At 48.4% G+C, this 72,089-nt stretch overlaps 2 protein-coding genes across 2 annotated transcripts; one reads left to right on the top strand and one right to left on the bottom strand.

The window, feature by feature from the left end:
* The first annotated feature begins 36,649 nt into the window (after positions 1–36,649).
* LOC123445196 lies at positions 36,650–37,820 on the top strand. Its single transcript, XM_045122152.1, has one exon. The coding sequence runs from the start codon at positions 36,783–36,785 to the stop codon at positions 37,671–37,673; it is 891 nt and encodes a 296-aa protein (XP_044978087.1). The 5' UTR covers positions 36,650–36,782; the 3' UTR covers positions 37,674–37,820.
* Positions 37,821–43,052: 5,232 nt separating this feature from the next.
* On the bottom strand, positions 43,053–46,463 carry LOC123445195 (protein YLS7-like). Its single transcript, XM_045122151.1, has 3 exons — positions 45,619–46,463; positions 45,207–45,484; positions 43,053–44,126 (listed from the first exon to the last, which is right to left on the bottom strand). Exons 1-3 carry the CDS (start codon positions 46,064–46,066, stop codon positions 43,329–43,331), a joined length of 1,524 nt encoding a protein of 507 aa, XP_044978086.1. The 5' UTR covers positions 46,067–46,463; the 3' UTR covers positions 43,053–43,328.
* Positions 46,464–72,089: the final 25,626 nt, after the last annotated feature.

The following is a 72,089-nucleotide window of genomic DNA, read 5'->3' as shown; positions in this document are numbered from 1 at the left end:
GATTCGCCGCCGTCGATCTGCTGCCACCGGGCTTCTCCGACCTCCCCGATGCCAAAAATGGAACCCCCGTGAGCTCCTGCTCCTTTCCCCTCTCCTTCCACGCTCTCCCGTGCACCGTAGCCCCGTTCCCCACCAAGGTCGAGAGCTCCTCGCCGTCGGCCATGTCGTCGTCGTCGTTGTGGTGCCTCTCTCGCGTGTTTGAGCTCGGGAACGAGATCCTGGAGCCGCCAGGAACGCATTCTGCCCGTCAGCTGGCCTTCCCATGCCCCGCATCCCCATGCCCGACGAAGCCCGAGTCGCAACCGCCGCAGACCTCGTCGCCGGCATGGATTCCGGTGACCACTTGGTCCAGCTCCTTCCCCTTTGGATGCGGTGCTTCGCTAGCTAGCCGTAGAACTAAACCACACCCAAAACCGATGCCTGTAACGCGAGTTTGATCAACTCCGCCGAGAACTCGCCACTGTTTTGGTCATCGCCGGCGAAATTCCGGCGAGGTCCGACGTGGTCAGCCTAATTAACCCACTAACACCCCCCCTAGCCGCTGACAGTGGGCCCCGGGGTGGGTCAAACCCCAGTTAGGGGCTGGTCAACTTGGGGATTAACCCCTGGTCACTGACCAGTGGACCCCACTGGTCAGGTTTGACCTGGCCCAGCCCCTGTTGACCAGAGACGTCACTCTGACGCAATAAAGGATTTTCTAATATAAAAGAAATTCCAGAATAATAGCAAAACTTGTAAAAATCATAGAAATTAAAATATAACTCGGATGGAAATAATTTATATATGAAAAAGGATTAGAAAAATCCAAAGAATCTGATTATGGCATTTTCATGCTCGTTTGAGAAAGTTAACAACACCAAATAGGCAAAATGATGAATAGGGTAAATTTAATAAATAGTTTGGAGATGGAATTTGATTACAATTGAATTCCACTTCAATTACTATGCTCAAACATTGGTCAATGCAAATTAGTACCTCAAATTACTAACTCCATACATGTTGGAACAATTTAAGCATCAGGTCGAATCAATTAAAAGGGTATCCGGAAGATACCTTGTTGAAGAGATGTTTGAATCCTAATTCAAACTAACTTCAACTTAAGAAATGATAGCCACATTAGCCCTGCCACCTTTCATTTCATGTCTTGAGCATGAATTATAGTGTTGCATTTCCGTGAAGTAATTGTTGTTCTTTCTTGTTTGCCGGTGTTGTTCCCCCTCGGTAAACAATGTTTCCAACGATGTGATCATTGACATTGATGAAGACTCATTGCTATCTTCAGACATGTCAGGCAAGCAAACCCCCTTGAGCATATTGATATAAACCCACTATCTCGCTCCTGCTCTCTTTTACTGCATCAGGACAAACACGATTCAACTGTACATGTTATCGGTAGTTGAACCCATTCCTCTGCATGACCTGATTTTGTCACAGTAAATAGTTGAAACCACTTAGCATGAGTAGCAACTGCTTGAGCCTTGTTGTGCTTACTCATCCATGCTTGTTTACAATGCCTGCTATGCTTAGAGTCATGTCGGGTCTGATCCATCTGAATGATGTATCGGAATGGTTGTGTTCATGTCCTATAGTGTGAGAGTAAAGGTGTGAATCTGATTTGGTAAAGGTAGCGATGAGAGGCCATGTAGGAGTACATGGTGGGTTGTCTCATTGGGACCGTCCTTAAGAACTGAGTTCTGTGTATGTTATCCAAGACAAGATACTACCATGCATTGGGCCCTGAAATATGACCCCGCTCGGCTTATTAATTGCCTAGATCCCTGTCCAGGAGTTGCAATTAGTTTCTGGTGTTTGTAGGAAAAGTGTTGGCGGCCGTGTTTAGCTCTGCCCGACGGGGTAGGCTTCACTACGGTAGATACACAGTGGCACGGTGTACCAAGTGGCACCCGGATGGTGGGTTTGGGAACCCTACGCACATCGTTTGGGGCCGTAGAGGAAACCTCGGCCGGACTTCCTTGCGGGTTCAGTCTCAAATAGGCGATAAACCTGGACTAGGGTCTTGTGTGGTTAACGGTCGTGGCCGACACCCACGCCAGTGCTTCCGCTTGAAGGTTGCCGAGATGCATGACGTGCATATGGTGCTAAGTGGTGGGACCATGTGTGAAGAAGTATACCCCTGCAAGGTGATTCAATCTGTTCGAATAGCCGCGTCCTCGGATATGGACTACTTGGAAACATTACGTGGTACATAGACAATTTAAATGGATACTCTAAAACATGCAAGATAAGTGTGAGTGCTATGGAAGGCCTTCTCGTAGGGAGACGAGAGTGGATAAATAGTGGTGTATTGCATTGGTGAATATGTGGACTCGTGTGCGCTATCCCACCTCAAAGAAAGAACTTGTAATCATAGTACAGGTTAGCCAAGAGTCAAAGCTGGCTTGCTGCAATCAAACCCCACAATTCTTTCATTGAAACATGATGCATATGTAGATAGTTCTGATGTAAGACTTGCTGAGTACCTTTGTACTCACAATTGCTTTATTTATGTTTTTGCAGAGAAAACTTAGACTCATTAAAAGGTTCTATGCGATGTGTTCGATGTTGACCGGAATAGCTTGGGAATCCCAGACACAGGTCTGGCTCCTTTTGTAGGATCGTAGTAGCTTTTGAGGCTCTTCAGCCACTTATAGTAGATGTGTGTACCCAGACATGATTTGCTTCCGCTTGTTGTTTGTATGACTTGAGTGTCGGGTCACGAGACCCCTGTTTGTAATATCATACTATGTTGACTCTTATGAGTCTTTAATAAATGCTTGAGTCATAGAGTTATGTTGTGATGCCATGTTGTATCTACACATATCGTGCATAATGTGTGTATGTTTGAAATGCATTATATGTGTGGGATTCGACACCTAGTTGTTTGCCTTTAGTAGTACTCTTTACAGGGAAATGCCTCTTTGTGTTTCCATCGGGCCTTGGTAGCTTGCTACTGCTCGGAACACATTGATTGACCGGCATGTATCCTTCTTTGCTGTTGTGTCTGACCCCTCGGGGAAATGTCACGTGGTGTAATGGAGTCCTTGTAGCTTGCTACGACTCGTCTACTCACGCTGATGACCGACACCTGCTTTGCTTGGTTATGTATGCATGTCCCTGTACGGATGTATCGCTTGGGTTTATAACTAGTCATGTCGACCCGGGTTCTTGTCGTTTGAACGCTAGCGACACATTCATATACGTGAGCCAAAAGACGCAAACGGTCCCGACCAAGGTAAGGTGGCAGCCGTGGAGTTTACCGTGCGTGAGGCCGCAAGGTGATGTGATGTGTTACAGGCTGGGTTCTTATGACCTAGGATCGGGGTCCCGACAGCTTTGGCATCAGAGCTTGACTGGCTGTAGGATAACCAAGCCAAACTGGTCGATGTTGAGTCTAGCAACTCTTTAGTTATATAAGGGAATTGTTTGTGGAAGGGAACGTAAGGCTCTTTTACCCCTTTCCTTGTGTCATTCTCATTCTGAGTCACCCTCTTCTTTATTCTACGGGGTTTAAGAATTAGGTTTTCTCATCTATTCATTAGGATGGCGAGTTACTATGTTGGAGACTTATAGAGAAGTTGTTGTCTTCCTCGATCAGTGTCTCCATAAGAATTCAATTGTTATGTTGATAGTTTTCTTGCAGGTTGCCTCATATTTCATGCCCTTACAACCGTTATGATGTCCGAGTTTTCCAAAGTTTACAAATAGTCTGATGCAATTGCAAATTCCTTCCTTTTTTCCAATGTCTTTTGGCCGGACAAAGCACACTGATAATTGTGTTGAGGTACTTTATTACCTCGATGTTTAGTTGAAGTATTAGGAAAACATGTTACTCCGAAAACTACCCAATACTCTAGATGTGTGGTATGTCTTCCAGTGTGATAGTTCTGGCCATCATTTTCGAAAAACATCTCTTGATGTTAAATAGCTTGTAGGTACTCTATTTCTGGGTCTCTGAATCCAATGATCATTCTGCTCATCTCTGTTGATAGTGTTGCTAGTTCCTTTAGAATGATTAGTAACCTTGTTGTAGTTCCCAAGGTTCATGGTATATCATTCTTCCAACACCATGAATCATCTTTGGCAGAAGTTCTCCGTGAATTAAAGACCATAACAAGAGTGCTCGTGATGAGTTCTCTACTCCATATCATGATTTTGCCTACTCCGCCTTTCTGCATGGTTTATCTGGGAGAATTATGTTGAACTCGTTCGACATACTAATCCATGCATCCACAACTCAAGAAATCATGTGCTCTTGAGCTGGCCCTAAATAGTTGTATTTTGACCTTCATCATTGAAAGGATAGTCAAGAGTAGTTGTGCATTCGTGTCATTAATGTCTTTTATTTCGTGGTCTGTCAAGTTGTTCTATTCTCGAATGACTGGGAGACAAACTCCAGTACCTCATCCATTTCTTGGATTGGGTCAAAGTAGTTGTACTCTGCAGATCAAAATGCCAACCCAACTTTTGTTCTGTTCTATCTTGGAGTATTACCCTCTTGTTGTCAAGAATGTCGTGAGAATTGCACCATCTCTTAGGAACTCTTGATGTAGTGATACTTCTCGCTATCATTGTTCATCCCTCGGTTTTCGTGTTGGTTGTAACCGGAATATCGACAAGTGAACCATGATGTGTGAAATCAATACTCCTAGCAATGCCATTGTTTAGTAGTTAATGGACAATAAATTCACTCTTATGGTGATGGTGATTGAATCGTCATCCTAAGATTGACTGTGCTACCTAGTCCATGGTTCATGGTGCACTTTTCGATCAATGAGTTAGGATTTTGTCAATCCCTCGTTCTATTGATCACATCATCTTGCCCTGAAAAGCGAGATTGTTACCGAGCTTAATAATATATCGGTGGTTCATGATTTTCCAAATATCTTCTCGGAAGTATTACCAGGTTGTTTCCTGACTGTTATGATAGAGCTCGTGATCAAGTTGGTTTTTCTATAAACCAACCCCTTCTCCAAGAATCCGTATTGGATACCCCAAGCTAGTTGGTTAAGCTAAACAACAACTTGGAGAGTTGGAAGATAAAAGCTTCACCTAAACTCAGCTCATTTAAAAGGGATATCTTTCTGTTGTGTGAGTCTGAAGAAAGAAGATATTTTCATCGGTTGATTCGTGTGATCAATTGTTGCATATATTATCTTGTTCAATTTTGATATGAACATGGGCTATCGTCAAATCAAACTTAGAACCAAAGATTTTCGTAGCGGTGTTTTACTCATGGATTTCTCTGAGCATACTGTTGGAATTATGCCCTAGAGGCAATAATAAATATAGTTATTATTATAATTCCTGTATCAAGATAATCTTTTATTATCCATGCTATAATTGTATTGAATGAAGACTTATATACATGTGTGGATACATAGACAAAACACTGTCCCTAGCAAGCCTCTAGTTGGCTAGCCAGTTGATCAAAGATAGTTAGGGTCTTCTGATTATGAACAAGGTGTTGTTGCTTGATAACTGGATCACGTCATTAGGAGAATCACGTGATGGACTAGACCCAAACTAATAGACGTAGCATATTGATCGTGTCATTTTGTTGCTACTGTTTTCTGCGTGTCAAGTATTTGTTCCTATGACCATGAGCTCATATAACTCACTGACACCGGAGGAATGCTTTGTGTGTATCAAATGTCGCAACGTAACTGGGTGACTATAAAGATGCTCTACAGATATCTCCGAAGGTGTTCGTTGAGTTAGTATGGATCGAGACTGGGATTTGTCACTCCATGTGACGGAGAGGTATCTCGGGGCCCACTCGGTAATACAACATCACACACAAGCCTTGCAAGCAATGTGACTTAGTGTAAGTTGCGGGATCTTGTATTACGGAACGAGTAAAGAGACTTGCTGGTAAACGAGATTGAAATAGGTATGCGGATACTGACGATCGAATCTCGGGCAAGTAACATACCGAAGGACAAAGGGAATGACATACGGGATTATATGAATCCTTGGCACTGAGGTTCAAAACGATAAGATCTTCGTAGAATATGTAGGATCCAATATGGGCATCCAGGTCCCGCTATTGGATATTGACCGAGGAGTCTCTCGGGTCATGTCTACATAGTTCTCGAACCCGCAGGGTCTGCACACTTAAGGTTCGACGTTGTTTTATGCGTATTTGAGTTATATGGTTGGTTACCAAATGTTGTTCGGAGTCCCGTCTGAGATCACGGACGTCATGAGGGTTTCCGGAATGGTTCGGAAATGAAGATTGATATATAGGATGACCTCATTTGATTACCGGAAGGTTTTCGGAGTTACCGGGAATGTACCGCGAATGACGAATGGGTTCCGGGTGTTCACCGGGGGGGGGGGGGGGCAACCCACCCCGGGAAGCCCATAGGCCTTGGGGGTGGCGCACCAGCCCTTAGTGGGCTGGTGGGACAGCCCAAGAAGGCCCTATGCGCCATAGGAAGAAAATCAAAGAGAAAGGGAAAAAAGAGGAGGTGGGAAAAGGGGGAAGGACTCCTCCTTCCAAACCTAGTTGGACTCGGTTTGGAAGGGGAGGGTTGCCCCCCTTGGCTCGGCCGAACCCCTTGGGGGTCCTTGGACCCCAAGGCAAGGCTCCCCCTCTTCCCCCTATATATACGGAGGTTTTAGGGCTGATTTGAGACAACTTTGCCATGGCAGCCCGACCACATATCTCCACGGTTTTACCTCTAGATCGCGTTTCTGCGGAGCTCGGGCGGAGCCCTACTGAGATAAGATCATCACCAACCTCCGGAGCGTCGTCACGCTGCCGGAGAACTCATCTACCTCTCCGTCTCTCTTGCTGGATCAAGAAGGCCGAGATCATCGTCGAGTTGTACGTGTGCTAAACGCGGAGGTGCCGTCCATTCGGCACTAGATCGTGGGACTGATCGCGGGACGGTTCGCAGGGCGGATCGAGAGACGTGAGGACGTTCCACTACATCAACCGCATTCACTAACGCTTCTGCTGTGCGGTCTATAAGGGTACGTAGATCGAATATCCCCTCTCGTAGATGGACATCACCATGATAGGTCTTCGTGCGCGTAGGAATTTTTTTGTTTCCCATGCGACGTTCCCCAACACATACACCATTATATTCTTTGATCTGACCAATGCTATTATCTTGCTCACATATTTATGCAAATCCATTTATATGGGTATCTTGATGAATTGTTGTTGAGCCCATCGGCAACATTCTAATTTGTTCCATGATCTATGTTGGACATTAAGCTAGTGCTGGAAACTTTTAAGACATTGTCTTCATGTCTATTCATGAGGTATATGTTTGGTGTAAGAAGTGACTTCCTCTAATTCATGAGCACCTGATGCAAGTTGTTGCCGTGACTTCGAGAAAAGTTAATTTGTTTCTTCGGAATCATTCCAAGCCAATCATGCAAGTGCGAAGTATTCTATGGTTTGATAGACTGATCATCTTCACTCCATATGTATCTCCTAGCACACCAAGCCACTGATTGATTTGTTTAAGGAAAAGAAGTTAGGTGTCATTCCCGAAGGGCCCAGACGGAGTTTCACATGGCTTCGATATCCGCAATCATGGTTTCCAAATCAGAACTCGGTAGTGTTTTGTTGTAAGATTTTTCATGTGGTCATCATTGTCTTGGGCAGTGTGTTCACATGTGTCTTGCAATCCAGCTCATGTTTTGGAGTTGGCTCCCATAGTTCATCTTCTGAGAATCTCGCAACGTTATCTCGTCGATTTGTGTTGCAAACTTTCTTTTCACACATGCTGAGTCTGAAGCATCGTGTCACCAACCGGAGCTGAATCTCAGGCAGTTATAATGGTTGGAACTTCCCCAAGAATTATAATATTGGTCTCTATGTAACCCGGTAAAGTGATGTAATGGCTAACACATCTAGCCGGAAGACTTGATATTATAATATCTTGTATCAGCAATCTTAGCCATCCCCCGTGAGGACTATGTATAACTTATTTCAGAAGTTCTTCCTCATGGACCTTTTTGAGTCCCGAAGTCCGACCTATACTTGATGTGCTAGATATCAAGCATGATCTGTAATTGGGTTGTGCTAGCACATCAAGGAGAACATTAGAAGCGGAGTGCTAAATGTCTCTCGGTCGATCAACCAAATTTCGTTCCCTTGGCACAACTAAGGTGAAATCTGAGGAAGTGTTGTCTTCCTTTGCATCTGCATCCTCCATCTCTGTTCATCATAGTAGTAGGTTGTGTCACCAGGATCTTTGGCACGGATGTTGGTAAACCTTGATGAATATGGAAATGCTCAAGTTCTTGAGAGCACACTCAGACACTAGGTTATATCCTCGGTAATACTTGGAATGTGCCTTTCGTTCGCCGAGTTGTTCTATAACCCTAATTTCTTTCCAACTGAGTATGCCACTCTTTCAAATTCCTCCAACAATCATTTGTGAATTGCCTTACTCTGGTATGAAGAGTTTCAATGATCTTAGGATCAAAAGTAATTCTTTTTGCCACTTGAGGGGAATAACTCTAAGGTGCCCCGTTGTGGTATGAAGGGCAACCTAATCCTCGTTACTTTGAAACCTCGCCACCATCTGTTTTAAGCCTGGATTTGTTGCCTACCAATTGAACCTCTGTCATATGTCTCATTTCCTCGTCCGTGTTATGTGTGTTGTGTCTCAGCTCAAGGGACGTTCCTACGTCTCATTCTATGAGTTGATCTTGAGTTGCTCGATCTTCGAGGAGATCGAATCTTATGTCGTCTCTCTGTTCTTTTGCCATCAAGCTAGATGAAGACCTCAAGGACAAAGATGTCAAGATCAACATGGTGCGATGAATCAACGTCCTTGAGAGGAGCAAATGGATCGTGAAGATTGTGATAGTTTAGTGCCCCTCTTCCTCTTCCTGACTACGCCTGAATCTCGGGACGAGATTCTTGTTTAGTGGGGGTGAGTTGTCACAGCCCAAGTTTGCCTTGGTTGCCATTGCATTCCATGCATGCATTCAAATTGCATTGAATCTGGAAATAGAAGTGATCAAGCCAAATGAGTTGAAATTGACACAAAGGCAATAAAAATATTACCTTAAAAGGAACCAAAAAAATGTTCCAAATATTTGGGAAAATAGTGACAGGGAATAAATCTGTCAAACCAAATTTGTAAGTCACAGGAACTTATGAAAAGGATTTTTGATTGGATTAAATAACTGTTTGGAATGGAGTTATTTTGTTTTCTTTTAAAATAAAAGTTTCAAAAATGTTGAAACTATTTTTTGCGTTGATTATTTTTATTATTGTCACATAATACAATTTTAGGGTTTTATAAAATGATTAAATGTTTTTATTAAAATCCTAAACCTAAATGCCAGAAAGAAATAAAAAAAGAAAATAGAAAAGAAGAGAGAGAGAGAAACTAACCTGTGCTCACCTGCTGGCCCAGCCCACCAGGGGCACCCCTGTCTTCTACCTCTTGCCAGAAGGGAGAGGAGAAGCAGGGGACGGCGAGCTCATGAGAGCACCACGCCTCCTGCCTGCCCAGCCTCCCCGCCGACCTGGTGGCTAGGATAGGCTCGGGAGAGCCGTCCCGATCTCCTCCCCCTCCTCTCCATTCTCTCCCTCTCCTCTGCCCTGCTCTCTTTTTTCTTCTGCCGCCATTGGTGAGCTCGGGCTCGAGCTCACCACCGTGCCCTCCGGCCCCTGCTAGTCCTATCCGAGTATCCCAATCCCTCCGCCATGAAGTGCTGCACCTCCCCGTCGAGAGAATCGAGCCGGAGCCCCCCTGGCGCTGCCATCATCGTCGTCTTCATCTCCGGTCATCGAGATCCGCCGCCGCCGATCTGCTGCCATCGGGCTTCTCCGACCTCCCCGATGCCAAAAATGGAACCCCCGTGAGCTCCTGCTCCTTTCCCGTCTCGTTCCACGCTCTCCCATGCACCGTAGCCCTGTTCCCCACCAAGGCCGAGAGCTCCTCGCCGCCGGCCATGTCGTCGCCGTCGCTGTGGTGCCTCTGTCGCGTGTTCGAGCTCGAGAACGAGATCCTGGAGCTGCCATGAACGCGTTGATCCCGTCAGCTGTCCTTCCCATGCCCCGCAACCCCATGCCCGATGAAGCCCGAGTCGCAACCGCCGCATACCTCGTCGTCGGCATGGATTCCGGTGACCACTTGGTCCAGCTCCTTCCCCTTTGGATGCGGTGCTTCGCTAGCTAGCTGTAGAACTAAACCACGCGCAAAACCGATGCTTGTAACGCGAGTTTGATCAACTCCGGCGAGAACTCGCCACTGTTTTGGTCGTCGCCGGCGAAATTCCGGCGAGGTCCGACGTGGTCAGCCTAATTAACCCCTAACACCCCCCTAGCCGCTGACAGTGGGCCCCAGGGTGGGTCAAACCCCAGTTAGGGGCTGGTCAACTCGAGGATTAACCCCTGGTCACTGACCAGTGGACCCCACTGGTCAGGTTTGACCTGGCCGAGCCCCTGTTGACCAGAGACGTCACCGTGACGCAATAAAGGATTTTCTAATATAAAAGAAATTCCGGAATAATAGCAAAACTTGTAAATTTCATAGAAATTAAAATATAAATCGGATGGAAATAATTTATATATGAAAAAGGATCACAAAAACCCAAAGAATCTGATTATGGCATTTTTATGCTGGTTTGAGAAAGTTAGCAACACCAAATAGGCAAAATGATGAATAGGGTAAATTTAATAAATAGTTTGGAGATGGAATTTGATTCCTATTGTATTCCACTTCAATTACTATGCTCAAACATTGGTCAATGCAAATTAGTACCTCAAATTACTAACTCCATACATGTTGGAACAATTTGAGCATCAGGTCGAATCAATTAAAAAGGCATCGAGAAGATACCTTGTTGAAGTGATGTTTGAATCCTAATTCAAACTAACTTCAACTTAAGAAATGATAGCCACATTAGCCCTGCCACCTTTCATTTCATGTCTTGAGCATGAATCATAGTGTTGCATTTCCGTGAAGTAATTGTTGTTCTTTCTTGTTTGCCGGTGTTGTTCCCCCTCGGTAAACAATGTTTCCAACGATGTGATCATTGACATTGATGAAGACTCATTGCTATCTTCAGACATGTCAGGCAAGCAAACCCCCTTGAGCATATTGATATAAACCCACTATCTCGCTCCTGCTCTCTTTTACTGCATCAGGACAAACACGATTCAACTGTACATGTTATCGGTAGTTGAACCCATTCCTCTGCATGACCTGATTTTGTCACAGTAAATAGTTGAAACCACTTAGCATGAGTAGCAACTGCTTGAGCCTTGTTGTGCTTACTCATCCATGCTTGTTTACAATGCCTGCTATGCTTAGAGTCGTGTCAGGTCTGATCCATCTGAATGATGTATCGGAATGGTTGTGTTCATGTCCTATAGTGTGAGAGTAAAGGTGTGAATCTGATTTGGTAAAGGTAGCGATGAGAGGCCATGTAGGAGTACATGGTGGGTTGTCTCATTGGGACCGTCCTTAAGAACTGAGTTCTGTGTATGTTATCCAAGACAAGATACTACCATGCATTGGGCCCTGAAATATGACCCCGCTTGGCTTATTAATTGCCTAGATCCCTGTCCAGGAGTTGCAATTAGTTTCTGGTGTTTGTAGGAAAAGTGTTGGCGGCCATGTTTAGCTCTGCCCGACGGGGTAGGCTTCACTACGGTAGATACACAGTGGCACGGTGTACCAAGTGGCACCCGGATGGTGGGTTTGGGAACCCTACGCACATCGTTTGGGGCCGTAGAGGAAACCTCGGCCGGACTTCCTTGCGGGTTCAGTCTCAAATAGGCGATAAACCTGGACTAGGGTCTTGTGTGGTTAACGGTCGTGGCCGACACCCACGCCAGTGCTTCCGCTTGAAGGTTGCCGAGATGCATGACGTGCATATGGTGCTAAGTGGTGGGACCATGTGTGAAGAAGTATACCCCTGCAGGGTGATTCAATCTGTTCGAATAGCCGCGTCCTCGGATATGGACTACTTGGAAACATTACGTGGTACATAGACAATTTAAATGGATACTCTAAAACATGCAAGATAAGTGTGAGTGCTATGGAAGGCCTTCTCGTAGGGAGACGAGAGTGGATAAATAGTGGTGTATTGCATTGTTGAATATGTGGACTCGTGTGCGCTATCCCACCTCAAAGAAAGAACTTGTAATCATAGTACAGGTTAGCCAAGAGTCAAAGCTGGCTTGCTGCAATCAAACCCCACAATTCTTTCATTGAAACATGATGCATATGTAGATAGTTCTGATGTAAGACTTGCTGAGTACCTTTGTACTCACAATTGCTTTATTTATGTTTTTGCATAGAAAACTTAGACTCATTAAAAGGTTCTACGCGATGTGTTCGATGTTGACCGGAATAGCTTGGGAATCCCAGACACAGGTCTGGCTCCTTTTGTAGGGTCGTAGTAGCTTTTGAGGCTCTTCAGCCACTTATAGTAGATGTGTGTACCCAGACATGATTTGCTTCCGCTTGTTGTTTGTATGACTTGAGTGTCGGGTCACGAGACCCCTGTTTGTAATATCATACTATGTTGACTCTTATGAGTCTTTAATAAATGCTTGAGTCATAGAGTTATGTTGTGATGCCATGTTGTATCTACACATATCGTGCATAATGTGTGTATGTTTGAAATGCATTATATGTGTGGGATTCGACACCTAGTTGTTTGCCTTTAGTAGTACTCTTTACAGGGAAATGCCTCTTTGTGTTTCCATCGGGCCTTGGTAGCTTGCTACTGCTCGGAACACATTGATTGACCGGCATGTATCCTTCTTTGCTGCTGTGTATGTCCCCTCGGGGAAACGTCACGCGGTGTAACGGAGTCCTTGTAGCTTGCTATGACTCGTCTACTCACGCTGATGACCGACGCCTGCTTTGCTGGGTTATGTATGCCTGTCCCTGTACGGATGTATCGCTTGGGTTTATAACTAGTCATGTCGACCCGGGTTCTTGTCGTTTGAACGCTAGAGACACATTCATATACGTGAGCCAAAAGACGCAAACGGTCCCGGCCAAGGTAAGGTGGCAGCTGTGGAGTTTACCGTGCGTGAGGCCGCAAGGTGATGTGATGTGTTACAGGCTGGGTTCTTATGACCTAGGTTTGGGTCCCGACAAAGTGTGTGCTTTTTTGTGTGTTGGCGCTAAAGACGGGAAGTTGTGTGATACTTCTACTGGTTCAATAACCTTGGTTCTCAGTTAGGAAAAATGCTTATCTATATTATGCTGCAACATTCACTCCTCTTCGGAAAAACCAAACGTAGATCACAAGTATCAAGAAGGATTTCTAGTGTCGTTGCTGAGGAGTATCATCAACTTACTATCAAGTATCTTCTCACAAATTACCATTCTCTTGTTATATTTTTTGTTTTCTGTTACATTTTGCTTGCTATAAAAACAAAAATACAAAAATATTTACCCTTCCTAGTTTACTTGTTTGCTTGTTGCTTTGGCTAGTCCCCCTTCAGACATGCGTCTTCCTCCCTACTTGGGAGAATGTTCTGAAGTACTTGATTTTAAATGCTTGGGTGATGAATATTTAAAGGAAGCTTGGGACAAATTGTTAGTAATATAAATACGAGCTAATCCCAAGAGTCGTATTAAATTACTTCTCAGAAGCTTTTACGTTGGCCTGCCTTTATCTCATAGACGTGTCTTGGATTCTATGTTTGAAAAAGATTTTCTTGGAAACAATGTTTTTGATACCTATGTAAAGATGAAGAGTGTATATGGGCAACCAAAGATAGAAACCGTTGAACGCACTATATTGTTTAGCTACCGTCAAACCGAGCTAATAAAAGAAACTAAAGCCACTATGGAAACCACCCTTAGAGGGCTATACAACATGTCTAGTGAAATCAATGGGAACATAGTGGTGCAAAATAGGAGATTTAATAATTTGGATCAAATGATGGATGTTCTTAGTGTTTTTCTAGATGAAATGAAAATTCTAAATGAAAAAATTGGAACAACTTAGGTGGAGTGTCAAAGATGACAACATTTGATCATATGCATTATGCCTAGTTAGAGGCGTAAAACAATACCACTAATTGGGAGGCAGCCCAATAGTTATCTTATGTTTCTTGTTTTACTTTCTATTTGTGTGAGATAACATGATTATTGATATTGTAATGATTGTGTTCTTATGTTTAAATTTTTTTATGACAAGTAAATCCTTTGTGATGATTTGAATTATATGTAGAATTGATATGGTGCAAAAACAGAAACTTTAACGTGAGTACATAATTTCTATGATTTTAGTGGAAAGTTTTTTTTAATCTGAAGTTTTTACACGGTATTTTTATACAAATTCCTTAGGTTATCCTAATGTTTCATAATTTTTAGAGTTACACAAGTATGGTGTTTTCACAAATCACTACCGATTGTTCGGTTTGAGACATATTATATTTTTTTCTTGCATAGTTTGCTTGTTTGATGACGCTATAGATTATATGAGGGTATAAGTCATGGAGAAGTTATAATAAAGTACCTTATGCATAATAAAAATATGAATAAAATTATAACAATACATAATGTTTGTGCTTCACCTATTATACTAATGGATCCCATGAAGGTTTTTTGTTGAGTTTTGTGTCGTGATGTTTTCAAGTTTTAGTCGTTATCATGGGGGATGAAGGAATAAGGAGCAACAAGAGCCTAAGATTGAGGATGCCCAAGGCACCCCAAGTTAAATTCTAGGAAGACTCGGGCGTCTAAGCTTGGGGATGCCCCAGAAGGCATCCCCTCATTTGTCTTAATCCATTGATATGTCACTCGAAGCTATATTTTTATTCATCACATGATATAAGTTTTGCTTGGAGTGTCGTGTATTATAATTTGTTGTTGTTTTATATTTCCATAATCATTATTTTCTGCACACACACCAACTTGAGAGAGACGTATGTTCATCATGATTATGATTTATGTTTCACTTATATCGTTTGAGCTAAGCAGTTGCTCTAGTATTTTACTTATATTTTTTAGAGCACGATAGCGTATAGTTTTATAGAAATAATTGCACTCTTGTTCTTCGCTTACGTTTGTTTCAGAGTTAATAAATAATGAAAGTAATTTACATTGGTTATCAAACTAGTCCAAAAATAATAGATATTCAAAAATGTATAATCAAAACTACATGTACTCCCTCCGTTCCTAAATATAAGACCTTTTAGAGATTGTACTATAAACTACATATGGATGTACATAGACATATTTTAGAGTATAGATTCACTCATTTTGCTCTGTATGTAGTCTCCTAGTGAAATACCTCAAAGGTCTTATATTTTGTAACGGAGGGAGTAACACATAAAAGAGAAGTAATGGAACCAGCTAGCAGTGAGTGTTACACGTGAGAATTATTTCGGCTGGTCTGCATCACCTTTTTGGCAAATATTCTTGCAGAAATGTCCATGTCACAAGCAGCATTCCACGGTGAGACGGTGAATGAGAAGGTGGTTGTGATGGCTCCAACCACGCTCCTGCGACGCGCCGCCACGGCGCCCGCAGCCACCAACGCCGCCGCTGACGCAGCCGCCGCGCCCACCAGCCACCCCACCCTCGCCGCACCAGTAAGCCCGCCAGCATCCCCTACGGAGTTTCCGCCGGGCTTCACGCCGCCCAGATCCGGCCCCCGCTCGCAAGCCGATCCGGTCAGAACGGATCTCGGGCCTTCCGATTCCCAGCCTCGCGGATCTCCGGCGTCACACTCCACCATTGTCCTCGAGTCACCTCCGGTGGCTGCGGCTCCCTCTGCCCCCTTCGTGGGGTCCCGTCCAGGCCGCCGCGTGCGCTTCAATGTTCCTGTCCTACCGGCTGCCGGGATGGAGAGTAAGGGCGCCTGCCGGCCAAGCGGTGCTGAAGACATCTGCGGCGACGCTCCTTGGGTGCTAGATTGGACTCTGCTGCCTCCCCCGCCCCCCTTTCAACGCGCGCGACGACCAAGGCCGTGGAGGTGACCGCGCATGCGTCTGCATCCGGGTCCTCTGGGCATGCTCTGACTTCACCCCCAGGCCGCCTTCAATGGTGCCCGCGTCTCCGGCAGGAAGTTCAATGCGCGCGGCGCCATCCCCCATCCTGCCGCGTCCTTGCGGATCCTCTGCTGGATCCTCTGGTAAGCAGTTACTACAGCGAGCTCAGCCCAGTTCGGAAGCCATCAATTTGTGCAGCTGGAGAGTGGTTCGGCCGGCTCACTGGTGGCGCAAGCAGGCGGCATTCATGCCTCATCAGCGACAGATGGGCTCCCTAGGACAGCATTCAAGACAGAAGCGAGAGGGTGCCACACTCAGACAGAAACAGAGGAAGGTGTGGAAGGAGGTCATCTGCTATCGCTGCCGGGGCAAAGGCCATTACTCCTACGACTGCACAGACCCTGTTAAATGTTGCCGCTGCTCAAAGCTTGGACATCGTTCCTGGGAGTGCAAACGCAAATCTGAGTCCACTCCTCCCACCAGCCACTGCTCTCTCCCAGCTGACGGTTCAACCATGCTGCGCTCGTCCTCACGCCGCCGATCGCCGGCTGCTGCTAACCCTTCCATGGGGGGTTTGGGTGACCCAGAGTTCCGGCCTAAAGAGCGCTACGTCACCTTCGTCGCCACGGCGGCCATGGAGCAACAAGCCACGCTGCTGGCCAACAACGCCGCAGTGCTGTGGTTGGGGGGCTCTCGCCCCCATGCCACTCTCGAAGACATCAGCGACGAGATTCACGCACACACCCACATCGAGAAGGACCTGTTCGAGCTGTCACCACACTTCCCTCAAGACTACATCGTCCGCTTCGTCTACCCGCACCACCGCGACTTGCTGACGACCCCAGGGCGCTTCGGGAGTGGCCGTCTTGACATCCATGCCAACAAGTGGCGGGCAAATGCACACGTCGACGTCACCAAGCTTTGCTTCCATGTCCACCTCTCCATCGACTATGTGCCACTTCATGGGTGGGATGCTCAGCTCATCTCCAGTATCATCGGCGACGACTGCGTTCTGCAATACTTCGACTCTGAGACAACCCTCAAGCAAGATGGCTCCGCGGTAAAGTTATGGGCATGGTGCTCCGACCCCGCTCTTATCCCGCGAGTCAGCTAGCTGTCCATCATCGACAAGCAGCCATCCGACGAGATGGGGCGCGCTGGCCTCGCCGGCAGAGTCATCATCCACCTGGAGAGAGTCGAGGACTTCTCCCCGGACGCTGACGGGAAGGTGCCAAGGCGGCCCTGGTCCTCCAAATCCTTCCAGTGGCTCCGCGGGGTGGTGGACGGCGAGATGGAGAGAAGGGAAGACGCACGGCCCCTGCAAGAGACCACGGGCATGGACGTCGCGACGATGATCGCAGCCGGTGCCGTGACGATGACGATGATGACAACCGTCGGGGCCGTGAAGAGGGTCGCAGCTGGGCTTCGAGGCTCTTCAGGAGCCGTTAGCGCGCTGCGCCACCAGCCGATGATCGGCGCCGGTCTGACCGGGCCACTGACGAAAGGCGCTCTGACAGGCGCCGGGACGAAGACCGCAGGGATAGACGGAGGGAGATGCCAGACAGCCGCAAGATTGACTTCGCCTTAGTGCAGCGTCTCCCAGATGGCGCTGTCATTCCTGCTTCGGGACGGCGCTCCGCGCTCTCTCCAACGGCCATGCCAAGATGCGGATATGCTGCCAGGGATGTGGGAGTAGCTAGAGGCCGCCCAGTCTATCGGCCGACTCGCCCAAGCGATCCCTTGGTCGCGCCTTCTGGGGGTGCCGCTTCACCAGCACACTCTATCAGCATCACTACCACCCAGTCCAAGGAAAAACAAGACACAGCAGGTCCCATTAGCATCACTACCACCCAGTCCAAGCAAACACCGCATGCTTCAACCCCGGTCAACAAGGATAGCAACGCTAATGCTCCCTCAACTTCAGGTGGTCTGCTGGTCGAGCGGGAGAGCGAATACGGTCAGTTTCTCCCTCAGGAGAACACTGCTGAGAACACAACAACACCGACGCTGTTCACCACCGTATGCGCACCGTTACTACATTCCCCACCACCACCCCAAAGGGCAGCTAAGAGCAGGAGGAAGACCATGGCTACTTTGGACATCACCAGGGAGGAGGGTGGTTTCACCTTGCGACGGTCCAGCGTCCGAATCAAGAACAAAGGCTGTGTCACACCCATTGCAAAGATGGCGGAGAAGCTGCTATGCCGTCGCTTGGGCATCGTCAATGAGGGTGACCAACTCACCGAAGAAGCCATCGGGAAGTTCGCAGCTTTATTTCATGGGCGACTTCCTGTCATCGCGATCGATGCCCTCCGTGCCCTTTTTCTCCTAGACTGCGACCTCACCATTGCGGTTGAAGACGCCCTCATGGCACATGGAGGTGCAGGCGCACTTGAGCCCCCTTATTAGGACGCAACTCATCCGGCGGCGGCGCGGGAACCACCCCCCGAGGAGGCAGTTCAAGCGGACGCTGCAACGGTGGCGACAGCCTGATACGATCAGCTGTCAGCGATCTGGGTTCCCATAGTTCCCATGTTAGGTTCCAATAGCAGTAACAGATGTAAGGGAGGTGGCATCCCAGCTTATTGTGCCACGTTGGGGGTTAAAGCTACTGCTTGTATGCTACAACGTTCCACTATGCTTCTGTCGCATGTAGCCAAACCATGTTATGTTTCACCAATCAAGTTCGTTTCCAGGGCTACTATATGTGCTTCCAGAATGGATTTTTCAGCTACTCACGCATCAAACTGGAATTGCCGCTGGATCTACCTCAGATCAAGTCAAGTTGGCTCGGGGTCATTTAGGTTCCAATGATAACACAAGATTGCAATGTCCTTTGTTGGAATGTCCGTGGTCTAAACAGCATGGATAGAAAGACTACCGTGCATGAGACTATAGCAGCGGTGCAATGCCAAATTGTATGTTTGCAGGAGTCAAAACTTTCGGACGTCGATCATTTCACAGCCTCGTTCCTGGGTGGACACAGGTTAAAACAATTTGCTCAAAGACCCGCACAAGGCACTCGTGAAGGCATCCTTCTTCTCTGGGACGAAGACAAGGTCCAATGCTACAATACCCAAGTGGGCGAGTTCTGCTTATCGGCATAGGTTCTCATAGTTTCATCAAACGAACAATTTAAAATCACGACGGTCTACGGCCCAACTGCCTCAAGTAGAAAAGAGGACTTCCACGCCGAGCTGCTGGGGCACAAACCACCTTTGGGGGATCGGTGGCTAGTTTGCGGGGACTTCAACCAAATACATAGAGCTTGCGACAAAAACAAACCAACTTTCAACAGGCTAAGAATTCAGAAATTTTGGGAGGCCCTGGCGAGCGCAAAACTAAGCGAAATCCATCTCCAGAATCGCCGTTTCACCTGGAGTAACGAACAGGAAGCACCCATCCTCAGCAAGCTTGATTCATTCTTTTGCAACTCCGATTGGGATACCTCCTTCCAGGGTCACATTCTACATGCGCTATCTTCCTCCCTTTTGGACCATTGCCCGCTACTCCTATTCCAAGAGCATGGACCGAAGCGCCCCAAGACCTTCCGTTTCAAAAACTTCTGGATTTTGATGCCCAACTTTGGGCGAGTCGTTCAGGAGGCTTGGGGGACGGAGACTGCTCACAGCGATCCATACCACATTCTGTTCCACAAACTGCAAAAAACAGCCTCCATGCTACAGGTTTGGAACAAACAGCTTTTCTCCAACACAAAAATTCAACTTCACGCGGCCCTACACGTCATTCTTCACCTTGATATGGCCCAAGACGCGCGGCTACTCTCTCAACAAGAATCGGAGTTGAGGACTAGATTGAAGAGAAGAGTCATTAGCCTTGCCGTACTCGAAAGGACGAGGAAAAAACAATGTGCGAGGATGAAGGACCTCAAAGCCGGAGATGCAAATACAAAATACTTTCACACAAAGGTCAATGCGAGGAGAAGAAAGAACTACATTCATAGGCTAAAAGTGGGGCCACGCTGGGTAACCTCTCATGCAGAAAAAGAAAAGGTGGCACATGAACACTTCGCTGCTATTCTTCAGAATGGGGGATCCCGGACCCGGGATCTTAATTGGGAAGGACTACAATTCAATCAGTGCGATTTATCCAGTCTCGGCGATGCTTTCACGGAGACTGAGGTCCTTTCCGCCATATCGCAAATGCCAGGCGACAAGGCACCAGGACCGGACGGTTTTACAGGAGCTTTCTTTAAGTCTTGTTGGTCGATCATCAAAGAGGACATGATGAAGGCGATCAGTGCCTTCTCGAATCTACAAACCACACACATGCACTGGTTAAACTCGGCAAACATTGTGCTTTTACCCAAGAAAGAGGGCGCGGAAGATATCTCAGATTTTCGTCCAATAAGCCTCATACATGCTTTCACGAAGATTCTGTCCAAAATAATGGCGTCTAGGCTAGCCCCCTTCATGAATGAATTAATATCCAACTCTCAAAGTGCTTTCATCAAATCCAGAAGCATCCATGATAATTTCATGTTTGTGCGGGGCTTTGTCCGCCGTCTACATAAGAACAAGACCCCCTCATTGCTGCTCAAGTTGGACATCAGGAAGGCATTTGACTCCGTACGCTGGGACTATATTTTAGACTTGCTACAGCACCGCGGCGTCCCTCACAGATTTAGAAACTGGATTACTGCCATCTGGGCTTCCTCATCGTCGAGGGTCCTTATCAATGGTATCCCGGGCGAGCCAATAAAACTTGGGAGAGGACTCCGGCAGGGTGACTCCCTGTCTCCGTTGCTGTTCGTCATCGCCATCGATCCTTTACAGCAACTTCTGCATAAGGCAACTGAGCTTGGCCTTCTCCACCGCCTTCGGGGTCGGGCCTCCACTATGCGTACCTCTCTCTATGCCGACGACGCTGCTATCTTTATGGCTCTATCAAAGAGGACATTCAGAATCTTGCGGCAATTCTTGATAACTTTGGGAAGGTCACAGGCCTCAAAGCTAACCCTCACAAGAGTATTGTAGCACCCATACACTGTGCCACCGTTGACCTTGATGACATTCTTCAAAGCTTCCCCGCCACTAGAGCTGATTTCCCTTTATGTTATCTTGTACTACCTCTGTCTACACACAAACTCAACAAATCCGATTGTCAATTTTTGGTGGACAAGGTGGCTAGAAAGCTTCCCCCATGGCAAGGATGGAACATTAACATCGCCGGGAGAACCACACTGGTTAAATCTGTACTTTCCTCCCTAGCCATATATTTCATCACCACACTCAACGTTCCAGTTGGGACCGCCGCTGAAATAACGAAGATTCAAAGGGCCTTCCTATGGGCAGGCACCAGCTCGGTCTCCGGAGGTCAATGTAAGGTCAACTGGAAGTTGGTTTGCAGACCGTTACATCTTGGCGGTTTGGGGATCCTCGACCTACAAAAGTTCTCCACAGCCCTCAGACTACGATGGTTATGGTTCCAATGGGCTCATCCAAATAGTGCGTGGGTCGGGTTTGACACCCCGTGCGGAGATGACGACAGGGACTTGTTCTACTCTGCCACGACGGTCATCATAGGGGATGGCAAGAAAGCAAGTTTCTGGTTTGCTCCTTGGCTGCAGGGACAAAAACCTAAGGACCTGGCCCCGGACATCTTCGCTCTCTCCAAGTGCAAGGCGGCAACTGTGGCCCATGCAATGACGAATGATGCTTGGATTAGTCGCATTGATACACGCACAGGGTTATCTCTGGAGGCCATACAACAATTCATTAATCTCTGGTCCAACATTCAGGAGGTTCAGTTGGAGGGCGGTACAGAGGACGCCATTCGATGGAAATTCGCGAGAGATGGCTGCTACACTGCTGCCACGGCTTACCAGATGCAATTTGCAGGGACAATCAAATCTGACATGATCGCAAGGGTATGGAAGGTCTGGGCGCCGCCAAAAGTTAAACTATTCTCATGGTTAATTATACAAGACAGAGTGTGGACTGCTGATAGACTAACCCGTAGGGGCTGGCCAAATTGTGGTCTTTGTCAACTGTGCAAGGTGGCTCCTGAAACGGCTTCACACCTCCTTTTTAAATGCCGCTACTCAGTGAGGGTTTGGAATACCATCTGCGGATGGTTGGGATTTCAATCGCAGACCAATGTATGGGCTAATCTTTCGTCTGTCAACGACTGCTGGAGGGCTAACGATCACATCGGCACGCACAAAAAGGCTTTCAAATCCATGATGATGCTTGTCTGCTGGGCAATCTGGAACGAAAGGAATGCTAGGGTTTTTCAGAACAAGGCATCCTTACCTTCCCATGTAGTGGCTACCATCAAGACTGAAGCGAGATTATGGACGAAAGCGGGCGCTAGGTCCTTGGGGAGTATTATCCCACGAGAATAAGTTATTTCGGTACTATAGTTGGCCTGTGTGGCCATGTAATCGCTACTCCTTATTACTCTCTTCTTAATTAATGCAGGAGGCAAATCTTTTGCCTTCGTTTTAAAAAAAAATGAGAAGGTGGTTGTCGTGCCATCGATCGATCACCGCAAAAATTTCTCTCGCCACACGTCACACACATTTGTCTTCTGGTGGCCCATTCAGGAGATAATCAACGCTATCACCGTCAGCTACGTGGCTACGTCTACATTCGTCCATCTCGGGCTTAGCCCAAAACTCCGTCCAGATGCGCAGCTAGCGCACTGCTCGTGTAGCGGAGAGCCACACCGAAGGCAGGCAACGCTTGCTAAATGCACCGGCGACTCCGACTGGACCCAAGGGATCAGTTGATGGTGCATGCGCAAGCCGCAAGTAGCCGAAGCTGTCGGGCAGACCCGCCGTATGTAGACACCTTCCAGGAAAGTCCGCAGCACACATGCTGGCATGCACGTACGTACGTACTACCCCCTCCGTTCTTAAATAATACTCCCTCCATCCTAAAATTCTTGTTTTAAATTTATCTACATATGAATGTATCTAGTCATGTTTTAGTATTTACATGCATTCATTTATAGACAAACATAAGACAAGAATTTTGGAACGGAGGGAGTACTAGTATAAGTCTTTTAAGAGATTTCACTAAGAGTCTACATAAGGAGCAAAATGAGTGAATCTATAATCTAAAATATGTCTATATACATTTGTATGTAGGTCACTAGTGAAACCTCTAAAAAAACTTATATTTAGGAACGGAGGAAGTATAAGTCTTTTAAGATATTTCACTAATAGTCTACATACGAAATAAAATGAGTGAATCCACACTCTAAAGTATGTCTATATACATCCGTATGTAGTCCAGTAATGAAACTTCTTTAAAGACTTGTACTGTATTAGGAACGGAGGGAGTACTGTGCTACCGTTGGTCGCTGGCGTTGGGTCCTACGCGCAACGGACGGACGGCCGGGTGGGTTGGCTGGCCTTTGGTCGTTCGGGTCTGGGGTCGCCGGGTCGGGACACAAAGCACAAACCACAGACGGCAAACCGGTGGCGGAGTACGTGGGACGGCGAGCAAAACAGTGGGTACACGTACGATCGTGTGTAGCTGGGTGGGTGTGCCAATAACCGGGTCGTCGTTGTCCCTGGAGTGTGACTGTGTGAGGACACTGGGCAACCAACAATCTTAACTTGATCGTTTTCGTTGGGTAGTAGGAATGGTCGATGTAGGTTGGTCACGAACGTCCTGGGACTCGGTGGGCGCATGTAGGACCTTTGGGCTAGCTCAGTGGCCATTGTTGGCTGTATGGGTACTACGTCTCTGCCGCATAGCATTCCTACTAGTAGATTGTACTCCCTTCGTTCCTAAATATAAAATAATTTAAAGATTTTATTATAAACTATATAAGGATAAAGTATGTATGTAGTTATATTTTAAAACGTAGATTCATTTATTTTGCTTCGTATGTAGTCTATAGTAAAATATTTAAAAAGAAAACAGTTAAAAAGTCTTATATTAAAAAACGGAGGGTGCAGTAATAACATGGCAGTTTTACTATTAAGTGTGTGTCAATCTTCAAAAAGCGCATGCCATGTTTAATATTAACAGCACGACATTTTCAATATAATGGGCTTATGACATTTTTTGTAATATTTATTTTTTGATATTTCTCCATGGCAAATTTTCGAATATGATGATTACCGCAAGTTAAATCTTCTAACAAGTCGCCATGTGATATTTTTTACCGGTTTTGTGGCAAAATTTAAATGTACTTTTTATCTTTTCATTTATCAGTTTTTTTTGGCACCATGCAAATTCATGTGTGTGTTTTACAATTTGACACACATTTTTCCATTTTTTTTTTGTTTTTGCTTTTAAAAGTGTGAACATTGGGATTTTTTGTGACCCAAACAGAGGACTCGATCCGATAGATCAGGGGTTTCGTGCTGGGGGTGCTCCCCCAGAGAACAAATTCGTTTGTTGTCTGCCATCGATTGGGCGGGGGGGGGGGGGGGTCGTTCTGAATGGACGCAAGTTATTAGGATCCAAAATAAATGTGTGATTAGTAAAGGCATTCTCAAGGGATTTCAATTCATCACTATCGGAAGGACGACTTGGTCTGATTGTGCCGGACCACAGGCATCGCAAGAGGCCTCGGCCAACAATGACACATGGAAGAGCACTCTAGTTTAGGCTGGCCATAATGGGGATATCGTAGCTAGTACATGCACTTGAGACTAGCAAACATCCTGATGTGGCAGACAATTAAAGAAAAGAGAGAGGATTATAGTAACATAAGTAGATATCGTATCATGTTAAATGCTATGGTACTATATGTCATACACACGGGCAAAGACAGGGGGACGAGCAGGGGCCTGCCCCCCGACCGCCCCAACGATCGACGAAACCTGAAGTGCGTAGTGTATATTTGACTGATATGAGCAAGTACGTACATGTGTTTTGCCCTCCCCCCCCCCCCAATCAACAATCATACCCAAATCCTGGCTCCGTCATTGGTCATACATTTAATAAATGAGATCATCTATGATATTAGTTTACGATACTATGCATTGTGAAGGTGCGAGTCCAAGATCGAATTTTAGAGCGGGCAAAGATGTGTTAAATAAGGGAAAATGTATTTGCTAAGTGGAGACAAATCATTATTTAGCTTGGCATATTATACAAAGGCACAGAAAATTAAGTGGAGACGACTGCCCCCATTGCTTGTATGTTGAATTCGTTCATAAATAAAATTATATGCATGATATTATCATATAATACTTTTTACTATGAGTAGCCTTACTTCCGTGGTCTTGTTCTTCTTGTCTTCTTAGCCTTCTTATGATATCTTGGAAGCAGAAATGGCAGAAGGCCTGATAACATGAAGGAGATTGAATATTATGAAGTTTGTGTCTGTTGAGACTTAAGAACAAGTACTCCCTCTTTTCTAAAATATAAGACCTTTTAGGGATTTCACTAGAAGACTACATACGGAGCAAAATGAGTGAATCTATACTCTAAAATATGTCTATGTACATCCGTATGTAGTTTATAGTACAATCTCTAAAAGGTATTATATTTAGGAACGGATGGAGTATATAGTATCTCATTACAAGAGATTAACTTGAAGTATACGAAAATTTCGGTCGCATCATAACCAATGCAACCTTTATAATCGGATAACAGTTTGTGTCGGTTCTCTCTCACTCAAGCGTATACTTCCCGCGTCCCTTGCTGCTTGCATAAGGTTGGAGCAACAGGAGAAGGAGAAGAAAAGGAGGATTGTCCTTGCTCTTTGCTAGAGCACTTCCGGATGATTTCGTAGAGAGCCTCTTGGACCCAGCGAGGGAGCGGGACAAGCTCGGTCCTCAGCGTGTCCTCCAAGTTGGCCCAAGCCGTTATTTCAGCAGCAGAAGAAAAATGAGCCGACGAGTCTGACCTCTGCTCTTGAGCGGTTGAGCCACACGATCTGTTAAACATATCGAGCCGTCGGCCGTCGGCGTACCCGATCCAGGTACGTGGTCCGTCTTAGTCCAAGCGAGGTGCAGGAGGTGTAAAACCATGGTGATTACACGGTCGACGCCGAGAGAGATTCGATCGGTGCAGTCACGGCGTAATCCGGACCCACGTACACGACGATCGATCTGCATGCGTGATCCACTTGCAAGTACATTACGTGGACAGCTTTCCCGCCAGCATCTGGATAAGGCCACAATATTAACGTGCCAGAGATGCATATCCTACTGCTCCACATTACCACGCCCATGTCCGTCAAATACGCTACGGCCGATATGCATGCATGGATCGGAAGGGCCCTTCGCGACCGCGCGGGGCAGGGGTCAGGTGATCGACTATACCTGGCAGCTAGCTGTTTATGTCGATGCCAAGATCTTCTGCACCCCTACGCGACCACGCGAGCTACAGAAACACGGATCGGAGTGGGGTCACGTGACAGAGTGGCAGGCCGTCAAATACGGCAAAACCAAGTCTCGACGGATCTATCCGTTTCGGGAACGGATCGTCAGATAACATACTTTAGGTTAACATCGCCTGCAACTTGCTTACTTTTCTATAGCCCAGCTGGGGAGAGGGAAGGAAGCTTTACCTAATTGGGAATTTGGGAAGCATGCATACATGAGGTCGCCATGCATGCCACGTGCATGAGTCTTTTTTGGGATTCATCCTCCGATGAATATCACATCGCAGCTTCTACTTGGAAAAAATTGTGCATGCGATACCATGCCATGCTCGTGCAAACTCAGCTCACGGACGACGTGTGACAGCATCAACGTCACCGCCGTTCAAGGGATACAGTTCAGTTCTCCGTCCAGATGCGTGAGGGGGACGACGCTCCCTAACTAGAACGCGCTGGTTGATTACCCTAAAAAAATGCACTGGTGACTGACTGGTGGCAGGTTGTCCGAGCCAGAGGTGCTACGACCGGATGCATACCTGCGTCTACGTTCGTCATGTCGCACTTGGCCAAAATCTCCGTCCAGATGCACAACCCGTTGCTCCTATAGCGGAGCCAAATCTCCGGCCAGATGCGCAACGTATTGCTCGCATACTTTGTACGCTTGCGCACGCCAAATCCATAAACGCCAAGAGAGAGAGAAAAAATGTAAGCATTCTGTCCATAAATCATGTCATAGTCCAATCATCAGCAAGAGTTCTACAAGGAAATGGTTCAATCATAATGTTAGAGCAAAGTATTAATAGAGTGAAAAATGTGAGAATGCAGCCCCTTACTCAAGGTTTTAGGGTTTGATTCCTGGCCACAGGTTGCCGCACTTTGCCACACATACAATTAGGCAAGTCTGACAAAGTTACTTTAAAAAAATAGGCGGGTGTTCGGTTCTAGCACCTCCTAAAATAAAAAGTGGTTTATGTACTACGCACATGATATCTTGTGCGTGGATCTATTGTCCATGATTGCTATGAGATTTGTGTTATTTTTTGGTTGCTGTTAAATTTTTGTCTTATTTCAAATTATTGTCGTTCGTTTTTTCTTGTTTTAAAGTGTATCATATGTTTCGTTGTGTACCAACGAAAAAATGAACTTGTTTCAGATCAGCTTTGCCTATGCAGAATAATGCCTTGATACACCCTGGAATAGAAGAAGAAAAAAGCAATCTAACACTTTAGAGCAAGGGAGACAAAATCCAGTGTCCTGTACGAAACTAAAAAATGAGGCCCTATCGCACTAAAAAATAACTCGCAAAAAGTTACCTTGTTTTGAAGCGGTGAAGCATCCGGACGATGGAAGCCATGAGATGGTCATTGTCTGCCCGTGTCAATCCTCTCTTCAGGAACTGTCAACGTGAAACATGGCATCCATCGTTGATCGGTCTGATGATCGTGTTTCCAATCGAGGAGCAACCTGAGGACCGTCACCGACTCGACGATCCCGTTTCCTATAGGTTGTAGCCAAGGGCGGAGCCGGGGCTTAGAGGAGCGCATCAGGAGATAACGGTCAAGGAAGAAATTTATGTATAAATTGAACAAATAGTTTTCATTTATAGAATGTGCAAACGGCGAGATGGATTAAACCAATAGCTACTAAAATTACCGTAAACTAGCGCATTCATGAAACTTGTGTTTGTTTTCTTATATAAAACAAATTAGCAACGGTGATTGAGGAGACAAAATGCAATGTAGTAGAAATTAATTCTTTCTGAACCAATAAACCGAAGATCAAAAAAGATTGGAGAACAAATTTAAGAAATTATAGGACCTCCGCGTATGTCAATCGAATGGGGAATGAATTTAAATATCTGAGATGGCGGCGCCACCGCAACCACATGATGTCATGGAAGTTCCCTATCCATGGTTGTGGCGACGGGCGACGCGAGTGCTTTTTTCCTTTGGCGATTGATCCGAGTTCTGAGTCCCGAGGATCCCGCTTCCGATCGATCCAGCAGCGGCCTGGCTCGACGCCTCGAGTGGCCCAGCAACACGTGTGGACCAACGTAAGGAACATCAATTTTTTACGAAATACTCGCTCTGTAAACAAATACTATAATAGTGATCTACATGATCTCATATATTTTTACAAAGGAAGTAGTACATACTAGGCTATATAAAAAAAATTGGATCCCAAACATTATAGGCCTTGTGCGGGTCGCACATCCTGCACACCTATGGGCCCGGCCCTGAACACTTTGAAACAAGAAAGATTTAAAAAGTTAAAAGCTAGCTCAAATCTCAAGGCAACCATGGAATACAGATCCATGCACAATAGTATTGTTTTTCTCCTAAGGCCTTTTTTAATGTAACGGTGCTTAGATGAAATGCTAAGTATATTAAAAACATCAGCAACTATCCCGCAAAAAAAAAAACATCAGCAACTAATCTCCCTAATGCTTAGGTGCTTAGTTTTTGTTGCTAAGCTTTTATCATGAAATTGTTTAATAATTAAAAAAATTCATGCATTGGTTGGCAGTGATTTTACATAGGTTCATGCATTTAGCATAGTTTCTTTTTAAGGCCATCATAATGCTCTTTCTCCGCTTTAATTGCTTTGTCATATCTTTTTTTACCTATGTGACACCCTTAGCACCGGTGCCCTAGGAAGGACCTAAAATGAAACCCTTTTTTGTGAGAAATATGCGAGGCATGTCCAATATTCCCTTATGCAAGCTAAAGCATGACTAAGAATTTGAACGCATAATTGTGGCAACCTACGGCAAATTAATGACTAACCAAACATGCCTTAGTTTTAAAGATTATAGTGGTCAGAGCCTCTTTTGTTTTGCATGACTCTAAAACGCAGTAACAAAAGGAAGATAATTGCAAAAAAATGATTATCGAAATTTTATGCCAATTAGAATCTTCCAAGCTGTTGACTTGTTTCATAGTGCTAAGGGGAAATTGAGTTTTTTTTCCTCCAAGAGGTTTGAATGTATGATAGCTTTTTCTATGAAATAAAATGTATTGCAAATAATATTTTAGTATAAAAACAATTTTATGGTTTAATCCTAAGAATTAGACAAACAATTTGCAAAATAGCACAGTTGTAGCATTTTGGTAGTTTAATGATGAATAATACTAGCATCTACTCTTTTACAAAATACTATCACCTAAGTTACGAATTATTAGACATTTTGGATATTTTAATATGAACTACATACAAACTGAAATGGGTGAACAAATATATACTAAAATGATTTTATATATGTCCTCTAGAGAGATGAGTTGTAATGCGATATCTCATTAGGGGTGCTGGTGCACGTATATATAATACAAGGGAAGGCCTCTACCTCAACTATACAAGACTAGGAGGTGGGCCACAACTGTAATACACGTGCAACACAAATACATATTCAACACCCCCCCCCCCCCGCGCAGTTGAAGCGTCACTGGAGACACAGAGACTGGACCGAAACTCCTCGAAGACGGGAGCAGGCAATCCCTTAGTCATGACGTCAGCAAACTGCTGTGCCGTCGGCACGTGGAGAACCCGAACTCGTCCAAGGGCAACCTGCTCGCGCACGAAGTGAATATCAAGCTCAATATGCTTCGTCTGTCGATGGTGCACCGGGTTGGCAGAGAGGTAGACCGCGCTGATGTTATCGCAATAGACGACAGTGGCCTTGTGAACATCACAAAGCAACTCCTGGAGCAGCTTTCGTATCCAAGAGCATTCAGCCACGACATTCACCACGGCGCGATACTCTGCCTCGGCACTGGAACGGGAGACCGTGGGTTGGCGCTTCGATGACCAAGAGATCAATGCGAGCCCAAGGTAGACGCAGTAGCCTGACGTAGAGCCCCGCGTGTCAAGACAACCAGCCCAATCAGCATCCGAGTAGGCAACGAGGTCGGTGGAGGCGAAGGCCGTAAGGGTAAGTCCCGTGGACATGGTGGCGCGTATATAACGGAGAATACGCTTTACCAGAGTCCACTGAGAGTCACGCGGGGCGTGCATGTCGAGGCACACCTGCTCAACAGCGTACTGGAGGTCAGGCCGAGTCAGCGTCAGATACTGTAAAGCACCAACAATAGAGCGATAAAACGCTCCATCGGACGCAAGAGACCCCTCCAAAGCCGAGACCTTCGCCTTCGTGTCGACGGGGGTGGGCGCCGGTTTGCAGTTAAGCATACCGACACGCTCGAGAAGCTCGTGGGTGTACTTCTGCTGATGCAGAAAGAAACCGTCGGACCGTCGGATCACCTCGATGCTGAGAAAGTAGTGCAGAGGCCCCAAGTCCTTGAGGGCGAACTCATCACGAAGACGAGCAGTCAGCTGTTGAAGGAGATCGGGTGCGGATGCCGTGAGGATGATGTCGTCGACATACAACAACAAGTATGCAGTAGCAGCTCCCTGATGATATATGAAGAGTGAAGCATTGGAGCGAGTGGACCGGAAGCCCATAGACTGCAGGAAGGCTGCGATACGCTGGTACCAGGCCCGGGGAGCCTACTTCAACCCGTACAGAGAGCGGGAGAGCAAGCACACAAAGTCAGGGTGACCGGCGTCGATGAAACCAGTAGGCTGCTCACAGAACACCTGCTCGGCGAGATGACCGTGCAAGAAGGCGTTGGAGACGTCGAGCTGATGCACATGCCATGCGCGCGAGATAGCGAGCTGAAGGATGGCGCGGATCGTGCCCGGTTTCACAACCGGGGCGAAGGTGTCGGTGAAGTCCACCCCCGCACGCTGCCGAAAACCGCGAACCACCCATCGAGCTTTGTAGCGCTCGAGAGAACCGTCCGGGCGAGTCTTGTGGCGAAACACCCACTTGCGAGAGATGATGTTGGCACGAGAGGGTCGCGGAACAAGTTGCCACGTACGGTTGCGCTGCAGGGCATCGAACTCCTCCTGCATCGCTGCCAGCCAATGGGGATCCCGAAGAGCGGCACGAACGGAGGAAGGAATGGGTGACGGTGCTGATGTCGAGGCGGTGCACGCGCACTCATTGGAGGAGTAGCGGGTGCTCGGCCGATGCACTCCTGTGCGAGCGCGGGTGCTCGGCCGATGCACTCCTGTGCGGGCGCGGGTGACCGGGCCGGCGAGGGGTGCGACGATAGGTGCCGCAGCGGTGGCAGGGGCCGCGACCACGGCGGGGGCGCGTGTGACGGCAGGTGCGCCGGCAGCAGGGTCGGGTAGCACGGCGTCGAGGGCGGCGACGACGTAAGCCGAACCAGCTGCGGAGGAGGCAACGGACGAGGTCGAGGAGGAGCCCGTCGCAGGGGTGGCGACGCCGGCGGGGGTGGCGGGTGGGGAGCCCGCTGACTCAACCTCATGCGAGGGAGTCGGGGACCCGGGGGCCCGGTCGGACTCAACCTCGGGTGAGGGAGTCGAGGACCCGGGAGGGGCCAGCAGGAGACGCCGGGCCGGGATGGACACCGGGGTGGGCCGCCACGCAGCGCTCCCGATAACCTGGGGCGCGGAGGCTGGAGCCGGTGTAGCCGTGGCCGAGGGAACCTAAAAAAAGGAAACACCGTTTCGACGAAGTACACGTGCCTCGAGGTGTACACACGATGGGTGACGGGATCATAGCACCGGTAACCTCTGGTGTTGGGAGGATAGCTAAGGAAGATGCATGGGACGGAGCGGGGTGCAAGCTTGTGTGGCGTGGTGGCGGCGGTGCTAGGATAACAGAGACACCCAAATATGGGGAGACCGTCATAGGACGGTGGTGTACCGAAGAGAAGGTGGTGAGGAGCATAGTTCCATCGGGGACGACATGGACGAATGTTAATTAAGAGAGAGGCGGTGGCAAGAGCATCAGGCCAGAACCGAGCGGGCATGTTGGCATGGAAAAGCAACGTGCGAACGCAATCGTTGAGAGTGCGGAGGATGCGCTCGGCGCGGCCGTTCTGCTGTGATGTGTAGGGACAAGTGAGGCGGAAGATGATGCCATGAGAGGCGAGAAGTGAGCAAAGAGCGACGTTGTCAAACTCTTTGTCGTTGCCGGTTTGGAGTGCAAGTATAGGGCGACCGAACTGGGCGGTGACGTAGGCATAAAAGGAGGTGAGTATGGCTAAAGCATCGGATTTACGACGAAGAGGAAAAGTCCACACAAAATGAGAATAATCATCTAAGATCACCAAATAGTATAGATAGCCCGTGTTGGTTGCAACGGGAGACGTTCAAACATCACTGTGAACCAACTGAAACGGAAAGGTAGAAACTGACGTAGACATACTAAAGGGAAGACGCACGTGCTTGCCTAAGCGACAAGCCTCACAAGTATGTTTATCTAGCTTATTACATGAGAAAGAGAAACTCCGGAGGATCTGACGCAAGACGGCAGGGTTGGGATGGCCTAAGCGAGCGTGCCAAAGGTCGACGCCGGTGGAGAGAGCGACGGGGGTGGAAGTGGAGGCGCCGGCGTGCACGGGATAAAGATCGTCAGGGCTATCACATCGATGCAGCACCATCCGAGTACGGGCGTCCTTCACAGAAAAACCAACACCGTCAAACTCAACAGTAAGTGGATTCTCACGAGTAAGACATTTAACGGAAACTAGACTAGTGACTAGATCAGGAGAGACAAGAACATTAGACATAGTGATAGGTGTGGAACTGGAGGGAAAGGTGGTGGTGCCGTCGTGGGTAATAGGTAAAGAAGAACCGTTGCCAACGGTGATACGAGCGGGTGTGTGAACGGGAGTGGAAGAGGAAAGGTTACTGGGATGAGCTGTCATGTGCGCGGTAGCACCCGAGTCCATGTACCAGTCGCCTCCACCACCATAGTTCGTGCGTGATGGCGCCGAGTGGAGGACGGCGAGGAGGGCCGGATCCCATGGTGCAGGTGCCGGGGGCGGCAGCAGTCCTCCGTAAGGTGCCGCCTGGGTGGGAGCGTCGTAACCGCCGAGGGGTGGCGGCGCGAGCGGGGCTCCGTAGGGCTGGTAGGGAGCGGCGAGGAGCGCCTGGTGACCCGCGGAACGGGGGTCAAGGAGGCCCGGGGCGGGAGGCCGCGGGACGGGCATGTGATAGGCGTGGACGACACCCGTCCACGGGTTCTGCCCGGCGGTCCACGGAGGCGGCGGCGGCTGGAAGTGGGGCGCGCCCCCTGTGCCCGGCGCCTGTTGCTGCGGCTGGCGGCGGCCCCCACCGCCTCGCCGGTTGCGGCGGCCCCCGCCACCTTGCGGCTGCTGGGGAGGCACGGGCGGAGCGGGCGACGGTGGGTAGAAGCCGGCGAATGCGGGCGGCGTGGACTGTCGGGGGGCGGCCGGAGGAGGAGGGCCGCCGCGGGTGGTGCCGGCGGCGAGAGCGGTGTGCGGAACCCGCTGTTTCAGCTTCATCATCCGGCGCTCCTCAAGTTTGAGGTATGCGACGACGCGCGGGAAGGTTGGTTGCCGCATGAGGGTGAGGTTGGAGGCTGCGTTGCCGAAATCCTCATTAAGACCGGCGGTGAGGGTGCTCAGCATGAGGTCGTCAGAGACCTTGGCGTCGATGTCGTGAAGCTCATCGGCAAGTATCTTAAGCCTCATGCAGTAGTCCTCGATGGTGGCGTTGTCCTGGTGACAGCCGAAAAACTCTTGCTGCAAGAAAACAAGGCGCTGGAGTTTGTTGTCGGTGAAGAGCGCGTTGATCTTGGCCGACACGGTGCAGGCAGCGTCGTCCTCGGCGACAACCGTGTGGAAGATGTCCTTCGAGACTGTCTGATAGAACCACCGGATGATCGTGGCCTCAATGGCGGACCACTCTGGATCACCGCGCTTATACGCGGTGTCCACAGAACCGTCGATGTGCTCGGTGACGTAGTACTCGCGGAAGACAAGGTTGAAGTAGGTCTTCCACGCGTAATAGGACGTGCTGGAGCTGTCGAGACGGATGGGGACCCGGGCCTCAATGTTGAGGTCACGGATGGCGGCGGCGGAGGGTTCAGGACCAGCGAACGGGTTGGAGGAGTGGGTGGTGGAGGAGCCGGTGGAGTGGGGTGACGACATGGCGGCGATGTGTGGGGAAGCGGCTAGGTTTTAGGGTTGGAGAGGAGTAGCGAGGCGCGGCTGCAATGGGGAACGACGCGGCGCGAGCGGGCAGGCGCAGCGCGCGCGTGACACCGATCGGGGCAGGCGGGCGGGCGAGCGTGCGGGCAGGCGCGCGATCGCGCAAGCTGGTAGGCAGGTGCGTGGTTGTAGAGAAGGAGGGCGAAAGCGATACGGCGGCGGCGGCGCAGGGAAGCAAGAGGAGGGGCGCGCGGCGGTAGTGAGTAGATGAGGAGGTGGGGCGCGGCGGCGGCGGCGGCGGTAGTGAGTAGATGAGGAGGTGGGGCGCGGCGGCGGCGGCGGCGGTAGTGAGTAGATGAGGAGGTGGGGCGCGGCGGCGGCGGCGGCGGCGGTAGTGAGTAGATGAGGAGGTGGGGCGCGGCGGCGGCGGCGGCGCGGGGAGGCGCGACGGCAGCGGCGGCGGCGGCTACCCTAGGATTGGATCGAAAGAACTGATATCATCTAGAGAGATGAATTGTAATGTGATATCTCATTAGGGATGCTGGTGCACGTATATATAATACAAAGGAATGCCTCTACCTCAACTATACAAGACTTGAAGGTTGGCCACAACTGTAATACACGTGCAACACAAATACATATTCAAGATTTTATATACGTTCAAGATGGAAACGGGTACCAGGTTGACAAGTTGTGGCTTCCATACTTCCATTTGCCTCGGAAAAAGGAAATGAAAAGGCAGGTCCCATTTGGCTTATGGCCCTTGGGAGCTTGGGTTGGTTCGGGAGAGGCAAACCACGGCCACAGCCAGCAAAACCGGTGGCCGAGCACGTAGGTGGAACGGCGGGTCGATGTATCGGGTCCTGCCCGTTGCCCTACGACGGGAAAAAATAATTCCCGTACACCCTACGCCCGCCCCTTGCCCTCGACGGAAACGGAAAAATCAGCAGCAGGCCGGAAAGGAAATAAAACCCAGTTTGCAGCACGCTTTGGTTCCCCTGGCTCCTGAACCCGTCCCAGAAGCTGCCCAAGGCAAGCCAAGCCAAGCCGCCACTATTTCAAACGAGGGAGAAGAAAAGCTGGCGAGCCAGGCATGTGCTCTCGGCTTCTCCGAGCCTCGTCTACCGGTTGACCCATTTCAAACGAGGGAGAAGAAAAGCTGGCGAGCCTCGTCTACCGCCTACCGGTTGACCCGGTTGAGCACACACGAAGTCAGAGAGAGCGCTACTGCTACGTGCAGGAAAAATCTCCCAACCCGCCGCGCAAGAAATGCCGCAACGCGCGCATGCGCACATGTCTCGTACGTACGTACGTACGTACGTGCCTTTACCTCGCAGGCAAGTAGGAGTACTGCATAAGATAAGACGTCCAGTACGTATAAATTCGCAAAAGAAGAAAAAAAAGATATCGGGCCGGGAAGACTCGACGCGGAGAGAAGGAAGGGAGGGGCGTCCCTTTCCGTCCCGTCCCGTCCCACGGCGACGTCCCCACGCCACCGCCAAGGGCCAAAGCCGTCCCGGGGCGACGCTCCCGGCACACAGCCGCACGTGCTGACATGGCCCAGTGAAACGAAACCCCATCGCCCGTCCTCCCGCCGTAGGGCCGCCCGGACCCCGCCACAGTGATGCCGCGGCATATCCATATCCGGAACCAACAGGAACGGGGCCGCCCCCCCGGCTCGGGTATATCCCCCTGTCTGCTGCCTGCCTGCTACGTTGATGCCCCGTCCCAAATCCAATTCCTTTGAAGACACGGGGCACTCGTGAAAGTTTCAACGAGAAGACGTTCCGCCTAATCGCCCAGCGAATATGCTGCTACCCGTGAACCCGCTCGTTCGCGGTCAAGGAGGGGTCACCTAAAAAGCTTTTGAACCTCACCTCCTTCTAGAACAAGAGACGCGGTACTACTCAAAACACGACACCAAATTACCACTGCCATCACCACCGCCATTTTCCCTCGATCGTTATCGTCTTCGTACCGTGTTTTCTACAAGGATGTCATAAACGAAAACGTACATGTCGCGTTCACTGGCACGCACGATCGTATCCACGTGTTTACCACATACTGTAACAGCGGGAAACATGTCCAGAGCTGGAAGATGATTAAGATTAGCCACTAGTAAACGTTTCCCTTTACCATCGTCATCCATCAGTCAATCAACTCACAAACAAACGAGGCGCGATTAAATAGCTTTTGACGTGACTATTTTGGGCGCCTAACCTCGTAGCACCGGACCGGAGCAGCATATTCCAGGGCTGAACCCTCTCACAGGCAGCCCGCGGCGTCCAGAAGAAAGAAACAATGGCAATCAATCCGCGCGTCACCCAAGGGTTAATCCGCCGAATAAACCCTTCGCCCAACCACCCTATAAAGCCGCGCCCCGCGACTGTCAACCTCTGTCCTCCCGGCACCGCACACCGCAGTCTCCGAGCTCCATTCCAGCCACAACGCGCGCGCACACACGCAGCCGAGAGCGCGCTCTCGCTCGCTCGCTCGCCGGCGACGACGACGACATAGACGTACAGATACAGGCAGGCATGGCCGTGTACATCCGCCTCGACGACGCCGTGCGCGCGCGCCTCCGCGGGGACGGGGGCTGCACCAGCAGCGGCAGCGACCACGACGCCTCCGCCTGCCTCTCCGACCTCGTCCAGGCCTTCCTCGAGACGGACCCCGCCGCCGGCCAAGGGGACGAGGCGCCCGGCCCGGCCCCGAAAGGACGGGACGGGTACGACTCTGACGATGCCGATGGCGCCGCGGAGGCGGCCGCGTCCGTGCGGGGGCTGCTCGACCCGCCGGCCGCGGACGACCCCTTCCGGATCAGGCTGGCGGCCGCCGTGTCCGCGGCGCTCGACGCGGAGGCGCCGCTGCGTGGCCACGGCGCGGCGTTCAGGCGCGCGGTGATGCGGCGGCTCCGTGCCGCCGGGTACGACGCCGGCGTGTGCACGTCGCGCTGGGAGACGTGCGGCGGCCTGACGGCCGGGACGTACGAGTACATCGACGTGGTCGTGCCCGGCACGAGCACGGCCGCGGCGAAGGCGGCGAAGCGAAGCAGGTACATTGTGGACGCGGACTTCCGGGCGGGGCTGGAGGTGGCGCGCGCGACGGCGGAGTACGCGGTGGTCGTGGCCGCGGTGCCGGCGAAGGTCGTCGTCGCGCGGGAGGAGGCCGTGGGCCGAGCCGTGCGCGTGGCCGCCGACGCCGCGCGCCGGTCGCTCCGGTCGCACGGCCTGCACGTGCCGCCGTGGCGCAAGAGCCGCTACATGCTCGCCAAGTGGCTCGGCCCCTACAAGCGGTCGCCGTCCACCTCGTCGGCGTCCTCCGGGGCAATGCCGGCGGCCGGCGCCACAGGGATGGACGTCATCAAGTGCCGCGCCGTCGGCTTCTTCCCGTCCCAGGCCACCACGCCGGCGGCGAGGATCAAGTAGCTCCTAGGCGTCCCCGGAAGATCGACGCCATAGATGTAGTAGAGAGAAGATGATCGGTCGGTTCGAGCGGGCCTCGAGTTCGTTCTTTTTGTACAAACATTTTTGGTCTAGTTGATTATGAAAAAGAGCAAATTGTTCTTCCATCCATCCACCATCCACACGATCGAAATCGTCAACGTTCAACCAGCCATGACAGTGGCACGATTAAACTATGGATCTTGGTCAGCTGGAAACATAAAGGCGTGCACAAAGATTTAACAGCAGAATGAAAAAAATAAAAGAAGGATGGAAAAGGAGCCATGAAATGGTGGACGCGGCGGGCAGGTGTAGCCGGATTAGCATGGGTCGAATGACAGGGCATTACTTTATCTCTCTGCGGTGGCTACCTGTCGGCGACGAGAGATCGTACTGCTAGTAATTAATATTAACAACGCGATCGACCAAGCAAGCAAGATATGTTTAGTGTTATCCCGAACGAATCGAGCGAGATGGAATTCTCGGGGTGTGATCTTTCGTACGATATTTGTCTCCTCAAGGACCCTCATAAGCACCACATGGCGTTCACCGATGTACTGCTGCTGCTGCTCTCTCTATACACACTCTCTCTCTCTCTCTCTCTCTGCATTTCAGGCTTATAAACAAGATTAGTAGGTAAGCAAGTGTAACAGCATGCCCGTAGCAGCGTGAGGGAAACAACGGGGCTGTCATTTGGACGGATGATTAGTTGTGCACAGTGGTTGGGACTGGAGGGGATAAGGAAAAGGTGATGGAGTTGGGAGGAAATAATTCTGAGTGAGCGTGGTCCATACTTGTTAGATGGATAACGGAGTAATGTAGTGGGGGCTAGCGACGAGACCTGTCCACTCGAGCGCCCGTCGTCTAGCTTCTTCACCAACTGATTCCGTCGTCGTCCGTCTCTGATCGATCAGCCGCGACCGGCAGGCACATCCCGGCGGGGGTGACGAGGCTCCAGTCCATTGGCGACAGCGCTAGCTGCGTGCCAAAGAAGCTTACACCTGGAGTCTAATGGTCCCTGATCGATGCCATGCACGCATCATCTCATGTCTGATCGCTCGATCTACTAGCTTCGTGTGCGTGCGTGTGTGTGTGATCGTCTCGCTTTCGAGCGGTACCACCACCGGTCGGTGTGGGGTGGCCACCTGTGGTGGTGCAACTGCGATCGCTCGTACCTTCTCGGTTGGTGGTTTTGGCTTTTTTACGTCCGTTTCCTTTCTCAGGTTACGAGCCGCGCTGCTCGTAGATTTCGCCTAAATTTGCGTGGGCGGGGACACGATCGAGTCACGCGTACCACCGGCCTGGTGCGTGTAGATCGCAGAAGTCGGTATATTGTAATATCTCGAATGTTTTCGGACAAAGACAGAACCGCACCAAGGACACGACACATGTGCAATGATAGACATGATGAGAGCGCCACCTTGACGTGACACAATGAATGAATGGTGAGGGCTGGCTGGCTGGCTGGCTACCTTAACCTGGCCGTGGATGAAAGCTGAAGAATGCTCCGCCCAAAGGCTCCCTGCAATATTAAGCAATATTTGATGGATTAGGGTCACATATTTTGTTTTATTTCATTTCGTTTTTTGAGAAACAAGCATCCATGTATTAACCTCTGTCAGCATCAGAATCGTGTTGGATGCATACAGTCATGCAGGATTAGTATGAACCTGATAGGCTGATACGTCCAAGTACTCGCAACATTCAGCTTAGAGGCGATTTTGGCAGTGTAGTGGGCAGCCAATATTGGCCGAGAGCGGCGGTTTGGTGCTCGGTTGCATCTACACCTGTATGAACAGTAAATCCATAAAACACGAGAGACTTGTAGGTGCTGGCAAATTTTTCATGAAAAGTTACGGGCACTTGGAATAGTCTTTCAACTTTGATGTGTGTGTTTTATACATTTTTTCATATTTGTATGGTGTTTTCTTTGAATTTACTGTTCATGAGGGGAGCATCTGAACCCGGGATCAGAGTTGGATTTTCACATTTCTTACATGATTAAAATCGAAAGAAATACACCTCCTAAGATATAAAATCTTGGATTTGATACAACACAGGGAGGACACATAATCTATTAACTACTACACAAATTAATCAACTAAAGGGTATCATGGTTATTTCCCCATGGCCTCTTTTATTTCAGATGGTCCAGATTGCCCACATGCGGCAGAGAACAGCACAGCAGAGCTCCTGTGGAGATAAAGCATTTATCAACCAAGTCATGTGACCAAGTAACAGGGTGTAAAAGCATCTATAACCGGGCATCTCAAACCCTTTTTAAACGTATGGACAGGCTGCTCAGTCATTGTCCAGTAAGAAAAATCGATCTGGACAGGCCTCTCAAACGTCAGGGCTGATCGGCACTTCCATTTTCAGCCTAAATATGGAGCGTATGGGGGAGCCCGGGCACGCCCGCCACATTGCACTGACGGCTTGGCCCCACGTGGACTCATCGGGAAACCCAACGGTCTGAATGGCGCCTCGACCGTCGGGGCGGTGTAAACGCCGCGTGGCGCTGACCCGGCTCCCTACGCGAGGTCAGGGCCGACTATTCAATCCGGCCGACGCCCCCAGCCCTAGCTCATATGCCTCCTCCTTCTCTCTGTCGCCACCTGAGCCCGTCCGTCTCCTCTTGCAGTCCCCTCTCCGTCAGGATGGTCCACGGGCTCATCATCACGTACACGCAACTCACATCGGAGCGACACCTTCAAATCAAGGCGGAGATCCAGGCTCGCTGCGCCGCCCACATCGCTACGGGTCTCCCTCCGGATTCGCCGGAAACGAAGGAGGAGGAGGAGGAGGAGGACGACGACGAGAAGCAACAACATGAGGCGGAGGAGGAGCCGGAGGCCATGGAGGAGGAGGCTCCCGGCTTGAGCATGGTGAAGGCGGAGTTTGTCGTCGTCCAATTGGAGGAGATGACGGAGCAGTAGGCCATCCTGGATTCCATCCGGGATGAGGCCGAGGTGGAGTCCAACCGTTGACTCATCCGGCAGAGGTAGGCGATGGCCGATGCCCTCTTCGATGAGCTGGACACGGAGATTGAGGCGAAGAAGGCCGTAGCGGAGCAGCCATAGGGGCGGAGCTGCGACAGATGGCCATTTATCCGCCGGAGGGCACGGAAATCGTCGACATCTCCGACGATGAGTAGATAGGTTGTACGTAGTACGTAGGTTTCATTTCTTACATGTTTTTTGTATGGTTTGAGGATCCTAATATGAGTAGATAGGATGTGTCCGCATGAGTTTGAGGGGTCCGGTTGTATATGTTCTAAGCTAGACAATTTACAACCATACAATTATTTAAATAACACAATTAATCAGGGGCTTTTTTTCACAGAAATCTCGGTAGAGTTATAATCCCTAAAAAATCCTAATAGCCTAGGGTTGATTTTTTTTTCTCTAGGGAACGATTCATACAAAATATTGAAGGAAAAATTCATTAACTCAATTTCTCTTGAAAATAATTTGTTTCAGTTGTGATGTAGCCGAGCTCACAAAGTATGATGTAAGATATGAGGGGGGAAATGGGATTGCAATCCTATTATTGCAGTTGCAGGGTTTGAAGGAAAAGGAGGCCCTAGAAGTTTGGAATATAATCCGCGTTGAAGTTTTCCTTGTCTTTCTTTACCTATGTCCAACTATCCCCCAACAGATTATATTCCTGACAGCAACTTGGTGATGCAATTACTTGAAGTAGTCTGCACATTTGCTGCTCTCTTTACAATGTCCACTTGGGGATTGCCGGAATATTTTCTCCGCGTAAGAAATTAAGAATATTATTTTTGTTTGCCGTAACGTATATACATGGGCTGCACTCTGCTGATTTTCAAAGCACGTGTTTGCCCGCAATGGCTGCTGATTTAAGTATCTCAAGTACGTACAAGTATCACTTCAATAATAAGAGTAATAAGTTGGTTAACAATTATAGCCTCGCTGATTAGAGCAGGTCTTAGACTAATACCGCGTGTCTCTCATGGTTGCCCAAAGGAGGAGCAGATAGCAACGGGGGAAGAAAAAAACTGAAGCAAAAGCGTCGACCGATGCAAAGAGAAAAGAAAGGAAGAAAACAAAGAAAGAGAGGAAAAAAAGGTTATGCCACGGCGCCAGGTGTTCAGTATCGTACCGGTGTGGTGTGATATGATAATGTTATCGAGATCTTTGGGAAAGAGATAAGCAGCATACTAACATGGAGGGCAGGGGCCAAGTGGCATATTCCAAAGCACACAACCTAACAGATGAGATCAAGCCATTAACAATGTTATCTCCTCCTCCAGGGAACAAATTTGACGTTACTGACTGGAGAAGGAAGGAAAACAAAAGGCCACGGCCCAATCAAATCAAGCGCATTGTTTTGGTCTCCTGGGGTCTTGATGGGAATATAGTTTGCTTGGAGCCCGCATTTCCTTTCCGTTCCCTCTCTTTTTCAATGAATGGATGGATGAGTGAAAAGAGGAAGGCCTGGTGCTTTCGTGTTTTGTTAATTTATAAAGAGGCAATGGGTTGGCCTCTCTCGATGATCGAGAGAAAGGGAGCGTTTAGAAACATGTTTAGGGACGGCCTTGGGCTAAACTTTTTTGTCAAGAGCTTTCATGTGAAGACCGGTGAGAGTAGAATATATACATCTGGCTGTAAATGGGAGGGTGACCTGATGTTGTTGGAGATAGCAATTGGAATGCAGAACAACTGACCACAGCATGTTTGTACTCCCTCCATCAAAAAGAGAGAAGCTTTTAGATCACTACTGTAGTGATTTAAACGTTTTTATATTTCTTTACCAAGGGAGTAATTGTTAACTGACAAGGCATCGGAAGAATTTGAGACGCGGAAACAATATCCTTTTGTTGTCAAATCTTAAGGTTAGGTCACTTCCATCATTCCCGTGAGAGAGCAAAAGGGCGTTTCCGTCAGACGCTTCACACAATTCGACCTTCGATTTTATATGCCCCTTCAATTCTACAGTATAAAGGTTTGACAAAGGCCTAGAATACACCAACTTGCTGCTAGCAGTAAATAAATGGCATGCATACTGCACAGCTTCGGAGTTCAATAACCAAACCAAGCTCACAGTAGTAATAAAATGCTTTCCAATGGGTAAAAAGTAGGACCAGTACGTGTTTGCTAGATCATTTTATAACAGGGCAAGATCATCATCATCATAGAACTAGAGAGACATGCCTCTACAGTATATGCACCTCTAAGCGAGACCAAACCCGTGTGTGCACCTCTACAGTATATCTACATACAATCACATCGCAATGGAAATGGCAGTTTCATCCCAACGACTTGCAGATACATACACAGAGCACTTCAGCATCTGTTTGGGTATCCAGTACCACAAAGATTGGCCAGAAATCCTTTGTGTGAGAACGTGTCGGGCAAAAAATTTAAGCGAATAACTCCAGATACAGGTGAATTTCTCACTCTTTTTCCATCCCTCTTGCCAAGGGACTGGGAGTTAGGAGCTAAAAGATATCTCCTATTCCGTATCTCAACTGTCGTCATATACTCCTACACATTACCTATAGTTCCTCCTATCTGTAGTGAAACAACAACATAAGCATTCTGATGTACACTGATCTTTAGCGACATTGCATGACGTACCACAAAATGGCAAGTAGCGACCAAGCATTTTTCTTCAGCTGCTTTCTACCTCTAACTCCCTTCGTATGGTCTCAAACAGCATCTCGTTCCATGTATCTACGGGTCCTGGCATGCACCAATGCAGGCAATCCTGAGGAGGAGGCTTCCCATCTGGCCCTCTTTGAGTCTTCTTGTTCGGGTCAGGGCTTCTGTACGGACCAGGATGCCCGTCAGCTCTCAACGCAAAGGGCTCGGTGATGTCCATCAGTTTCAGCTTGGAGCTATGTTTCCCAGAGTTCTGCACCGCCTTTCTGAAGCCTGCGATTTGTTTTTCGTACATTGTATCCGTGTATCCGTTCCTCACCACCACATCCAAGGGCTTTACCTTCCCGGTGCATGATCCACCAGTGTTCCATGCCCCGCCTTCATAATGGTCTGGCGAGTATGTGCGCAGAACAGCTATGCCTGTGAAATTTGGGTGGGTCGCCACAGCAGTCATGCAAGTCTCAACTGAGACACCAAATGCGTCAACGTTGTTTATCTGCATCTTTCCAGCTCCACGAGGCCACCAGAGCTGCCCTCCAACAACATCGCCATTCAGGATATAGGCTGACCGTTTGGCGAACCAGTGTCCAGATGACAGGACAAGCACATCAAAAGAAGCGATAGATTGCATGAAAGTCTCGTCTGCTACATCCAGGAAAACCTTATCAAGACCATTAGGGGCGAACCCCACAGCTTCAATTGATTTGTGCACTAACCAAGAAGACCAGATGCGGATAATAGTTGTTGAGGTTGACCTGAAGATCCACTTGCTCATCCTGCGGCTGCCACGGTTTACTGGTGCTTCTACCTGTCAAAAGGGAGAACATAACATTGATGTCAAGATAGCAAATCGAATAATATGTTGCTCTACGAAATGAGCTATAAATACATTCAATACAAGATCACAAAGTTGATTAGGTTGATCTGAACATCCCAACAAGTAAAGGGAAGAAAGACCTTCAGATGTGTTCTATTATACTCAAACAGGTCACACAATGACAAAACCAAAGGGAAGCGACAAAGCGTCAGAAACTCAGAATCTGCTATAATCTTAGGGATATACTTACTAATAATTCCTAAGACAAGAACTCAAAAGATGTGAGGGACCTCATAACTTGAGAAAGTACATACTTTCGAGAAACAATCTTATCTCAGAATACTTCCTCTGCATAAATTATGTAACGATACATTTTCAACTGTTCAAATCAACAATCAGTATAGTGAGGTCGCAAGAGATGCCTTTCAATAAAGGGCATGATTTAAAACAACTAGTTTTGCTTTCAACATCAGGAAATTATAACGCTCTCTCCTGCTCATCAGAGGCTGTTCTTCTTTGATAAGCACATGAGCTCATATTACAATTTCATCCCAAATGCTTCCACGTGATATGAGAAAAAGAAAATATCTGACAGCAATATCTAAACTGTAAACCACATTCTCTTGAGGCATGGTATAAGATGTGCAAGATGACAGCATTGGTTCCTATGGTTGACAGTGGACAACAGCAGTAACCCAGTAACTTGTCCAGCATAAGGCAAGACACTTGCAATATAACAATATGAATCAACCTGACAATGAATCCTCTACGAGATCGATAGTTCTCACCAGCTTACAGGAACTATGTACATATGGTGAGGTTTTAGTTTTTAATTACATTGTAAATAATGTTGCTACAAGCAAGCCTCATAAAACTAGAAACTCAGACTAACACCTTAACTCAGACTAAATCATTTATCAAAAGGTGTTAGATCTTGTAGCGACTTAATCAGATTTCAGCAAAAATAATACATGTCAATAGAATTTGTAGTGCATAGTATTTGGCAAGCTACTACGTAGGCGAATTACAGTGAGAACATAAATCATTAATAGTATCAGTGAAATATCTCACCTGCCACAGAATGCAAAGGAGAGATTCCATCTGATTTCGAGCAACCGAGTCCCCAACAAAGGCAAGAGTCTTGCCTCTCATTAACTCCAGGAACTTACTCCCATCAAAGTGTGGGAGGGTGCACTGTTCAGGTTTCCATCTCCAGCTCTCATAGTCCTTGTCCGGTCGCCCGTTTCCCTGACAATTCTGCATCTGCGTGATGATAGGGCAAGAGTTGTTTGTGTACAACGGCCCAGATGAATCAAAAATCCACTCCCCATGATAAAGATCACAGGCACCTATACAATAACGCAGGTCAATTCATCGTATCCCAGCCATGAATAAATCAGTATAATGCAGTGGCAAACAACATTTCATTCATGCCTGTAAGATGTTGTGCAGAAGTCAAACAGGGAAATGAAGTAAAGCTCACCTTGATCAGCCCTTTGAGAATCATTGAGTTTTGGCGTGGTATCATCTGTAGCTACTGGATCCTGTATTTTGCTATCAACAGAAACTGGATCTGGTACCGTGTCATCAACCTCTCTTGTATTCTGAGACCCCTCGCTTGAATTCAGAGTACCATTTTGGGCGCTGTGCTCAGCCAAGGGCTCCTGGCCACCCTGCAGCTCTTTCCCTGGTAACGGAACACCACTGGCGATATCATCCTTGCTCCCATCGTCGGCGGTGCCGTTCCCCTTGGGGTCACTAGCTCTGACAGCAGGGTATTCAGGGAGCGATGCCCCAGGCAGGGGCGAGCCCACCGACAGCGAAATCACAACCAGGATCAGCACCAGCGCCAGCGCCGACAGCACGGCGGTGGAGAGCCACCGCCGGATCCCCCCGGCCCCGGCCGCGGCCTTCTTCCCCGGCAAGCTCATGGCCGCATCCGAGACCCGCAACCTCGAATGATTCCTCCAAGGGCCCAACGATTAGCCCCTACGATTCAGGGGGGCGGATCTGGAACGGCGCGCGCGCACCGGGAATCCGTGGAGCTCGGTGGGGTTTGCCTAATCGCTGGAGGGAAGGACGAAATGCTCGTACCTCAAATGTTCGAAATTTGGGGATGGCGCGGAGGCAACGGGTGCGCGGTGAGGTAGATCGGGTATGCCTACGGCGGCGAACGCGCGTGGGGAGGCGCCGGCGGCGCGGCCGCAAAGCTGTCGCGCGGCGCCGTCGGAGGTATGGGTAGACGAGAGGAAGAGGAAGAGGAAGGAGGAAAGGAAGGCATGGGACGGTGGAGAAGTCTACCAATACCCGAGACATTCTCGGCAGGTAGATCCGAGTTCGTGTGCCGCGTCGCCAGAAGGGTTAAACCAACGGAGAGTTTGAACGACTCAATGGTGTCGACGTTTTTGTTCTACTCTACTTGTTATCAATTCAATTCAAATACATTTAAGAACACGGCTGTGACGCCGAACGCAAAAAGAAAACGGAAATGACAAGTCCCGAACGTTTCGAATTTTAACCCGGGCAACCCGAACGTCACGCGAGATCGACAAACATGGCAAACATCGTCGAAAGAATGATTCCTCTACGTTGGATCGGGACCGTGGTTGCAGTTGACGTGTGCGAACCCTTCACGGGGATTTTGTTGTGTTAGAGTAAAACGAGATTGAATGAAAGTGATCCTGTTTCTATTGATTCTCAAGTATATATATATCTGGAAGAGGTGCGAAGAAGAGGTGTCTGTTTGAAGGCATCCCTTCAGAACAGGTACCTGTTGGCAATAGAGAGAGAGGGGAGACACGACTGTTCGGGTTGGACACATCCCTTAGATTAATGTACTAATTAATTTCTAACACTCCCCCTTGTACAACACCGCTCCTTGAATGTTTCATCGTTGAAAGCTTCTTGCATATAGATCTTTCATCTTGAGAAATCTTTCAGATAATCTTGAGAGTCTCCCCCAAAAACCTTATGGGAAAAATATGAGGAAAATAGAGTAGATATGTTGCTAAAACTCCTTCAAACCCAATGGGAAAAATAAGGAGAAAATGATGCAACATATGATGATCATTGTCTCTTGATAACTCATATGAGAAAACCTTTGAAGAAGGAGAAAACTCATTGATAAGTTTAGAGAACAATTAATATGTCTTGAGTACTTCCTTTAAAAACCCCGGTAGGAAAATAGAAAGTATGACATATGATCTTTGAGAATATATTGCCTCACTAAAAACCATTATGAAAAACTTGAGAGAAAACTCATAAGGGAAAAGAATGCAATCGTACATGTCATTGAAAACTCTTTTAAAATCCAGTGGGAAAAATACAAGGAGAAAATGATATGGCATATAAAGGCACTTGTGTTTATATTGTCTCGTTAAAAACCTTTTATGAGAAACCGTTAGGAAAACTCATCAAGGGAAAAAAGTACAATATATGCAATCTGATGATTGTTAATAGGTTATAGTTTGGGAGATTACTCACCCTGAACTTTGCAAATATGGAGGATGTCTCATACCATTACCATTGACATGAACATGAGATTGTGTATAATCTGTTGGATTATGATAATATTTTGTTTGCAAATTATTTTCTCAATTTTCTATAATCCATGAGGATAAGTAATTTCCGAGCAATGTGATTTATGATATTGCTCTTCATATAACCTATAGGTATTGAGTAACACAAGTGGAAGTATCTTGATAAATCAAGTTATGTGATTCTGATGAATCTCAACCACATGATTTTGAGTGTGGTTAACCATTCTACTAAGTTATGCATATTTTTGCAATGCCTTTAAATAAAGCAATTATGTTAGAATGATAATTGGAAATAACCATTAAAATCCATTTATATGACTTCCATGTGAAGGCTATTCCAGCAAATTCAGTCATTGATATGGCGTCATTGGGATCAAATAAAAAGTCAATATCATTACATCATATCATGGTCATATCTTCTATTTCCTGATGAAAATATCTAAGATTTACTGTAATCTTCAGATATAAGATGATAGTACTTATATCAACCATATACCTTTTGTTGGGAGTTGCACTCCGAATAAAGATAGCAAATATAGTGTCAGGCCCGACGTAGTTTGCAAGTATACGAGTGCTTTGACATTAGTGAAATATAGAACTTCAGGTCCTAGTATCACTTCATTATCACCCCTAGGTATGAATGGATTTGTACCTTATCAAAGGTAGTATGACCATACATGCCTTTTGTTGTTATGATATATCCACACTGAACTTCTCGTATATGTTTTGGATACATGTAGACTGATACGTATTCTTGATAGAATGCTCAAGTTGTAAACTTAAGCTAAATTTGGTTGGATCCAAATTTTCCGTCTTGAGATGATTTTATGTATGTTTAGGTCTTGTAGAGACATTGATGATGAAATCATCGATATACACTGAGGTGATATAAGGAATTCAAATTTGGTATTCCTTTGTTAACACATAAACAATCATCATTGAGTAATCCTTCGGAAGAAGAAAATCATTTAATCGGTAGTACCATATGATTTTCGACTATTTTGAGCCATAGAGTGACTTCTGAAATTTTACACAAATATGTTGCGATTTATTTTGGATTTGGAATTGTAAGCCCATCAGGGACTTCGTTATAAATTTCCAAAACGAGTAACTCATATGAGTATGTAGTTACTGCATCCATTAACTGCATGGATAATATTATTTGTACTGCCAATGATATTTATTATCGAAACTTAATTCCACTCATACCAAGAGGGTATGTTACATCATAATTTGATGTCGGGTCTCTGCGTGAACCCTTTTGCTACAAGCCTCGCTTTCTCACCACCTCATTGACTTTGTCTATAAATGAGAAGTTTTTAGTATTCCTTATGGGAGATACTAGTGAATAGTATAGGTATTACTGTGGTAAATACCACTCTTTGCTGAGCGAGTGCTATTCTTCATTACTTGCTTCCTTTTATGTGAACCAATATGAGTACAAGAGGCACTCTACCATGGATTTTGGTTCAGGGCCCAAAAGGTTTTAGAAATTTTCAGAAAAAATATATGTCGACAAATGTAGACTTATGTTATATGATTCTGGAGGAATCGATGAAATTTGTGGAAATGTATTTATTCCTTTTAACTCCTTGTGATTTCCTACAACAATGGAGTCAAGGTGTTTCGATGTCCCGACACGAAAACATTTGTGCACATTTATGTCGAGCTTTGGATGATGAGTATCCAGTGAGGTGTTCTTTCAACTTGATGTTGAATTACATTTACTGGTTGAGGATTTGATTTCCTCTATTTCCGCGGAAGCATATGCGAGATTATATCTTGTGTGGTCAGATTTCTCCCCCTCTTGCTCTCATTTTGGAAGAAGAATGGTTTATCAGGTACCTTCACTCTTTCTGACATTTTACTGCAGGAATATAATTGAGTAACACCTTTGTCATCAGTAAATTTATGTGGCAGATTTGCAATGTGTTGCAAATATGTGATTCTAAACTTCGTGTTCAGATTCTTTGAGTACGTGGATATAAGGACTGAATGTGAATAATATTACTAATTTATTTCTTGGCATTCTTTGTGGTACTTATCTCCCCTAATGCCAGAAATGTCCTTATTGCTGATGCAATCATCATACGGGCTATGAATAATTTTGATTGATGGATAAATTTTTTATTCCTCACATAGATCCCTTTTTTTGTGAGAGCCCATTGATGTATGCTGGAGTGGTGATATCGATACGTAACTGAATTATCGCAGATAGGAAATACTTTGTTGATTTCCACGTAATTACTACAAGGGGAAAGTAGTATGCTATGCAGTTGGTATGATTTATATCATACTTACAGTGTGTAATGCCGTATTTGTTTAGCATGAGGCTAATAAATTATGAGTCTATAAGTTTGGTCATATTATTAATTTCATTATCTTTGATAAGATATTGAACTAAACCATTATGTGTATGTACATAAAGTATTATGTATAATCAGACATTGCTTGTGGAATGAGTTCAACGAAGTTGTCCATTCGAATGGATTTATCCCTTGTTTAGGATAACTTGCTCTTACTTTGAGAATTTGAGCAATTAATTTAGTTATATAATTCATGGTTTGTGTGACAAGAGACACAGTGGAAATTATTTTATAAATGTTTCCATGAGTACTGATGGGGTTATAGTCCTAGGGTAGGGTCATAGGCCTGCCCTATAGGTCCTACCCAAGGACTACCCTTCATAAGGGACAAGGCCCTTAGTCAGTTCCGACTGAATTAAGGACTTCCCATCATCCAGTCGGTGACGATTCCTCCATCATCCAGTCGGAGATGAGCATTCGGAGCGTATCAAACTTACCGACTGGATTCCACTCTGTACATCGTAACCCCCCTGGAGGGCAACAGTCATACGTTTTCATGTACCTTTATTAGCATTTAAGGCATATGTTACGTGTAACGTAGACATTTAATCGCCACTACTCCACCCCTGTGCACCGAACCGTTGTGAAGGGCCGCGCACTCTATATAAGTCACCCTTCCCCACTGGTGCAGGGGTTAGCAATTCACTGTAATCCATATTCCACTCGACATCAAGCTCCCAAGAGCACTGAGACGTAGGGCTTTTACCTCCACCGTAGAGGGGCCTGAACTCATACAACCTCGCCGTAGCTAAGGCTCTGCCCATCCTTTCGTACCCTACACATCTACTGTCAGACTTATACCCACGACAGTTGGCGCCCACCGTGGGGCAGGCGTCTAAGCGACTTTCGGCGAGTTTGCGACTACATCTTTTCATCATGTCGTCCGGTGGAGATTTGTGCATGGGTCATGAGATCCTCTTCGGCGCTCTCTCCTTCATCGTCGACGATTCGGCATGGCTTCGGGATGCTCCTCTCGACGTCGAGGCGCTCCCCAGTCGCGGGGCTACGCACTTCCATGCCGGCGCCCGCGGCATCCTTCTTCTCCAGCAGTCGGCTCCGGTGTCGACCTTCGCCCCCGTCACGCGCCGCAACAAGCGGTCTCGCCGTCCGCGGCTCCAGCGTTGGGTACAACACGCCTAGGCGCGACAGAACGCGTCCTCACATGTGGTGGTCCTCGAGTCGATTGTAGTTGCGCCGCCGTCCCAGCGCTCGGACTCAGTTCCGACTGAGTTTCCTTCCGAGTACTTGGGTCGCGGGCCTACAGCCGAAGTGCACATGGCCAACTCCCATGAAAGTCCCCGCCAAACCGGCCGGAACGAGCACGAGGTCGGCGAGACATTCGGCGCTCGCCGTCAGCCCCGCCGTTCTGCCAGTCGGCGCACTCGTCACAACAACGTGGAGGTGTTCCGCACACCCGTCCTCAACCTGGCTACCACCGCCAAGATAGCTGATTCCCTCCAGCCGACTGATTCAGAGGCTGGCAGAGGGATCGAGCAGATCCGTGCCCTGCTGCACACGGCGCAGCAGCAAAATTCGGCGGTCTCCCAGTCGCACAACAGGATCCACAATAGTTCTGTTCGCGCAAACACGCATCGGTCAGTTCACAGCCCTGGTTTTCATCAGCGACACAGGGGAGGCAGCCGTTCCATGAATCCCGAAGATCGTCGCCGTTCACGCACCCCTCCATGGGGTGGGCCCTACGGGCCCCGACATCATGATGATCGGCGTTCGGTCGGTGACACTTATGATCCAAGGCCCGACGCAAGAGGATATATCGCCCAGAGGAGGGTCGACAGGGGCCGGGCCCACCGCGATGGTCATGATATAGACCGTCCGAGTGGAAGCAGGACCATCGTCTCTGGCCCCGAGTGTTTCAGTCGGGCCATCCGTTCGGCTGACATCCCTCCAAACTTTCGATTGGCGACGGGGATCAGCAAGTTTACAGGAGAATCCAAGCCAGAAACATGGATGGACGACTACCGAGTGGCAGTCCAGATCGGAGGTGGAGACGACCATGTCGCCATGAAACATATCCCCCTGATGCTCGATGGTTCGGCACGAGCGTGGCTGAACCAATTGGCTCCTTCAAGCATCTACAGCTGGGCAGATCTGGCCCGAGTCTTCATCAGGACCTTCGAGGGGACGTGCAAACGCCCTGCTGGTCTCGTGGAGCTCCAGCACTATGTCCAGAAGCAGAATGAGCCCCTGCGCGATTTCATCCAGCGTTGGACAACCCTCTACCACACGGTGGAGAACGTCACAGAGCACCAAGTAGTCTGCGCCTTCAAGGCAGGCGTGCGGTACAAAGATCTGTACCTGAAGTTCGGTCGGACAGGCGACATCTCCATGAGCAAGGTGATGGAGACAGCGGCACGCTATGCAAATGGCAAAGAAGAGGACCGCATTCGCGGCGGTAAGCACAAGGCAGTCGCCGACGGCGGAAGCAGAAGCAGAAAGCTCCGTCCACTCCGCAGGCAGAGGCCACAGCTGTTACCAATGCCAAGTTCAAGGGCAAGGGGAAGGCTCAGTTTACCCCCAAGAAGAAGCAGTTCGGAAACCACATCCTGGACCAGCCATGTCCAATCCACACGAAGATGGATGAAGAGGGCAACGGCATATTTCCGAAGCATACCACTCGGCAATGTCGCCTCCTGATCCAGGGATTCGGCGAAGGGCAGCCGAGTGAAAAGGACAATGAACAGGATGAGGAGGACAAGGATGATCCGTTCCCCCAAGTCCATGCCACACTGATGATTTTTGCTGACGTTGAAAGCAAGAGTCGACTGAAGTTGGTGAACAGGGAGGTGAACATGGCCACCCCGACCAACCCCACGTTCCTCAAATGGTCTCAGACTACGATCACCTTTGACCAGTCGGATCATCCAGCACACATACCCACCCCACGGAGGCAGGCCCTGGTTGTCGACCCGGTGGTGGAAGGAGTCCGACTGCGCAAAGTCCTCATGGACGGCGGCAGCGGCTTGAACATCATGTACGCTGACACTCTCAAGGGGATGGGCATTCCGATGTCCAAACTTAGCGAGAGCAGCATGCAGTTCCATGGAGTCATCCCTGGACGAAAGGCCAAGTCACTCGGCTAGATCGCGTTGGACGTCGTCTTCGGCTCCGACAAGAACTTCCACAAGGAAAAACTGACGTTTGAGGTGGTGGACTTCCAGAGTGCGTACCACACGATTCTGGGTCGCCCGGCGTATGCGCGTTTCATGCCCCGTCCATGTTACGTGTACCTGAAGCTGAAGATGCCAGGCCCAAAAGGTGTGATCACTATCACAGGCAATCGGCAGCGGGCCGAGGAGTGTTTGCAGCAGGGATCGAGGATCGCCGATCAGCAGATGGCTGTCCTCGAGCTTGACGAGTACAAGAAGAGAGTCGACCCCGCTGACTTGATGCGTTCGAAGAAGCCAGCTTCGAAATTCGCATTCCAGTCGGCGGGAGAAACGAAGAAGGTCAGCATCCACCCAACAGACGACGCCGCTGCCCCGACGAACATCTCCACCACCCTCGATCCTAAATAGGAAGCCGAGCTCATCCAATTCCTCCGTGAGAACTGGGACATTTTTGCAAGGAAGCCCGCTGACATGCTAGGTGTACCCAGGGAGTTGGCTGAGCACCGACTGCATGTGGATCCTGCCGCTCGGCCTGTCCGAGAACGCCTGCGTCGGTCCGCCACGCACAAGAGAAAGGCAATCGGAGAAGAGGTGGCTAAGCTTTTGGCAGCCAACTTCATTCGCGAGGTACACCACTCCGAGTGGCTCGCCAATGTTGTCATGGTGCCCAAGAAGGACAAGTCTCTCCGAATATGCATCGACTTCAAGCATCTCAATAAGGTCTGCCCGAAAGACCATTTCTCGCTCCCCCGCATTGATCAAATTGTCGATTCGACTGCGGGTTGCGAGCGTTTGTCATTCCTTGATGCCTACTCGGGCTGTCATCAGATCCGTCTGTATGGCCTCGATGAATTAAAAACAGCCTTCATCACCCCATTCGGGTGCTTCTGCTACATCACTATGCCATTTGGTTTGAAGAATGCAGGAGCAACCTTTATGCGCATGATCCCAAAATGCCTCCTTGACCAGATCGGTCGAAATGTGGAGGCGTATATGGATGATATCGTAGTCAAGTCACGCAAAGGTTCCGACCTGCTGACTGACTTGGCAGAAACATTCGCAAACCTTCGTAGGTACGATATCAAGCTCAACCCAGCCAAGTGTTCATTCGGTGTTCCCAGCGGAAAGTTACTCGGTTTCTTCGTTTCCGAACGAGGGATCGATGTCAACCCCTAAAAGATCGGGACCATCGTCCGAATGGCGCGGCCGGTCAGAATACACGATGTTCAAAGGCTCACAGGTTGCCTAGCGGCTTTGAGCAGGTTGATCAGTCGACTCGGCGAGAAGGCACTTCCTCTGTACCGACTCATGAAGAAATCGGATACTTTCGAGTGGACAGATGAAGCCCAAATCGCATTCGACGACCTCAAAATCCTACTTTCCACCCAGCCGGTTATTACTGCTCCGCTCAGTAAAGAACCCCTTCTTCTGTACATCGCGGCTACAAATCAAGTCGTCAGCACTGTTCTCACAGTCGAGCGCGAAGAAGAAGGCAAAGCATACAAGGTTCAGCGGCCAGTGTATTATGTCTCCGAAGTCCTGACTCCTTCCAAGAAGAGGTATCCCCACTATCAAAAACTTATCTACGGGATTTACATGACTGCGAAGAAGGTGGCTCATTATTTTCAAGACCACTCGGTGTCTGTCGTTTCTGATGCTCCGTTGTCGGAAATCCTCCACAATCGGGACGCATCGGGCCGAGTGGCAAAGTGGGCGATGGAGATGTTATACTGCGACATCAAGTTCGAGGCCAAGAAAGCTATAAAGTCTCAAGCTCTGGCTGACTTCATAGCAGAATGGGTAGAACAACAGCAACCGACCCACATCTACTCGACTCATTGGACAATGTTCTTCGATGGGTCCAAGATGTTGAATGGCTCCGGCACTGGCGTTGTGATCATATCGCCAAAGGGTGACAAACTCAAGTATGTGTTGCAGATACACTTCGATTCCTCCAACAATGAGGCAGAGTATGAAGCTCTCCTTTATGGATTGCGCATGGCCATCGCACTCGGCGTCCGTCGCGTGATGGTCTACGGCGATTCAGATTTGGTAGTTAATCAAGTGATGAAGGAGTGGGACGTAAGGAACCCCACCATGACCACATATTGCAATGCAGTGAGGAAGCTCGAGAAAAAGTTTGAAGGTCTGGAACTCCACCATGTTCTGCGACTGAAAAACCAAGCAGCTGATGAATTGGCGAAACTTGGATCCACTCGGAGACCCGTCCCGAGTGACGTCTGCCTCGAGCACCTTCACCTTCCCTCAGTTAAAGAAGATCCTTTCACAGAGGAACCAGTACAACCAAAGAGCTCGACAGATCCGACTGAAGTTGAAGTCCCTGCTGTGGTTGATTTGATCATGGAGATTCTTGCTATCATCCCCGATTGGACTGTGCCGTTCATTGCATACATCCCGAGGCAAGAATTACCAGAAGACGAAGTCCAGGCCAGACAGATCGTCCGCAGGTCAAAGTCGTTCACTGTCATTGATGGCCAGTTGTATAAGGAAAGCGTTTCAGGCGTCCTTCAACGATGCATCTCCCCTGAGGAGGGACAGTTAATCCTGGAAGAAATTCACTCGGGAACCTGCGGTCATGACGCCTCCTCAAGGGCAATCGTCGCCAAAGCATTCAGAGCCGGTTTCTTCTGGTTGCAGGCGAATGAAATGGCAAAGGATATGGTCGACCGATGTGAAGGCTGTCAGTTCTACTCTAACAAGTCCCACAAGCCAACATCTGCGTTGAAGACAATCCCTCTTGTTTGGCCGTTTGCAGTATGGGGATTAGATACAGTCGGTCCATTCAGGACAGGCCAAGGGGGATTCACACATCTGTTGGTGGCAGTCGACAAGTTCACAAAGTGGATTGAAGCCAAGCCCATCAAGAAGCTCGACGCCCTTACAACCATCAAGTTTGTCAGGGACATCATCTCCAGATTCGGGGTACCGCACATCATAATCACTGACAATGGCACAAACTTTGACTCGGATAGATTCAAAGGTTTCTGTACAGGCCAAGGTATCCGAGTGGATTTTGCATCTGTGGCGCATCCCCAAACAAACGGGCAAGCAGAGCGGGCGAATGGACTCATTCTGCAAGGTTTGAAGCCTCGACTCCTACGAGAAGTGGGACATGCTGCTGGCGCATGGGTCACCGAGCTACCTTCGGTGCTGTGGGGTCTCCGCACAACCCCAAATAGATCTACAGGGTGATCCCCATTCTTCCTCGTTTACGGAGCAGAGGCAGTCCTTCCGAGTGACTTGCTTCACAATGCTCCACGAGTTGAACTCTTCTCCGAAGCTGAAGCAGAGCAAGCAAGGCAAGACGGAGTGGATCTTCTAGAGGAGGAGCGCGAGATGGCACTGACTCGCTCAACCATTTATCAACAAGATCTGTGGCGCTTTCACGCGCGACACGTCAGGAGTCGTACATTCCAAGCAGGCGACCTGGTGCTTCGAGTGGATCAACAGAGACCTCACAAGTTGGCTCCCGCCTGGGAAGGACCCTTCATCATCTCCAAGGTGCTGAACAATGGAGCATGTCGACTCTACAACCTCGACCGGGAAACGGACGAGCCGCGAGCATGGAACGGAGATCTTCTGAAGCGCTTCTACACGTGACCGTCGACTGAAGCAATGTAAAGAACAAGTATTGTTAAGTAATACAAAGCAGATTGAGTTTTTGCAGATTCAAAATTCTTCCGCGTTCGCAGACTCCGGTCTCAAAAAAAAACTTATCTGCGATCAAGAATCGCCTAAGTACTAATTTTCTCCGAGTGTGCACTAAACGTCGCACTCGGGGACTTAGCTCCGATCCAGAATCGCCTAAGTACTAACTTTCTCCGAGTGTGCAATCAACGTCGCACTCAGGGACTTAGCTGCGATCCAGAATCGCCTAAGTACTAACTTTCTCTGAGTGTGCACTAAACGTCGCACTCGGGGACTTAGCTGCGATCCAGCATCGCCTAAGTATTAACTTTCTCCGAGTGTGCAGTAAACGTCGCACTCGGGGACTTAGCTGCGATCAAGAATCGCCTAAGTACTAATTTTCTCCGAGTGTGCACTAAACGTCGCACTCGGGGACTTAGCTGCGATCAAGAATCGCCTAAGTACTAATTTTCTCCGAGTGTGCACTAAACGTCGCACTCGGGGACTTAGCTACGATCCAGAATCGCCTAAGTACTAACTTTCTCTGAGTGTGCACTAAACGTCGCACTTGGGGACTTAGCTGCGATCAAGAATCGCCTAAGTACTAATTTTCTCCGAGTGTGCACTAAACTTCGCACTCGGGGACTTAGCTGCGATCCAGAATCGCCTAAGTACTAACTTTCTCCGAGTGTGCACTAAACGTCGCACTCGGGGACTTAGCTGCGATCCAGCATCGCCTAAGTATTAACTTTCTCTGAGTGTGCACTAAACGTCGCACTCGGGGACTTAGCTGCGATCAAGAATCGCCTAAGTACTAATTTTCTCCGAGTGTGCACTAAACGTCGCACTCAGGGACTTAGCTGCGATCAAGAATCGCCTAAGTACTAATTTTCTCCGAGTGTGCACTAAACGTCGCACTCGGGGACTTAGCTGCGATCAAGAATCGCCTAAGTAATAATTTCCTCCGAGTGTGCACTAAACGTCGCACTCGGGGACTTAGCTGCGATCAAGAATCGCCTAAGTACTAATTTTCTCCGAGTGTGCACTAAACGTCGCACTAGGGGACTTAGTTGCGATCAAGAATCGCCTAAGTACAAACTATTCCCGAGTGTGCACTAAAAGGTCACACTCGGTGACTTAGCTGCGATTCAGAATCGCCTAAGCAACAACTTTCTCCGAGTGTACTCTAAATGTCGCACTCGGAGACTTGTCTGCGATAATGAATCGCCTAAGTAAAGAACTCCCTTCGAGTGTATCCTAGAGATCCACTCGGAGGCTTAGCAGACCCTCATTGAGGCTCATGTAGATGTCAAGACAACTGACAATTACATGCTCTGCATGTTTGCCATTGGCTTCACCAAGAAACACCAAACAAAAACCATGAGCCAAAATCGTGTCAACAATTCTTTGGCAAAGGAAGAGCAAAATATTCGGTTCCAATTCAAAGTTGGTTTAAAGATAGCCGGTTCGGTGTAGATCAAGCTTATCCACACCGAACCACGAATGTGACAGCCAACAGCAGTGGCCAAAGTTTGATACAAGTACCACTCGGCATACCGAGGTAAAGTTTTCTCAAGCGTCGTCAGGACTGGCACTGGGACTGGCAGGCTCCACGAAAGTGTCGAGGTCGATCCCGTCTGCGATGCGAGTGGCGCTCTCAAGGAAGGTCTCCATGAAATCTTCGAATCGAAGCTTCTTGGTGTTAGCGACTTGCAACGCCTTCAGCTTCTCTTCGCAAGCCTCCTTGCAGTGCACTCGGACCAGCGACAGCGCCACATCCGCACCACAGCGAGCAGCAGACTTCTTCCACGCCTGCACTCGGTTCGGGACGTCCTCTAGCCGGGTCATCAACCCTTCCATCTCCCGCCGGGACTCGTCTTCGGGCCACAACTCCTTGTCGATTCGGCCGACGACCTCTCTCAGGCGACCGACGAAGGGTCCCACTTTGCCCAGGCGAATGTGCGCTCGGAGGATGTCTCGATTGGCGTCGTCGCCGAGTGGAACGTTCGGAATAACCGACCGCTCAACGTCAGCTGCTTCAGCCTCAGCGTCCATACAAAAATCTGCAAAGACAAGACGAGCATACAGTAAGCGCATCATGAAATACAAAGTCAAGAAGCACTCGGAAAAACAGAACTTACCACCGAGAAGCGCAATCATTTTCCTTGCCCAGTCACAGACGTACTTCTCCTATGATATGCACCGCCTGTTCATCACCTTCATCTGTCCCATCAGCTCGGTTCTTTGTTTCCCCATTTTCTCCATTTCGGCCACCAATGCCTTGTTTGCCTCACGGGACTCCTCCAAGGACTTCTCTCGTTCAGCCAGAGCGCCCTTCACACCAGCCAAGTCATGCACAGCTGCCTCCAATTCCGCAGCAAGCTGAATCTTTTCAGCCTTAAGAGCGTTGTACGCTGATCCCATCTCGCAAGTTTTCTGCAAATCAGCGCGAAGAGAAGATCAGACAAATTCAACAAGGAAAACAAAAAAAGCTCAAAGTTCTTCAGACCCCTGCCGACGCAAGCAGTCGACAGCGGCCTCACGGACTACACCCAGTGGGTGTTGGAATTATGCCCTAGAGGCAATAATAAATATAGTTATTATTATAATTCCTGTATCAAGATAATAGTTTATTATCCATGCTATAATTGTATTGAATGAAGACTCATTTACATGTGTGGATACATAGACAAAACACCGTCCCTAGCATGCCTCTAGTTGGCTAGCCAGTTGATCAAAGATAGTCAGTGTCTTCTGATTATGAACAAGGTGTTGTTGCTTGATAACTGGATTACGTCATTAGGAGAATCACGTGATGGACTAGACCCAAATTAATAGACGTAGCATGTTGATCGTGTCATTTTGTTGCTACTGTTTTCTGCGTGTCAAGTATTTATTCCTATGACCATGAGATCATATAACTCACCGACACCGGAGGAATGCTTTGTGTGTATCAAACGTCGCAACGTAACTGGGTGACTATAAAGATGCTCTACAGGTATCTCCGAAGGTGTTAGTTGAGTTAGTATGGATCAAGACTGGGATTTGTCACTCCGTGTGACGGAGAGGTATCTCGGGGCCCACTCGGTAATACAACATCACACACAAGCCTTGCAAGCAATGTAACTTAGTGTAAGTTGCGGGATCTTGTATTACGGAACGAGTAAAGAGACTTGCCGGTAAACGAGATTGAAATAGGTATGCGGATACTGACGATCGAATCTCGGGCAAGTAACATACCGAAGGACAATGGGAATGACATACGGGATTATACGAATCCTTGGCACTGAGGTTCAAACGATAAGATCTTCGTAGAATATGTAGGATCCAATATGAGCATCCAGGTCCCGCTATTGGATATTGACCGAGGAGTCTCTCGGGTCATGTCTACATAGTTCTCGAACCCGCAGGGTCTGCACACTTAAGGTTCGATGTTGTTTTATGCGTATTTGAGTTATATGGTTGGTTACCGAATGTTGTTCGGAGTCCCGGATGAGGTCATGGACGTCACGAGGGTTTCCGGAATGGTCCGGAAACGAAGATTGATATATAGGATGACCTCATTTGATTACCGGAAGGTTTTCGGAGTTACCGGGAATGTGCCGGGAATGACGAATGGGTTCCGGGAGTTCACCGGGGGGGGGGGGGGCACCCACCCCGGGGAAGCCCATAGGTCTTGGGGGAGCCACACCAGCCCTTAGTGGGCTGGTGGGACAGCCCACAAGTGGCCTATGCGCCAAGGAAAAGAAAATCAAGAGAGAAAGAAAAAAAAGGAGGAGGTGGGAAGGAAGGGGGACTCCCTCCCACCAAACCTAGTCCAACTCGGTTTGGGGGGGGGGGAGAGTCCTCCCCCTTGGCTCGGCCGACCCCCTTGAGGGTCCTTGGACCCCAAGGCAAGCCCCCCTCCCTCCCACCTATATATACGGAGGTTTTACGGCTGATTTGAGACAACTTTTCCACGGCAGCCCGACCACATACCTCCACGGTTTTTCCTCTAGATCGCGTTTCTGCGGAGCTCGGGCGGAGCCCTGCTGAGACAAGGTCATCACCAACCTCCGGAGCGCCGTCACTCTGCCGGATAAATCTTCTACCTCTCCGTCTCTCTTTCTGGATCAAGAAGGCCGAGATCATCGTCGAGCTGTACGTGTGCTGAACGCGGAGGTGCCGTCCGTTCGGTACTAGATCGTGGGACTGATCGCGGGATTGTTCGCGGGGCGGATCGAGGGACGTGAGGACGTTCCACTACATCAACCGCGTTCTCTAACGCTTCTGCGGTACGGTCTACAAGGGTACGTAGATCTCTCATCCCCTCTCGTAGATGGACATCACCATGATAGGTCTTCGTGCGCGTAGGAAAATTTTTGTTTCCCATGCGACGTTCCCCAACAGTGGCATCATGAGCTAGGTTCATGCGTAGATGTCTTCTCGAGTAGAACACAAAAGGTTTTGTGGGCGGTGATGTGCGTTTTGCTGCCCTCCTTAGTCTTTTCTTGATTCCGCGGTATTGTTGGATTGAAGCGGCTTGGACCGACATTACTTGTACGCTTACGAGAGACTGGTTTCATCGTTACGAGTAACTCCGTTGCTCAAAGATGACTGGCAAGTGTCAGTTTCTCCAACTTTAGTTGAATCGGATTTGACCGAGGAGGTCCTTGGATGAGGTTAAATAGCAACTCATATATCTCCGTTGTGGTGTTTGCGTAAGTAAGATGCGATCCTACTAGATACCCATGGTCACCACGTAAAACATGCAACAACAAAATTAGAGGACGTCTAACTTGTTTTTGCAGGGTATGATTGTGATGTGATATGGCCAACGATGTGATGTGATATATTGGATGTATGAGATGATCATGTTGTAATAGAAATATCGACTTGCACGTCAATGGTACGGCAACCGGCAGGAGCCATAGGGTTGTCTTTATACTAACGTTTGTGCTTGCAGATGCGTTTACTATTTTGCTAGGATGTAGCTTTAGTAGTAATAGCATAAGTAGCACGACAACCCCGATGGCAACATGTTGATGGATGATCATGGTGTGGCGCCGGTGACAAGAAGATCGTGCCGGTGCTTTGGTGATGGAGATCAAGAAGCACGTGATGATGGCCATATCATGTCACTTATGAATTGCATGTGATGTTAATCCTTTTATGCACCTTATTTTGCTTAGAACGACGGTAGCATTATGAGGTGATCTCTCACTAAAATTTCAAGACGAAATTGTGTTCTCCCCGACTGTGCACCGTTGCTACAGTTCGTCGTTTCGAGACACCACGTGATGATCGGGTGTGATAGACTCAACGTTCACATACAACGGGTGCAAAACAGTTGCGCACGCGGAACACTCGGGTTAAGCTTGACGAGCCTAGCATGTGCAGAGATGGCCTTTGAACACATGAGACCGAAATGTCGATCATGAATCATATAGATGATATGATTAGCATAGGGATGCTTACCATTGAAACTATACTCAAGTCACGTGATGATCGGACTTGAGCTAGTGTAAGTGGATCATGAACCACTCAAATGACTAGAGAGATGTACTTTTTGAGTGGAAGTTTAGCAAATAATTTGATTAAGTTAAACTCTAATTATCTTGAACATAGTCTAAGTCCACTTTGAATATATTTGTGTTGTAGATCATGGCTCACGCGACAGTCACCCTGAATTTTAATACGTTCCTAGAGAAAGCTAAGTTGAAAGATGATGGAAGCAACTTTGTAGACTGGGCTCGTAATCTTAAGCTAATCTTACAAGCTGGGAAGAAGGATTATGTCCTTAATGCTGCGCTAGGAGATGAACCACCCGCTACGGCTGATGGCTTTGGTTAGCACGTAAGGAGGACTACTCAATAGTTCAATGTGCAGTCTTGTATGGCTTAGAACCGGGACTTCAACGTCGCTTTGAGCGTCATGGAGCATTTGATATGTTCCAGGAGTTGAAGTTTATCTTTTAGAAGAACGCCCGGATCGAGAGGTATGAGACCTCCGATAAATTCTATGCTTGCAAGATGGAGGAAAACTCGTCTGTCAGTGAACATGTGCTCAAAATGTCTGGGTACTCAAACCGTCTAGCTGAGCTGGGGATTGAACTCCCACAAGAGGCTATCACTGACATAATCCTTCAATCACTGCCGCCAAGCTATAAAGGCTTTGTGTTGAACTACAACATGCAAGGGATGAACAAGTCTCCCGGCGAGTTGTTTGCGATGCTGAAAGTCGCAGAGTCTGAACTCCGTAAAGAGCATCAAGTGTTGATGGTGAGCAAGACCACTAGTTTCAAGAGAAACGGCAAAGGCAAGAAGGGCAATTCGAAGAAGAGCGGCAAGCCTGTTGCCAATCCACCGAAGAAACCCAAAGCTGGACCTAAGCCTGAAACGGAGTGTTTCTATTGCAAGGGTATGGGTCACTGGAAGCGCAATTGCCCCAAGTATCTGGCAGATAAGAAGGCGGGCAAAGAAAAATCAGGTATATTTGATATACATGTTATTGATGTGTACTTAACCAGCTCTCGTAGTAGTGCCTGGGTATTTGATACCGGTTATGTTGCTCATATTTGCAACTCGAAACAGGAACTGCGGAATAGGCGAAGACTGGCGAAAGATGAAGTGACGATGCGCGTAGGAAATGGTTCCAAGGTTGATGCAATCGCCGTCGGCACAGTGTCACTTCAGTTACCGTCAGGATTAGTGATGAACTTAAATCATTGTTAGTTAGTGCCTGCGTTGAGCATGAACATTATATCTGGATCTAGTTTATTGCGAGACGGTTACTCTTTTAAGTCTGAGAATAATGGTTGTTCTATTTCTATGAGTAACATCTTTTATGGTCATGCACCAAATGTGAGAGGATTGTTCATATTGAATCTTGATAGCGATACACATATACATAACATTGAGACCAAAAGAGTTAGAGTAAACAATGATAGCGGCATATTTTTGTGGCACTGCCGCTTGGGTCATATTGGTGTAAAGCGCATGAAGAAACTCCATGCTGATGGACTTTTGGAGTCACTTGACTTTGATTCACTTGACACGTGCGAACCATGCCTCATGGGCAAGATGACTAAGACTCCGTTCTCCGGAACAATGGAGCGTGCAAGTGACTTGTTGGAAATCATACATACCGATGTGTGTGGTCCAATGAGCGTAGAGGCACGCGGCGGATATCGTTATTTTCTCACCTTCACTGACGATTTAAGTAGATATGGTTATGTCTACTTGATGAAGCACAAGTCTGAAACATTTGAAAAGTTCAAGCAATTTCAGAGTGAAGTGGAAAATCATCGTAACAAGAAGATCAAGTTCCTACGGTCTGATCGTGGGGGTGAATATCTGAGTTTCGAGTTTGGTGCTCACTTAAGACAATGTGGAATTGTTTTGCAGTTAACACCGCCTGGAACACCATAGCGTAATGGTGTGTCCGAACGTCGTAATCGTACTTTGTTAGAGATGGTGCGATCTATGATGTCTCTTACTGATTTGCCGTTATCATTTTGGGGTTATGCATTAGAAACAGCTGCATTCACTTTAAATAGGGCACCATCAAAATCCGTTGAGACGACACCATACGAACTGTGGTATGGCAAAAGGCCAAAGTTGTCGTTTCTTAAAGTTTGGGGATGTGATGCTTATGTCAAAAAGCTTCAGCCTGAAAAGCTGGAACCCAAAGCGGAAAAGTGCGTCTTCATAGGTTACCCAAAAGAGACAGTTGGGTACACCTTCTATCTCAAATCCGAGGGCAAAGTGTTTGTTGCTAAAAACGGAGCTTTTCTCGAGAAGGAGTTTCTCTCGAGAGAATTGAGTGGGAGGAAGATAGAACTTGACGAGGTTGTCGAACCTCTCATCCCTCTGGATGGTGGCGCAGGACAAAGGGAAACCTCTGTCATTGTGACGCCGGTTGAGGAGGAAGTTAATGATGATGATCATGAAACTCCAGTTCAAGTTTCTGTCGAACCACGCAGGTCGACGAGACCACGTGCTGCTCCAGAGTGGTACGGGAATCCCGTCTTGTCAATCATGTTGTTAGACAACAATGAGCCGACAAATTATGAAGAAGCAATGGTGGGCCCAGATTCCAACAAATGGCTAGAAGCCATGAAGTCCGAGATAGGATCCATGTATGAGAACAAAGTGTGGACTTTGGAGGTACTACCTGAGGGCCGCAAGGCTATTCAGAACAAATGGATCTTTAAGAGGAAGACGGACGCTAACGGTAATGTGACCGTTTATAAAGCTCGACTTGTGGCAAAGGGTTTTTCACAAGTTCAAGGAATTGACTACGATGAGACATTCTCACCCGTAGCGATGCTTAAGTCCGTCAGAATCATGTTAGCAATAGCTGCGTTTTTCGATTATGAAATCTGGCAGATGGATGTCAAAACGGCGTTCCTTAACGGTTTCCTTAAGGAAGAGTTGTATATGATACAACCCGAAGGTTTTGTCGATCCTAAGAATGCTAACAAGGTGTGCAAGCTCCAGCGATCCATTTATGGACTGGTGCAAGCATCTCGGAGTTGGAACAAACGCTTTGATGAGGTGATCAAAGCATTTGGGTTTATACAAGTGGTTGGAGAATCTTGTATTTACAAGAAAGTGAGTGGGAGCTCTGTGGCGTTTCTAATATTATATGTGGATGACATATTGCTGATTGGAAACAACGTGGAGTTTTTGGAGAGCGTAAAAGATTACTTGAATAAAAGTTTCTCTATGAAGGACCTAGGAGAAGCTGCTTACATTCTAGGCATTAAGATCTATAGGGATAGATCAAAACGCCTGATAGGACTTTCACAAAGCACATACCTTGATAAAGTTTTGAAGAGGTTCAAAATGGAACAGTCCAAGAAAGGGTTCTTGCCAGTTCTACAAGGTACAAGATTGAGTAAGACTCGGTGCCCAGCAACTGATGAAGATAGAGAGCATATGCGCTCCGTCTCCTATGCTTCAGCCATAGGTTCTATCATGTATGCGATGCTGTGCACTAGACCGGATGTTAGCCTAGCCATAAGTATGGCAGGTAGGTTCCAGAGTAATCCAGGAGTGGATCACTGGACAGCGGTCAAGAATATCCTGAAGTACCTGAAAAGGACTAAGGAGATGTTTCTCGTGTATGGAGGTGACGAAGAGCTCGTCGTAAAAGGTTACGTCGATGCAAGCTTTGACACAGATCAGGACGACTCTAAGTCGCAAACCGGATACGTATTTATTCTTAATGGGGGTGCAGTAAGCTGGTGCAGTTCCAAGCAAAGCGTCGTAGCAGATTCTACATGTGAAGCAGAGTACATGGCTGCCTCGGAGGCAGCTAAGGAGGGTGTCTGGATGAAGCAGTTCATGACGGATCTTGGAGTGGTGCCAAGCGCACTGAATCCAATAACCTTGTTCTGTGACAACACTGGTGCCATTGCCTTAGCAAAGGAACCACGGTTTCACAAGAAGACCAGACACATCAAACGACGCTTCAACCTCATCCGCTACTACGTCGAGGGAGAGGACGTGAATATATGCAAAGTGCACACGGATCTGAATGTAGCAGACCCGCTGACTAAACCTCTTCCACGGCCAAAGCATGATCAACACCAGAACTATATGGGTGTTAGATTTATTACAATGTAATTCACATGGTGATGTGAGGGCTAGATTATTGACTCTAGTGCAAGTGGGAGACTGTTGGAATTATGCCCTAGAGGCAATAATAAATATAGTTATTATTATAATTCCTGTATCAAGATAATAGTTTATTATCCATGCTATAATTGTATTGAATGAAGACTCATTTACATGTGTGGATACATAGACAAAACACCGTCCCTAGCATGCCTCTAGTTGGCTAGCCAGTTGATCAAAGATAGTCAGTGTCTTCTGATTATGAAGAAGGTGTTGTTGCTTGATAACTGGATCACGTCATTAGGAGAATCACGTGATGGACTAGACCCAAACTAATAGACGTAGCATGTTGATCGTGTCATTTTGTTGCTACTGTTTTCTGCGTGTCAAGTATTTATTCCTATGACCATGAGATCATATAACTCACCGACACCGGAGGAATGCTTTGTGTGTATCAAACGTCGCAACGTAACTGGGTGACTATAAAGATGCTCTACAGGTATCTCCGAAGGTGTTAGTTGAGTTAGTATGGATCAAGACTGGGATTTGTCACTCCGTGTGACGGAGAGGTATCTCGGGGCCCACTCGGTAATACAACATCACACACAAGCCTTGCAAGCAATGTAACTTAGTGTAAGTTGCGGGATCTTGTATTACGGAACGAGTAAAGAGACTTGCCGGTAAACGAGATTGAAATAGGTATGCGGATACTGACGATCGAATCTCGGGCAAGTAACATACTGAAGGACAAAGGGAATGCCATACGGGATTATACGAATCCTTGGCACTGAGGTTCAAACGATAAGATCTTCGTAGAATATGTAGGATCCAATATGGGCATCCAGGTCCCGCTATTGGATATTGACCGAGGAGTCTCTCGGGTCATGTCTACATAGTTCTCGAACCCGCAGGGTCTGCACACTTAAGGTTCGACATTGTTTTATGCGTATTTGAGTTATATGGTTGGTTACCGAATGTTGTTCGAAGTCCCAGATGAGATCATGGACGTCACGAGGGTTTCCGGAATGGTCCGGAAATGAAGATTGATATATAGGATGACCTCATTTGATTACCAGAAGGTTTTCGGAGTTATCGGGAATGTGCCGGGAATGACGAATGGGTTCCGGGAGTTCACCGGGGGGGGGGGGGGGGCACCCACCCCGGGGAAGCCCATAGGTCTTGGGGGAGCCACACCAGCCCTTACTGGGCTGGTGGGACAGCCCACAAGTGGCCTATGCGCCAAGGAAAAGAAAATCAAGAGCGAAAGAAAAAAAAAGGAGGAGGTGGGAAGGAAGGGGGACTCCCTCCCACCAAACCTAGTCCAACTCGGTTTGGGGGGGGGGGGAGAGTCCTCCCCCTTGGCTCGGCCGACCCCCTTGAGGGTCCTTGGACCCCAAGGCAAGGCCCCCCTCCCTCCCACCTATATATATGGAGGTTTTAGGGCTGATTTGAGACAACTTTTCCACGGCAGCCCGACCACATACCTCCACGGTTTTTCCTCTAGATCGCGTTTCTGCGGAGCTCGGGCGGAGCCCTGCTGAGACAAGGTCATCACCAACCTCCGGAGCGCCGTCACGCTGCCGGAGAACTCTTCTACCTCTCCGTCTCTCTTTCTGGATCAAGAAGGCCGAGATCATCGTCGAGCTGTACGTGTGCTGAACGCGGAGGTGCCGTCCGTTCGGTACTAGATCGTGGGACTGATCGCGGGATTGTTCGCGGGGCGGATCGAGGGACATGAGGACGTTCCACTACATCAACCGCGTTCTCTAATGCTTCTGCTGTATGGTCTACAAGGGTACGTAGATCTCTCATCCCCTCTCGTAGATGGACATCACCATGATAGGTCTTCGTGCGCGTAGGAAAATTTTTGTTTCCCATGCGACGTTCCCCAACAGTGGGTTCACTAAGAGTGACCCCACTGCCATGAAGCTCAAACAGGTCTGCCCTATTGAGCTAAATAACAAAAACAAGCCTATGAGGCTACTACTACCCGACCTGAGTAAAATTACTCTCGGGGACTACTTCCAGTAGGTGCACTCGGAGTGCCCCCACTGGTAACATTCGAACATATTAGTTTTGATCTTCTCAAGTTAAAGAAAATGTATATAAAGACAACTGCCGGTGCAAGCACTCGACAGAAGTCTCGGGGACTACACCCACTGGGTTCACTAAGAGTGAACCCACTGCAAAATAATCATACTGCATCCGAGTCTATTGCTTAAACACCCAGTGGGTTACAAGAGGAAAGTAAATACTTACTAGCCCACTTACTCGGATATTGTCCCGGAGTTCCAAGCTTCACTTGTACACAGACGAGATGGAGTCGTACGCACTCTTGGCATCATTCGCCATCAACTCCGCCTGCACCATGGCCCCCTTGGCAGCTCCCACCTGATCTTCCGGGAGGCGTTGGGTGTCGTACTGGACGGTCGACGGACCTGGCACCACAAGAGACTCCTTGGGCATCCCAAGTCCTGCTCCAGTCGGTTCAGCAGCGATGAGCACCGTTTCAGTCGACGTCATCGTCTCGATTGGCGGCGCGTCCATGGCGGGAGTAGTAGCAGATGGAACAGCTTCAAGGACAGGCACCACAGCTTGCTCGGACCTCTTCTGGTTGTCCTCCTCCACATGAATCACCTCTGAAGGAAGCCCGACTGAACGACATGAGACCACAGAAAAAAGGGCAAGATCAAAGACAGAATTCGCGAAACAATAATTTGGGCTCTCGGAGTCGTCACGACGTACCTTGCTGGGATGTGGCAACGTTGTCCATATCCATGGGATCGTCTTCCTGGCGTGGCGGAGAAGTGGCGGAGGTAGCAGCTCTGTCGAGTAAAATCCACTCGACCAATAAACATGAGTTCAATCAAATACTGAAAGAAGATAAGAGAACAAGACACTTACGCTGAGGCAACGGGAACGACGATCCTCATCCGAGGCAAAGCCTTCTGAGGCTTGGATCCACTCGGTTTAGCCACCTTGGGAGGTTGGCCCGCGGGCTCAGCAGCAGCGTCCCTGGTCCTCTTTGTGCTCCGAGCACTCGGAGCCACGGGAGTAGCTGGCAAGGCGCTCGAAGCCACGGGAGTAGCTGGCAAGGCGCCCGGAACCATAGGAGGAGCTGGCGGGGCACTCGGAGCCGCTGGGGGAGCCAACGGAACCACATGTTCGTGGCAGTGCTTAGTTTGAGGTTCTGGTGGTGGCGGTGGCGAGCCCTGCTCCTCATCTTCTCCCCTCCTCCTCTTCGGACTCCTCCTCCGTCTCCCCACTGTCGGAGACGTACTCGGCGCTCTCCATGCTGCCCTCCTGGCTGCGTTCGTCTTCCTCAGCCGGATTCCCGTTCGAGACGAGAGAAAACCAGTTGGTCCACGCCTGCACGAGATACAGTCGACAACATCAGACGTCAGACAGTGATACAAGAAAAAGCAATAAATCTAAGACAATTGAGAGCACTCGACAAGTTATACTCACCTCGTTCGGAGGAGGGTTGTCCGCGCGGAAGGGCTTCACTCGCCGGGCTCCTCTGGGGTTATCACAGGCGCCTGTGATGCCGTGGACCCACGCCATCACGACCTCCTGGGTCACGCACTCGGGGTGAGTCCGAGTGGAGTCCTCAGGCCCCGTGTAGTGCCACATGGCGTGGTGTCGAGCTTGCAAAGGCTGGATACGCCGACCCAGAAAAATCTCCCGCAAATCTATGCCGGTGACTCCCTTGCGGACGACATCTACCAGCGCGTCGACCAGAGGCTGAATCTGGATCTTTTCCATATTCGTGAGCGCAAGCTGCCTAGGCGGAGCAGGTCGGTCTAAGCTAAAAGGTGGCAGTCCAGTCGCGGCATTCGGACAAGCGACGTCCTGGCAGTAGAACCAAGTCGACTGCCAGTTCCTAACGGATTCAGACAACTGAAGAGCGGGATAGCTATTTTTGCTTTTCTTCTGGAAGCCTAAGCCTCCGCACAGCTGGAGGAGATGAGTTTTGTCGTCCGACTGGCTAATTCTTTTGATGGTTTGGGATCTAGCGGAGAAGATGTGCTTAAAGAGCCCCCAATGGGGAGGACAACTGATAAAACACTCGTAGAGCACGAGGAAGGCAGAGAGATGAGCTATTGCGTTGGGAGGAAAATGGTGGAGCTGCGCCCCGAAGTGGTTCATTATACCTCTGAAGAAGGGATGAGGAGGCAGAGAAAAGCCTCGGTACACGTGACTGAGCAGCAAGACGCGCTCCCCCTCCTGGGGCGCCGGCTCCGTCTCGCCCTCCGCCGGCAGCCTCCACGACTTGTTCTTGATCAGGCCTTGCTCCACCAGCTCCAGCATGTCGCTCTTCGTCACTGTGGAGGGGAGGAAATCCTCCTGGATCCAACCAGCCGGCAGTGCCCGCTGTCGCCGTTGAGCGGGAGCCGCCGTCTTCTTCTTCTTCCGCGCCTCGAGCTTTCTCGTCTGCCCCTTCGTCATGGTGGAGACTGCTGATTCGCGGAGGAGGAGAAGGAAGGAGCTTGGGGGTGCGCAGGAAGCCACGGGAGAAGCGGGGCGAGTGCAAGTTATCAGGCGAGTGCAACGAGAAACCCTCGCTGGAGAGGTTTAAATAAGGTTCTGACTGGGTCACTAGCAGGTGGCCCCGTGTAACGACCAAGATGCGATCCTTTCCGATCTGGGGGTCGAGGCCCCGAATAGGAAAGAAGCGCATTTAAGCGTTTCGCAAGCAAGTAACATAGCACAAATAATAATACAAGTAGACATTTCGGGATTCAACTGTCTTCTTATTAATAACTCAGAGTACATCACAGATACAATCAAGGTAGTTCCGCTACGGACTATAAAACATGGAAATGCTATGCTACCCTGCCTGCAGGCCCACGATCACGACCACGCCTCAGTCCTCTGGATAGTTCACTTAGAGGCGGTCTGTCTCCTCGTCGTACTGCCACGCCAGCTGGGTGCCGTCGGGATCATCTCTCTCTGGGATACCTGTACCTGCTGGGAGTTTCGGAGGAATCCATGAGCCACGGGGACTCAGCAATCTATGACCTTGGTGCCAGAACTACTCATGTTATTGGGTAGGGTAAGGGAGAAGTGTATCAGGCTGCAACATCCTATGCTTGATTAAGTGGCTAACTTACGCAAAATAGAAGTGGAGGTGGTCTACGCTAACAGTCGGGTTTACTTGATCAGTAAGTGATCCTGAACACCTACCTACGGCATTCATAACCCCACCGTGTTCCCGAACAAACAGAGATCTTCGAAGGGACAGTCACGGTTACGCACACAGTTGGCAATTTTATTAGCTTATGTTTAAGTTCTCTAATACCGGATGTTAACAAAATATTCCAAGCTGCCACATAACCGCGGGCACGGCTTTCCGAAAGATTAAACCCTGCAGGGGTGCTCCAACTAGTCCATCACAAACGAACACAGGCCGCAAAGACATCCTCTATCACGAATCTCGTGATCTCGCCGGATTCCTTAGAGGAAAACCTCAACTCTGTGGGAAACCAAAGCTTCACTGGGATTCCTATACGCAAGATATACCGCTAAGGTAAGGCAAGGCTAGCAGGACCTCCCGACGTGTCGACGACCCTGATAAGAGCCGTGTATCTCAGTCTGAGGACACGCCGGATGAGTCACACTACAGGTATACCAAACCTCAGGTTGCCCTGTGGTGGCCCCATAGTCTGCC

Source organism: Hordeum vulgare, chromosome 3H, assembly GCF_904849725.1.
Source record: "Hordeum vulgare subsp. vulgare chromosome 3H, MorexV3_pseudomolecules_assembly, whole genome shotgun sequence".
Lineage (NCBI taxonomy): Eukaryota > Viridiplantae > Streptophyta > Magnoliopsida > Poales > Poaceae > Hordeum > Hordeum vulgare.
This window is presented reverse-complemented; position numbering and strand designations above follow the sequence as displayed.

Coding starts and splice junctions, on each gene's coding strand:
- LOC123445196 (XM_045122152.1), top strand. CDS start 36,783: ATGGCCGTGTACATCCGCCTCGACGACGCCGTGCGCGCGCGCCTCCGC.
- LOC123445195 (XM_045122151.1), bottom strand. CDS start 46,066: ATGAGCTTGCCGGGGAAGAAGGCCGCGGCCGGGGCCGGGGGGATCCGG. Junction 45,485..45,618: donor TTCTCAAAGGGCTGATCAAG/GTGAGCTTTACT, acceptor GTTATTGTATAG/GTGCCTGTGATCTTTATCAT. Junction 44,127..45,206: donor TCCTTTGCATTCTGTGGCAG/GTGAGATATTTC, acceptor CCCTTTTGACAG/GTAGAAGCACCAGTAAACCG.